Source organism: Hordeum vulgare, chromosome 5H, assembly GCF_904849725.1.
Source record: "Hordeum vulgare subsp. vulgare chromosome 5H, MorexV3_pseudomolecules_assembly, whole genome shotgun sequence".
Taxonomy (NCBI): Eukaryota; Viridiplantae; Streptophyta; class Magnoliopsida; order Poales; family Poaceae; genus Hordeum; species Hordeum vulgare.
This window is the reverse complement of record NC_058522.1, coordinates 311,038,675-311,110,763: the sequence shown is the minus strand read 5'-3', so window position 1 is coordinate 311,110,763 and position 72,089 is coordinate 311,038,675. Positions and strand designations below refer to the sequence as shown.

Here is a 72,089-nt window from a genome sequence, read left to right as displayed (position 1 = left end):
AAGGGAGGAGGTGGACTCCCACCCCAATTCGGTTTGGGGGAAGGAGTCCATTCCTTCCTTCCCACCTCCCTCTTTCCTTTTTTTTCTTTCCCTTGGTGTTTTTCCACTTGTGGCGCCATGGCCCTATTGGGCTGGCCTCACCAGACCACTAAGGGCTGGTGCACCACCCTAGGGTCACTGGGCTAACTCCCGGGTGGGTGGGCCCCTCCCGGTGAATACCAGAACCCATTCGTCACTCCCGGTACACTGCCGGAAATGCCCAAAACTTTTCGCTGACCAAATGGAACCATCCTATATATCAATCTTCATTTCCGGACTATTTCGGAAACCCTAGTGACGTCCGTGATCTCATCCAGGACTCCGAACAACATTCAGTAACCACACGTATAACTCAACTATGCTAAAACATCATCGAACCTTAAGTGTGCAGACCCTGCGGGTTCGAGAACTATGTAGACATGACCCGAGACACTCCTCGGTCAATATCCAATAGCGGGACCTAGATGCCCATATTAGATCCTACATATTCTCCGAAGATCTTATCAGTTGAACCTCAGTGCCAAGGATTCATATAATCCCGTATGGCATTCCCTTTGTCCTTCGGTATGTTACTTGCCCGAGATTCGATCGTCAGTATCCACATACTTATTTCAATCTCGTTACTGGCAAGTCTCTTTACTCATTCTGTAATACAAGATCATGTGACTTACACTTAGTCACATTGTTTGCAAGGCTTGTGTGATGTTGTATTACCGAGTGGGCCGCGAGATACCTTTCCGTCACACGGAGTGACAAATCCCAGTCTTTATCCATACTAACTCAACTGACACCTTCACAGATACCTGTAGAGCACCTTTATAGTCACCCAGTTATGTTGCGACATTTGATACACACAAGGTATTCCTCCGGTGTCAGTGAGTTATAAGATCTCATGGTCATAGGAATAAATACTTGACCCACAGAAAACAATAGCAACAAAATGACGTGATCACATGCTACGTTTATAGTTTGGGTCTACTCCATCACATGATTCTCCTAATGATGTGATCTAGTAATCAAGTGACAACACTTGCATATGGTCAGAAAACCTTGACCATCCTTGATCAACTGGCTAGCCAACTAGAGGCTTGCTAGGGACATTGTTTTGTCTATGTATCCACACATGTATCTATGTTTTCATTCAATATAATTATAGCATGGATAATAAACGATTATCTTGAAACAGGAAATATAATAATAACTATTTTATCATTGCCTCTAGGGCATATTTCCAACAGTCTCCCACTTGCACTAGAGTCAATAATCTAGTCCTCACATCGCCATGCAATTTACATTGTAATAAATCTAACACCCATACAGTTCTGGTGTTGATCATGTTTTGCCCGTGGAAGAGGTTTAGTCAGCGGATCTGCTACATTCACATCCATGTGCACTTTGCAAATATTTATGTTCTCTCCTTCAACGTAGTCGTGGATGAGGTTGAAGCGTCGTTTGATGTGCCTGGTCTTCTTGTGAAACCTTGGTTCCTTTGCTAAAGCAATGGCACCAGTGTTGTCACAGAATAGAGTTATTCGATTTAGTGCGCTCGGCACAACTCCAAGATCAGTCATGAACTGCTTCATCCAGACACCCTCCTTAGCTGCCTTCGAGGCAGCCATGTACTCCGCTTCACATGTAGAATCTGCTATGACGCTCTTGGAACTGCACGAGCTTACCGCACCCCCATTAAGAATAAATAGGTATCCGATTTGAGACTTAGAGTCATCCGGATCAGTGTCAAAGCTTGCGTCGACGTAACCCTTTACGACGAGCTCTTCGTCACCTCCATAAACGAGAAATATTTCCTTAGTCCTTTTCAGGCACTTCAGAATATTCTTGATCGTCGTCCAATGATCCACTCCTGGATGACTTTGAAACCTGCCTGCCATACTTATGGCCAAGCTAACGTCTCGTCTAGTGCACAACATTGCATACATGATAGAACCTAGGGCTGAAGCATAGGGGACGGAACTCATTTGTTCTCTATCTTCCGCAGTTGTTGGGCACTGAGTCTTACTCAATTTTATACCTTGTAACACTGGCAAGAACCCCTTCTTGGACTGTTCCATTTTGAACTTCTTCAAAACTTTATCAAGGTATGTGCTTTGTGAAAGTCCTATCAGGCGTCTCAATCTATCCCTATAGATCTTAATGCCTAGAATGTAAGCAGCTTCTCCTAGGTCCTTCATAGAGAAACTTTTATTCAAGTAATCCTTTACGCTCTCCAAAAACTCCACGTTGTTTCCAATCAGCAATATGTCATCCACATATAATATTAGAAACGCCACAGAGCTCCCACTCACTTTCTTGTAAATACAAGATTCTCCAACCACTTGTATAAACCCAAATGCTTTGATCACCTCATCAAAGCACTTATTCTAACTCCGAGATGCTTGCACCAGCCCATAAATGGATCGTTGGAGCTTGCATACTTAGTTAGCATTCTTTGGATCGGCAAAACCTTCGGGTTGCATCATATACAAGAAGAAAACCGTTAAGGAATGCCGTTTTGACATCCATCTGCCAGATTTCATAATCGAAAAATGCAGCTATTGCTAACATGATTCGAGCGGACTTAAGCATCGCTACCGGTGAGAACGTCTCATCGTAGTCAACTCCTTGAACTAGTGAAAAACCCTTTGCCACAAGTCGAGCTTTATAAACGGTCACATTACCGTCTGCGTCTGTCTTCTTCTTAAAGATCCATTTGTTCTGAATAGCCTTGCAGCCTTCAGGTAATACTTCCAAAGTCCACACTTTGTTTTCATACATAGATCCTATCTCAGACTTCATAGCCTCCAGCCATATGTTGGAATCCGGGCCCACCATTGCTTCTTCATAATTCGCAGGTTCATTTTTGTCTAACAACATGATTGATAAGACAAGATTACCGTACAACTCAGGAGTAGTACGTGATCTTGTCGACCTGCGAGGTCCGACAGGAACTTGATCCAAAGTTTCATGATCATCATCATTAACTTCCTCCTCAACCGGTGTCACTTCGACAAAGGTTTCCCCCCTGCCCTGCGCCACCATCTAGAGGGATTAGAGGTTCGACAACCTCATCAAGTTCTATCTTCCTCCCACTCAATTCTCTCGAGAGAAACTCCTTCTCAAGAAAAGCTCCGTTCTTAGCAACAAACACTTTGCCCTCGGATTTGAGATAGAAGGTGTACCCAAGTGTCTCCTTTGGGTAACCTATGAAGACGCACTTTTTCCGTTTTGCGTTCCAGCTTTTCAGGCTGAAGCTTTTTGACATAAGCATCACATCCCCAAACTTTAAGAAACGATAATTTTGGTATTTTGCCATACCACGGTTCGTATGGTGTCGTCTCAACGGATTTTGATGGTGCCCTATTTAAAGTGAATGCAGTTGTCTCTAATGCATAACCCCAAAACGATAACAGCAAATCGGTAAGAGACATCATAGATCGCACCATTTCTAACAAAGTACGATTACGACGTTCGGACACACCATTACGCTGTGGTGTTCCAGGCGGTGTCAACTTTGAAACAATTCCACATTGTCTTAAGTGAGCACCAAACTCGAAACTCAGATATTCACCCCCACGATCAGAATGTAGGAACTTGATCTTCTTGTTACGATGATTTTCAACTTCACTCTGGAATTGCTTGAACTTGTCAAACGTTTCAAACCATTGCTTCATCAAGTAGATATATCCATACCTACTCAAATCGTCAGTGAAGGTGCGAAAATAACGATATCCTCCGCGCGCCTCCACACTCATCGGACCGCGCACATCGGTATGTATGATTTCCAACAAGTCACTTGCACGCTCCATTGTTCCGAAGAACGGAGTCTTAGTCATCTTCCCATGAGGCATGGTTCGCACGTGTCAAGTGATTCAAAATCAAGTGACTCCAAAAGCCCATCGGAATGGAGTTTCTTCATGCGCTTTACACCAATATGACCTAAGCGGCAGTGCCACAAAAACATGGCGCTATCAGTGTTAACTCTACATGTTTTGGTCTCAATGTTACGTATATGTGTATCATCGCTATCAAGATTCAATATGAACAATCCTCTCACATTGGGTGCATGACCATAAAAGATATTACTCATAGAAATAGAACAACCATTATTCTCTGACTTAAACGAGTAACCGTCTCACAATAAACAAGATCCAATTATAATGTTCATGCTTAATGTAGGCACTAAATAACAATTATTTAAGTTCATAACTAATCCTAATGGTAACTGAAGTGAGACTGTGCCGACGGCGATTGCATCAACCTTGGAACCATTTCCCACGCGCATCGTCACTTCATCCTTCGCCAGCCTTCGTTTATTCCGCAGTTCCTGCTTCGAGTTGCAAATATGAGCAACAGAACTGGTATCAAATACCCAGGCACTACTACGAGAGTTGATTAAGTACACATCAATAACATGTATATCAAATATACCAGATTTTTCCTTGGCCGCCTTCTTATCAACCAAATACTTGGGGCAGTTGCGCTTCCAGTGACCCATTCCCTTGCAATAATAACACTCTGTTTCAGGCTTAGGTCCAGCCTTGGGTTTCTTCGTCGGATTGGCAACAGGCTTGCCGCTCTTCTTGGAGTTACCCTTTTTGCCTTTGTCGCTTCTCTTGAAACCAGTGGTATTATTGACCATCAACACTTGATGCTCTTTCCGGAGTTCTGACTCTGCGACTTTCAGCATCGTGAATAACTCGTCGGGTGACTTGTTCATCCCTTGCATGTTATAGTTCAACACAAAGCTCTTATAGCTAGGTGGCAGTGATTGAAGAATTTTGTCAGTGATAGCCTCTTGCGGGAGTTCAATCCCCAGCTCAGCTAGACGGTTTGAGGACCTAGACATTTTGAGCACATGTTCACTGAGAGACGAATTCTCCTCCATCTTGCAAGCATAGAATTTATCGGAGATCTCATACCTCTCGTTCCGGGCGTTCTTATGAAAGATAAACTTCAACTCCTCGAACATCTCATATGCTCCATGACGCTCAAAACGATGTTGAAGTCCCGATTCCAATCCATACAAGACTGCACATTGAACTACTCAGTAGTCCTCCTTACGTGTTAACCAGGCATTCAAAACATCTTGGCTAGACGTAGCGGGTGGTTCATCTCCTAGCGCAGCATTAAGTACATAATCCTTCTTCCCAGCTTGCACGAGCAGCTTTAGATTACGAGCCCAGTCTACAAAGTTGCTTCCATCATCTTTCAACTTAGCTTTCTCTAGGAACGTATTAAAATTTAGGGTTTCTACTACGTGAGCCATTGATCTACAACACAAATATTGCAAAGTAGACTTAGACTATGTTTAAGATAATTAGAGTTTAACTAATCGAATCACTGATAAACTCCCACTCAAAAAGTACATCTCTATAGTCATTTGAGTGGTACATGATCCAAATCCACTAACTCAAGTCGGATCATCACGTGAGTTGAGAAAAGTTTCAGTGGTAAGCATCTCTATGATAATCATATCAACTATACGATTCATGCTCGACCTTTCGCTCTCATGTGTTCCGAGGCCATGTCTGCACATGCTAGGCTCGCCAAGTTTAACCCGAGTGTTCCGTGTGTGCAACTGTTTTGCACCCGTTGTATGTGAACGTTGAGTCTATCACACCTGATCATCACGCGGTGTCTCGAAACGACGAACTGTCGCAGCGGTGCACAGTCGGAGAGAACACAAAATCATCTTGAAATTTCAGTGAGAGATCACCTTATAATGCTACCGTCATTCTAAGCAAAATAAGGTGCATAAAAGGATTAACATCACATTCAATTCATAAGTGACATGATATGGCCATCATCTTGTGCTTCTTGATCTCCATCACCAAAGCACCGGCATGATCTTCTTGTCACCAGCGCCACACCATGATCTCCATCATCATGCCACCATCCAGGATGTCATGTTATCTATGCTATTACTACTAAAGCTACGACCTAGCAATATAGTAAACGCATCTGCAAACACAAACGTTAGTTTAAAGACAACCCTATGGCTCCTGCCGGTTACCGTAGCATCGACCTGCAAGTCGATATTAACTATTACAACATGATCATCTCATACGTCCAATATATCACATCACGTCATTGGCCATATCATATCACAAGCATACCCTGCAAAAACAAGTTAGATGTCCTCTAATTTGTTGTTGCATGTTTTACGTGGCTACTATGGGTATCTAGTATGATCGCATCTTACTTACGCAAAAACCACAACGGAGATGTGCAAATTTCTATTTAACCTCTCTCCAAGGACCGCCTCGGTCAAAACCAATTCAACTAAAGTTGAAGAAACAGGCACCCGCCAGTCATCTTTATGCAACGAGTTGCATGTTAGTCGATGAAACCAGTCTCTCGTAAGCATACGAGTAATGTCGGTCCGGGCCGCTTCAATCCAACAATATCGCCAAATCGAGAAAATACTAAGGAGGGCAGCAAATCGAACATCAACGCCCACAAAACCTTTTGTGTTCTACTCGAGATAACATCTACGCATGAACCTAGCTCTGATACCACTGTTGAGGAACGTTGCATGGGAAACAAAAAAATCCTACGCACACGAAGACCTATCATGGTGATGTCCATCTACCAGAGGAGATTATATCTATGTACCCTTGTAGATCGCTAAGCGGAAAGCGTTAAGAAACGCGGTTGATGTAGTGGTACAGCTTCGTGATTCAAATAATCGTCGTCCCATGATCTGTTCTGATCTAGAGCCGAACGGACGACACCTCCGCATTCAGCACACATACAGCTCGTTGACGATCTCGGCCTTCTTGATATAGCAGAGAGACGGAGAAGTAGATGACTTCTCCGGCAGCGTGACGGGGCTCCGGTGATGGTGATGATCTACTAGTGTAGGGCTCCGCCCGAGCTCCACAGAAATCCGATCTAGAGGTAAAACTACGTGGTATAGGTTTGAGTTGCACGTGACAAAGTTGTGTCTCAAAAAGGCCTAAACAACCAATATATATAGGAGGAGGGGAGGGGCTAGCCTTGGGGCTCAAGGAGCCCCTTGGTGCGCCGGCCGAAGGGAGGAGGTGGACTCCCACCCCAATTCGGTTTGGGGGAATGAGTCCACTCCATCCTTCCCACCTCCCTCTTTCCTTTTTTTCTTTCCTTTGGTGTTTTTCCACTTGTGGTGCCATGGCCCTATTAGGCTGGCCTCACCAGCCCACTAAGGGCTGGTGTGCCACCCTAGGGTCACTCGGCTCACTCCCGGGTGGGTGGGCCCCTCCCGGTGAATACCCGGAACCCATTCGTCACTCCCGGTACACTGCCGGAAATGCCAGAAACTTTTAGGTGACCAAATGAAACCATCCTATATATCAATCTTCGTTTCCGGCCCATTCCGGAAACCCTCATGATGTCCGTGATCTCATCTGAGACTCCGAACAACATTCGGTAACCACACATATAACTCAATTATACTAAAACATCATCGAACCTTATGTGTGCAGGCCCTGCGGGTTCGAGAACTATGTAGACATGACCCGAGACACTCCTCGATCAATATCCAATAGCGGGACCTGGATGCCCATATTGGATCCTACATATTCTCTGAAGATCTTATCGGTTGAACCTCAGTGCCAAGGATTCATATAATCCCGTATGTCATTCCCTTTGTCCTTCGGTATGTTACTTGCCCGAGATTCGACCGTCGGTGTCCACATACCTATTTCAATCTCGTTACCGACAAGTCTCTTTACTCGTTCCGTAATACAAGATCCCGTGACTTACACTTAGTCACATTGCTTGCAAGGCTTGTGTGTGATGTTGTATTACCGAGTGGGCCCCGAGATACCTTTCCATCACACGGAGTGACAAATCCCAGTCTTGATCCATACTAACTCAACGGACACCTTCGGAGATACCTTTAGAGGACCTTTATAGTCACCCAGTTATGTTGCGACGTTTGATACACACAAGGTATTCCTCCGGTGTCAGTGAGTTATATGATCTCATGGTCATAGGAATAAATACTTGACACGCAGAAAACAATAGCAACAAAATGACATGATCACATGCTACGTTTATAGTTTTGGTCTAGTCCATCACATGATTCTCCTAATGATGTGATCTAGTTATCAAGTGACAACACTTGCATATGGTCAGAAAACCTTGACCATCCTTGATCAACTAGCTAGCCAACTAGAGGCTTGCTAGGGACATTGTTTTTTCTATGTATCCACACATGTATCTATGTTTTCATTCAATACAATTATAGCATGGATAATAAATAATTATCTTGAAACAGGAATATAATAATAACTATTTTATCATTGCCTCTAGGGCATATTTCCAACATCTTCTTCTTCGGCTTCGAAGTTAACTCAAGGAAACCGGTTTGAACCCATCCCGCCTGAGCGCATCTATGAACCTCAGATTCCACCACAGGAGTTTGTGCCTTCGACTTGCGCCATTTGGTGCCACCGGAGCTTGGGAGATGAAGAAAATGTTGCCAGCAGAAGAAGCATCAGAGGTGCGAGTATCTGAGAGATGAGGCTCCACTGACTCGAAGCACTCAGAAGCAACTGGTTCCAATTCTGGGAGCACATGTCTTGCAGTGGGCCTTATGGGCCTGCTAGAAGAAGCTTCCCTCCACTGAATACATGAGAGGGTCTGGACATCATCAAAAGCCAAAGCCCACGTCCTTTTGGAAAGTATGACCGATGACAGGGGCTTAGCACTTCATAAGTCATGTCTCCATCGAGAAGCGCCTGAAAAGTCCTCTTCCAAGCAAGTTCCGTCGGCACAGGAGGGCCATACACCAATCTAACAGCTCCTACAAAAATTTGCCGAGCATTGATCAATAGGGGCTGGTATGGAACTATTGCCAACTGAATCTCTTTTTGTTGGATGACTTCCTAAATGACATGGTTAGGCTAGTACTGGTGATGGATTTCATTTACAGAAGCTGAACTAGAAGGTTGATCTATCACCATGGGTTCTTGGTCTTGGACATGTGGATCCTCTTGATGATGGTGCTCTAGTGCTTCATCACCCCAATGCCCATGCCCCCAGTTGCCAGCATCCACATGATCATCCATGGGAGGTGAAACAGGGAGTAGATCATTCCAACCTAGAGCAAGGTATGGGGATAGCACGAAGTTGTGATGCTCAGGAAAAAGTTGTCCTGGAAAAGGATGAAGATTGCAATTGATGGGCATGGGGTCTTCATCCTCCGATATCTGTTTAGCAAAGTTCCTCCCCAAAATGTAGCAAGGGACAGTCCAAGAAACTCTAGCACCTCCATGGTACGCATAATCACTGAAAACCACATCCCTGGGAACAAGTATGTCCTCACGAAACGAAGCAAAGACAATACTCCTGACCAAATAGGGCTCATCATTCACCAAGTGATGAAACTTGCCAAATGTGTTAATAGCAGCACGCAAGTGTTCAGAAGTACGCTGATATAATGGGACCCCCAAGAACATGAAGCAACCATCATGGAAACCTTGGGTCCCTCGAAAACACATGCCCTCATCATGCTTCATAAATCTAACAAATCTATCATTACCGAGCGGCAGAGGTGGAAGTTGCAGCAGGGTGAAACGAACACCAGCATCCATTAATCTGAATAAACCAACATTCGAAATCCAAGGTTGGGCAGACATGATCTGAACTCCTCTTTGCTCGAGCAGATTAACCACAGCCTCCCGCATGAACCCAATCTCATTAGGCTCGGGAAGAGGCATTACCTCAGTAATCATGAACTCCTCGTGGCGCCGCTGGAAGCCAGACGATAGCATGATGAAAGTGTGCGGAAGACAAAGCTCACCACCATTAATAATCTGATGACCCACCGAAACATAGCGCTCGGGGTCGATATGGAAGTTGGCCATTGGAACTGGAGGTTTCTCAAATGATGGAGGAGGCGGGGTTACTGGCGGAGAGCTAGAGAGGGTTTTTGGGCAGTCGATGACGGGACTAGATGGAATAGCAGCAGGGGAGCATGCGGTCGTAGGCCTGGTTGGAGTAAGCACTTCAATGAGGGAAGTGGGTCCCGCAAAATCCGGATTTGGCAATTTTCCCCTTCATACTAACCCACGTTCCCGAGCCAGCACCGCACAATCCCTCCTATAGTGGCCTTCCTTCGAGCATGCAATGTAGATCATAACTGCAGGGCAATTAGTTGCAAAGTGCCCCACCTTTGAACATGCCTGGCATGTTAAAATATTCATGACCATAGTGGAAATAAAATTATTAAATGAAAGCTCGGCCTCCTAGGTTGAGGGGATATCGGTTATGTCATCAGGCGTAAAATGGGCCGATTCAGACAAATCCAAAGATGGCACAGGCCCACCGCCAGGTGAGTCCACCAAACGTGGATTTGAAATTCCCACAATCACGCCCTGGTTATCGGGCGTAGTAGGTGCCACAATATCCGCACCTGCCAACACCGAGGAAGGTACAATCCCGGATCTCACGTCGATCGCCAGAAGATCAGACGTCGCTGGAGAAGAGACCAAACCAAACACAATATGTGGTCTTGTGACTGTCCAATTAATATTTGGGGAGGGAGGAGAATGAATGATGACTCCTCCATGAGCTGAAAAATTATAACTCGCGTACTTAAAAGAGCATCAATCTCACTCTGAGTTGCAGCATATCTATAACCCAAGCAAACAGGATAATTGTGAAAAATAGCAAAAGACACATGCTTCTTCACAGAATCAACACGTTTGAAAGATGATCTAGCAAGGCGTTTGTGCATAGCGAGTAATCCCAATGTTGCACGACGCTTATAAGGGCTTATCAAAACCCATTCAGCATCACAATCCTTCCTCCAAATTCTGAATTCTCTAATCCAATTAGGACCGCCATTCCCCCATAGATGAAAAAAGCATTTGAAATCCATACAGGAGAAAGGCCACAGCTTGATAATAAGAAATCCAACCTGCTTGGAGGAGACATTAAAGGAAAAACTTTATCTTTGACATGAAGAACACCAAACTCAATGGCCGAACCTCCAATGGCAGCTTCTAGCGCCACCGCCACTGAATCCTCAAAAAAGCAGAAATGATGCATGCTGAAGGAAACAATCATAGTGAATGAGCCCACTCCCTCCATAGGATGCACCGAATGACCAATAGATCTGAAAATCTCATTCGCAAACACCAACCCCTTGGAGAATCCAACCCAAGGGTAGATCCACCAAGGGAACCCATTAGAGATGGGTATTAACACGATCCACAGAGAATGATCGAAAGGCTGATCGGAAGAAATATCCTAGTTGATAGCTAGATTGGGAGATCGCCGACGGGGTGGAGGTGGAGGTGGTGGGAGAGTTGACATCCCTGGCTAGTGTCGGTACCGTATCCTCATGTCTACTACGCAACCTTCTCCTTGTAGACGCTGTTGGGCCTCCAAGTGCAGAGGGTTGTAGGACAGTAGCAATTTTCCCTCAAGTGGGTGACCTAAGGTTTATCAATCCGCGGGAGGCCTACGATGAAGATGGTCTCTCTCAAGCAACCCTGCAACCAAATAACAAAGAGTCTCTTGTGTCCCCAACACACCTAATACAATGGTAAGTTGTATAGGTGCACTAGTTCGGCAAAGAGATGGTGATACAAGTGCAATATGGATGGTAGATATAGGTTTTTGTAATCTGAAATTACAAAAACAGCAAGGTAACAAATGGTAAAAGTGAGCATGAACGGTATTGCAATGCGTGGAAACAAGGCCTAGGGTTCATACTTTCACTAGTGAAGTTCTCTCAACAATGATAACATAATTGGATCATATGACTAGCCCTCAACATGCAACAAAGAGTCACTCCAAAGTCACTAATAGCGGAGAACAAACGAAGAGATTATTGTCGGGTACGAAACCACCACAAAGTTATTCTTTCTGATCGATCTATTCAAGAGTCCGTAGTAAAATAACACGAAGCTATTCTTTCCGTTCGATCCATCAAAGAGTTCGTACTAGAATAACACCTTAAGATACATATCAATCAAGACCCTAATGTCACCTAGATACGCCATTGTCACCTCAAGTATCCGTGGGCATGATTATACGATATGCATCAAATAATTTCAGAATCATATATTCTACCAACACATAGAACTTCAAAGAGTGCCCCAAAGTTTCTACCAGAGAGTCAAAACGTGTGCCAACCCCTGTGCATAGGTTCCCAATGTCACGAACCCGCAAGTTGATCACCAAAACATACATCAAGTACTCACATGAATCCACGTGTGCCAACCCATATGCATAGGTTCCCAATTGTCACAAACCCGCAAGTTGATCACAACAGATAGACACGTGCAATACATACATCAAGTGTTCTCAAAGACTCAATCCGATAAGATAACTCCAAAGGGGATACTCAATTCATTACAAGAAGGAGAGGGGGAAGAACATCATAAGATCCAACTATAGTAGCAAAGCCCATGGTACATCGAGATCAAGACATCTCAAGAACACGAGAGAGAGAGAGAGAGATCAAACACATAGCTACTGGTACATACCCTCAGCCCCGAGGGAGAACTACTCCCTCCTCGTCATGGAGATCGCCGGGATGATGAAGATGGCCACCGGAGATGAATTCCCCCTCCGGCAGGGTGCCTGAACGGGCTCCAGATTGGTTTTTGGTAGCTACACAGGCTTGCGGCGGCGGAACTCCCGATCTAGGTTTCTTTTTGGGGGTTTCTGAATTTATAGGAATTTATGGCGGTGGAATTGCGTCAGTTGGGCCTACGAGGAGGTCACAAGCCTGCGCGCCACCTCCCGGGTGGGTGGTGGCATGAGGGCTTGTGACTCCCTCGTGGCCCATCTGGCCTTCTCCCAAAGCTTCGGGGGTCTCTTTTGGTCCAAAAAAATCATCGTAAAGTTTCATTCCATTTGGACTCTGTCTGAAAATGGGCCAAAAACACGGAAAAAACAGAAACTGGCACTTGGCACTGAGTTAATAGGTTAGTCCCAAAAAAGATATAAAATAGCATATTCATGCATATAAAACATCCAAAGTTGACAAGATAATAGCATGGAACCATCAAAAATTATAGATACATTGGAGACGTATCAAGCATCCCAAGCATAACTCCTGCTCGTCCTCGAGTAGGGAAGTGATAAAGAATGAATTTTTGATGCTTTCATGCTACCTAGCATAGATGTCCTTTGTAACTCCTCTTATGTGACATGAATGTTCAGATCCGATAGATTCAAAACAATAGTTTGCTATTTATGTGGAGACAATAATACTTCAAGCAAACTAGCAAGGTAATCATGAACTTTCAAAATAACAAGGCCAAAAGAAAGTTATCCCTGCAAAAGCATATAGTCTGGCTATGCTCTATCATCATTGCACAACGAATTTAAATCATGCACAACCCCGGTATTGGCCAAGTAATTTGTTTCACACCTTTACTTTCTCAAACCTTTTCAACTCTCACGAAAAACATAAGCGTGAGCCATGGTTTTAGCACTATAAGTGGTGTGGAGTGTGGTGGAGGTTGCAAGACAAAAAAGGAGAAGATAATCACATTAACTAGGCATATCAATGAGCTGTGGAGATGCTCATCAATAGATATCAATGTGAACGAGTAGGGATTGCCATACAAATGATGCACTAGAGCTAAGAGTATGTGAAAGCTCTTAAAGGAAAACTAGTGGGTGTGCATCCAACTTGCTTGCTCACGAAGACCTAAGGCAATTTTGGGGAAGCCTATCATTGGAATATACAAGCCAAGTTATAAAATGAAAAATTCCCACTAGCTATATGATGGTGACAAAACGAGAGACTCTCGATCACGAAGATCATGGTGCTTAATATGCACAAGTGTGGAAAACTGGTAGCATTGTCCCTTCTCTCTTTTTCTCTCTTTTTTATATATTTTTTTTGGTGGGCCCTTTGGCCTCTTTTTTTTGTGGGCATATTTGGCCTCTTTTATTTCCTCACATGGGATAATGCTCCATCAATGATGATCATCACACTTTCAACTCAAAACTTAGAGCAACGATGACTCTATATGGAATGCCTTCGGTAATGTACCGTGATAATGATCTAGCATGCCATAGACATTAATGGAAACATCATGCTAGCTATCTTACGATCATACAATGGCAATGTAGACGTGGTGGCACATGTCATGGTGGTAGTTGCATGGCAATATATCTCGGAATGGCTTTGAAAATGCCATAGTAGGTAGGTATGGTGGCTGTTTTGAGGGAGGCTAATGGTGGGTTTTGTGCACCGGCGAAAGTTGCACGACACTAAAGAAGATAGTGATGGTGGAAGGTGAAAGTGCATCTAAACCATGGACTCAACATTAGTCATGAAGAACTCATATACTTGTTGCAAAAGTTTTGTTAGTAATCGAAACAAAGCATTCAACACATACTCCTAGGGGAAGGGTTGGTAGGTATAAACCATCGCGCGATCCCGACCGCCACGCAAAGGATGACAATCAAAAGACTAATCATGCTCAGACTTCATCACATAGCGGTTCACCATATGTGCATGCTACAGAAATCACTAACTTCAACACAAGTATTTCTAGATCCACAACACCTTACTAGCATAACTTCAAAATTACCATAACCACAACTCAAAACTAATTGAGATGAATCAAACTTCTCTAACTATTCAATGCACATGAAGGTGGAAGTTTTCGTATCCCTTTGGATAACTACCCCTTTTGAGACTACTTTCAAAACATAGATCAACTACCAAGCCACGCACCGCTGTGCTCTAAAAGATATAAGTGAAGCACACAGAGCAAAAGTATCTAGCTCAATAGATATAAGTGAACCACATGTGAGCTGAATTGTCTACCAAAGGATATAAGTGAAGCTCGACAAAATCATGGTGAGTGCATGTCTCTATCTCTAGGTGTGCAGCAAGGAAGATTGTGACACAACAAAAATAAAAGACTCCTACGATACAAGTCGCTCCAAGCAAAACACATAACATGTGGTGAATAAAAATATAGCCCCAAGTAACGTTACCGATGGATTGAAGACGAAAGAGGGAATGCCTTCCCGGGGCATCCCCAAGCTTAGGCTTTTACGGCATCCTTGAATCTCTTGGGGTGCCTTGGGCATCCCCAAGCTTGAGATCTTGCCACTCTTTATCTCTTTGTCCATTAGAACTTCACCCAAAACTTGAAAACTTCACAACACGAAACTTAAACAGAAACTCGTGATAACATTAGTATGAGAAAGCAAACCACCACTTCCTTAGGTACTGTAGCAAACTTAAATTCTACTTATGCTGATGTTGGGTTACTGTATTTTCAATCTTCCATGGCTAATACCCTCCGATACTATCCATAGTTTCATCAAAATAAACAACCAACACAACAAAAACAGAATCTGTTAACAGCAGACCAGTCTGTAGCAATCTGTATATTTCGTATACCTCTGGTACTTCAAAATTCTGAAAAATTAAGACAGTCTGAAAAATTGCATAGAAATCATCAGCAAAAAGAATCAACTCAAAATCTCTTACATAATAAAAATGAAATTCTTTTCGTGAGCAGAAAGTTTTTGTCTTTTTCCAGCATGATCAAACAATCATCACCAAGACTAATCATAACGGTTTTGCTTGGCAAAAACACAAAAAGAAACACAAAAGACACAATCATAACAGAATTATGAAAGTGTGGAAAACACAAACAGAAATAAAAAGGATAGATTCGTTGGGTTGCCTCCCAACAAGCGCTATCGTTTAACGCCCTTAGCTAGGCATTGATTTCAATGATGCTCACATAAAAGGTAAGGATTGAAACACAACGAGAGCATCATGGAGGAAATGGCTAGCACATTTAAGTCTAACCCACTTCCTATGCATAGGGATTTTGTGATCAAACAATTTATTGGAGCAAGAATCAACTAGCATAGGAAGGCAAAACAAGCATAGCTTCAAAAATTTCAACATATGGAGAGGAAGCTTGATACTATTGCAATAAGTAGAAGCATATGATCCTCTCTCATAGTAATATTCAGTAGCATCATGAATGAATTCAACAATATAACCAGCACCTAAAGCATTCTTTTCATGATCTACAAGCATAGAAATTTTACTACTCTCCACATAAGGAAATCTATTCTCAAGAATAGTAGTGGGAGTATCGTACAAGACTTGAGAACTACAAATTGTGTCCACAATGAAAAAGCAAGGTTTAGAAAAGGGGTTCTCGAGAGTATGACAAGTTTTATCATCCCTCTTCTTTAAAGCATAAGTATCCTCACAATAATCATCATAGATAGGGGGCATGCTTTCATCAAAATAATTTTGATCATTCAAAGTGGAAGAACTAAAAAGATCATCATCATAAAATATAGCATCCCCAAGCTTGTGGCTTTGCATATCATTAGCATCATGGGTATTCATAGAATTCATGCTAAGGACATCGCAATCATGCTCATCATTCACATATTCTATGCCAAGCATTCTATGTAATTCTTCTTTCAGCACTTGAGCACAATTTCCCTTCCCATCATGCTCACGAAAGACATTGAAAAGATGGAGCATATGAGGCATCCTCAATTCCATTTATTTTTTGTAATTTTCTAGCGAAAGAACAAGAAACAAAAAGATTCGATTGCAAGATCTAAAGATATACCTTCAAGCGCTAACCTCCCTGGCAACGGCGCCAGAAAAGAGCTTGATGTCTACTACGCAACCTTCTCCTTGTAGATGTTGTTGGGCCTCCAAGTGCAGAGGGTTGTAGGACAGTAGCAATTTTCCCTCAAGTGGGTGACCTAAGGTTTATCAATCCACAGGAGGCGAACGATGAAGATGGTCTCTCTCAAGCAACCCTGCAACCAAATAACAAAGAGTCTCTTGTGTCCCCAACACACCTAATACAATGGTAAGTTGTATAGGTGCACTAGTTCGGCAAAGAGATGGTGATACAAGTGCAATATGGATGGTAGATATAGGTTTTTGTAATCTGAAATTACAAAAACAGCAAGGTAACAAATGGTAAAAGTGAGCACGAACGGTATTGCAATGCGTGGAAACAAGGCCTAGGGTTCATACTTTCACTAGTGAAGTTCTCTCAACAATGATAACATAATTGGATCATATGACTAGCCCTCAACATGCAACAAAGAGTCACTCCAAAGTCACTAATAGCGGAGAACAAACGAAGAGATTATTGTCGGGTACGAAACCACCACAAAGTTATTCTTTCTGATCGATCTATTCAAGAGTCCGTAGTAAAATAACACGAAGCAATTCTTTCCATTCGATCCATCATAGAGTTCGTACTAGAATGACACCTTAAGATACATATCAATCGAGACCCTAATGTCACCTAGATACTCCATTGTCACCTCAAGTATCCGTGGCCATGATTATACGATATGCATCACATAATCTCAGAATCATCTATTCAACCAACACATAGAACTTCAAAGAGTGCCCCAAAGTTTCTACCAGAGAGTCAAAACGTGTGCCAACCCGTGTGCATAGGTTCCCAATGTCACGAACCCGCAAGTTGATCACCAAAACATACATCAATTACTCACATGAATCCACGTGTGCCAACCCATATGCATAGGTTCCCAATTGTCACAAACCCGCAAGTTGATCTCAGCAGATAGACACGTGCAAGACATACATCAAGTGTTCTCAAAGACTCAATCTGATAAGATAACTCCAAAGGGGAAACTCAATTCATTACAAGAAGGAGAGGGGGAAGAACATCATAAGATCCAACTATAGTAGCAAAGCCCATGGTACATCGAGATCAAGACATCTCAAGAACACGAGAGAGAGAGATCAAACACATAGCTGCTGGTACATACCCTTAGCCCAAAGGGAGAACTACTCCCTCCTCGTCATGGAGATCGTCGGGATGATGAAGATGGCCACCGGAGATGGATTCCCCCTCCGGCAGGGTGCCGGAACAGGCTCCAGATTGGTTTTTGGTGGCTATAGAAGCTTGCGGCGGCAGAACTCCCGATATAGGTTTCTTTTTGGGGGTTTCTGAATTTATAGGAATTTATGGCGGTGGAATTGCGTCAGTTGGGCCTACGAGGAGGTCACAAGCCTGCCCGCCACCACCGAGGGGTGGTGGCGGCATGAGGGCTTGCGACTCCCTCGTGGCCCATCTGGCCTTCTCCCAAAGCTTCGGGGGTCTCTTTTAGTCCAACAAAAATCATCGTAAAGTTTCATTCTTGGACTCTGTCTGAAAATGGGCCAAAAACACGGAAAAAACAGAAACTGGCACTTGGCACTGAGTTAATAGGTTAGTCCCAAAAAAGATATAAAATAGCATATTCATGCATATAAAGCATCCAAAGTTGACAAGATAATAGCATGGAACCATCAAAAATTATAGATACGTTGGAGATGTATCATATCCCTGGCTAGTGTCGATCCTTACCCTCTACTTTACATTTGTATGTCTTACTTTCCGCTGATATACTCTTATATGTGCATGTGTAGGGTGAACTTTACTAGTCATAATTGCTGAAACTGGACCACAACTAAAATTGGGAAAAGGCTAGGTTTTTATCTTGTCAAGTAGTCTAATCACCCCCCCCCCTCTATACATACTTTCGATCCTACAAGTGGTCTCAGAGCTTTGGTCTCCATTGCATTGGTTTCACAACCTAGGAGAGTATGGCATCTAGTGAGGGAAATTATAACCGTAGAGGTCCATATTTCGATGGTACTAATTTCGCTAGTTGGAAAGATAAGATGAAAATGCATACTCTTGGTCATAATCCTATCGTTTGGGCTATTGTTCGTGTTGGTGTGCAAGCTGATTTCTTTGAAGAAGGAAAAGAACCGGATTGTGATGGGACAGTAGATGAGTTGAAGATGTCACAGTACAATGCTCAAGCATGTGATATCCTGTTCAACTCCTTATGTCCCGAAGAATTCAACAAAATCAGTCGCCTTCAGAATGCAAAGGAAATTTGGGATACTTTAATTGATATACACGAAGGTACTGATTCTATTAGGGAATCTAAGTTGGATGTGCTTCAAAGTTAGCTTGAGAAGTTCAAGATGAAGGATGGTGAAAGAGTCATTGAGATGTATTCTAGGCTAGCTCTCATCACAAATGAGATTTCCGGCTTAGGAAGTGAAGAGATGACCGACAAATTCATCATTAGGAAGATACTTAGAGCCTTGGATGGAAGATATGACACCCTGTGCATATTAATTCAAATGATGCCAAACTACAAGGATCTCAAGCCAACTCAAGTCATTGGAAGGATTGTTGCTCATGAAATGTCTCTCAAGGACAAAGATGAGTTGCACCACAAGTCAAGCGGTGCTTACAAAGCTTTAAGTAATACTCCTGCTACTTCAAATGACAACCTTGTTACCAATGAAGAGATCAATCTCATGGTTAGAAAATTCAACAAGTTCTACAAGAGTAGAGGCACAGAGAGAAGCTCGAGCTCAAGATATGATGAGAAGCGTTCGTCTAGTCATGACCAAAACTGCTACGACTGTGGAAAGCCCGGACACTATACCAATGAGTGATCGGCTCGCCACAAACAAAGATGAGAAGAGTCACCTATAAGACAAAGCCCGGACGCTATTCCAATGATGAGAAGAGTCACATATAAGACAAAGCTCAAGATATGACTCACCTCGCAGAGAGAGAAGGAGTAGAGAAGATCATTATGAACGAAGACACTCTCAGAGAGGCAAAGAATCGAAGAAGAAGGACAAGTACACCCAGAGAAGTTCAATAAGAAGAAATCAAGCTCACATTGGTGAATGGATTTCCGGCTCCGAGTCTGACAACCGACTCAGAGAAACTATCACTCCAAATCCGACTATAGTAAAGATAAAGGTGTTGCCGGTCTTGCATTCGTTTCCTCTAACTGCTATGACTTATTTGATTCACCAAATGAAGGTATTGGAAACTGCTTCATGGAAAAAGGCCCTAAGGTATCACACCTCGAGTACTTTAACTTTGATAGTGATGAGAATGACTTGTTAGGGGAAGATGACTTGCTCTTTGATAAGACTAGTGATAACATTGAAAATGAACTTGAAAACTAATCATGCTAGTCAAGATAAATCGAATGATGATGATAAGAAAGAGATTGAACGACTAACTAAAGAATTAAAAAGTCTTAAGTTAGCTCATGAAACTACTCTAGAAGATCATAGAAATCTTGCAAGAACTCATGAGAAGCTACACTCCGAGAAGCTAAATTTAGAGCAAGAGCACAAGTTTCGAAAAGCAATCAACGATGATCTTCGAAAGAAGAGTTCTTATTATCTAGTCAGGCGATTACTCTTGTCTACTTTTGTTCCACAAGTTAAACCTATGAATACTAGTAACAAAGGAAACAAAGTTTATTCATCAAGTAACAGCAATGCTAAAGCTAGATCAAATGATCTTGCTGCTAGTAGCTCTCTTTATTCCACTAATGATTCTCTTAGCCAAGTTACACTTGAGCAAGAAAACAAATTATTGAAAGGGATTATAGAGAGAGGTGTCTTCAACAGTCTTAAAGGAAGTAAGCAATTCGAGGAAATTGTGCGCAAGCAAGGAGGACATCGGAAGATGCAAGGTGTTGGCTACTTCAATGTCAACGGAGATGTTTGCAAAGAAGGTCCATATCCCATTCCCAAGTTTGTTCCTCAATAGGAGAAGTATGATCCTACTCCTTCCAAGGGAACAAGCTCTCAGAATGGCCTGATGTCAGCTATGCTAATGCACAAAAGTCCTTCCAATGGTGCCAGAAACAGGTGTGTCGACGGCACCAGGAATCCTTCAGCTGCGGCTACGCCTTAAGGGACTTCCTAGGCAAGTATGCAAAGGATTTCCCCCGTGGCCTTGGAGCCTTGCATTGGTGTTCCCTTGAAGCGGAAAGGGTGATGTAGCACAGTGACGGTAAGTATTTCCCTCAGTTTGAGAACCAAGGTATCAATCCGGTGGAGGAGTATCACAAGATCCTGCACAAACACAAAAGCTTGCTCCCAATGCTATGAAGGGGTTTTCAATCCCTTATATATTGTTTGCCAAGTGAGAACTGGAAGCAACAAAGTAACAAAGCAAAGTAAAAGCGGAGGTGTAAACGATGGATGTGAATAGACCCGGGGGTCGTAGTGTTTACTAGTGGCTTCTCTCATGAAAGCAAGTAGACGGTGGGTGAACAAATTACTGTCGAGCAATTGATAAAATCGCCCAAAGTCATGATGATATCTATGCAATGATTATATCTATAGGCATCACGTCCAAAACAAGTAGACCGATACTTTCTGCATCTACTACTATTACTCCACACGTCGACCGCTATCCATCATGCATCTAGTGTATTAAGTCCATAAGAACAGAGTAACACCTTAAGCAAGATGACATGATGTAGAGGGATAATCTCAAACCAATGATAAAAACCCCATCTTTTTACCCTTGATGGCAACTACTTGATGTGTGCCTTGCTGCCCCTATTGTCACTAGGAAAGGTCACCACATGGCAGAACCCAAAAACAAGCACTTCCCCCATTGCAAGAATCATAGATCTAGTTGGCCAAACAAAACCCAAGACTCGGAGAGACTTACAAGGATATCAAATCATGCATATAAGACATCAGCAAAGACTCAAATATATATCATAGATAATCTGATCACAAATCCAAAATTCATCGGATCTCGACAAACACACTGCCAAAGAAGATTACATCGGATAGATCTCCATGAAGATCATGGAGAACTTTGCATTGAAGATCCAAGAGAGAGAAGAAGCCATCTGGCTACTAACTACGGACCCGTAGGTATGAAGTGAACTACTCACGAGTCATTGGAGGGGCGATGATGATGATGAAGAGGCCCTCCAACTCCAAAGTCCCCTCCGGCAGGGCGCCGGGAAGGGTCTCCAGATGAGATCTCGCGGAAATGGAAGCTTGCGGCGGCGGAAAAGTATTTTCGAGGCTCCCCTGATATTTTGCGGAATATTTGGGAATTTATAGGCCAAAGATCTAGGTCACGGGGTGGCCAGGGAGGCCACAAGCCTGCCCACCGCTGCCTCCCCCCTGGTGGCGGAGTGGGGGCTTGTGGGCTCCCTGGAGCCCACCTGGCCTGGCCCAAAGGCCCCCTGATCTTCTTCTGTTCGGGAAAAAATCATTTCGGGGTTTTTCTTCTGTTTGGACTCCGTTCCAAAATCAAATCTGAAAAGAGTCAAAAACACGGAAAAAACAGGAAGTGGCACTTGGCACTGAATTAATAAGTTAGTCCCAAAAAACATATAAAAGGTACATAAACAACCAAAGAAGACAAGATAACAGCGTGAAACCATCAAAAATTATAGATATGTTTGAGACGTATCAAGCATCCCCAAGCTTAACTCCTGCTCGTCCTCGAGTAGGGAAGTGATAAAGAATGAATTTTTGATGCTTTCATGCTACCTAACATAGGTGTCCTTTGTAATTCCTCTTATGTGACGTGAATGTTCAGATCCATTAGATTCAAAACAATAGTTCGCTATTGATGTGGAAGCAATAATAATTCAAGCAAACTAGCAAAGTAATCATGAACTTTCAAAATAACAAGGCGAAAATAAAGTTATCCCTACAAAAGTAGATAGTCTGGCTATGCTCTATCATCATTTCACAACGAATTTAAATCATGCACAACCCCGGTATTGGCCAAGTAATTGTTTCACACCTTTACTTTCTCAAACCTTTTCAACTCTCACGCAATACATGAGCGTGAGCCATGGTTATAACACTATAGATGGTGTGGAATGTGGTGGAGGTTGCAAGACAAAAAGGAGAAGATAGTCACATTAACTAGGCACATCAATGAGCTGTGGAGATGATCATCAATAGATATCAATGTGAATGAGTAGGGATTGCCATACAAATGATGCACTAGAGCTACGAGTATGTGAAAGCTCTTAAAGAAAACTAGTGGGTGTGCATCCAACTTGCTTGCTCACGAAGACCTAAGGCAATTTTGAGGAAGCCTATCATTGGAATATATAAGCCAAGTTATATAATGAAAATTTCCCACTAGCTATATGGTGGTGACAAAACGGGAGACTCTCAATCATGAAGATCATGGTGCTTAATATGCACAAGTGTGGAAAAAGTGGTAGCATTGTCCCTTCTCTCTTTTTCTATTTTTTTATTTGGTGGGCTCTTTGGCCTCTTTTTTTTGGTGGGCTTATTTGGCCTCTTTTATTTCCTCACATGGGACAATGCTCCATTAATAATGATCATCACACTTTCAACTCAAAACTTAGAGCAACTATGACTCTATATGGAATGCCTTCGGTAGTGTACCGTGGCAATGATCTAGCATGGCATAGACATCAATGGAAACATCATGCTAGCTATCTTACGATCATGCAATGGCAATGTAGACGTGGTGGCACATGTCATGGTGGTAGTTGCATGGCAATATATCTCGGAATGACTTTGAAAAAGCCATAGTAGGTAGGTATGGTGGCTTTTTTGAGGGAGGCTAATGGTGGGTTTTGTGCACCGGCGAAAGTTGCACGGCACTAAGAAGATAGTGATGGTGGAAGGTGAAAGTGCATCTAAACCATGGACTCAACATTAGTCATGAAGAACTCATATACTTGTTGCAAAAGTTTTATTAATAATCGAAACAAAGCATTCAACGCATACTCCTAGGGGAAGGGTTAGTAGGTATAAACCATCGCGTGATCCCGACCGCCAAGCAAAGGATGACAATCAATAGACTAATCATGCTCAGATTTCATCACATAGCAGTTCACCATACGTGCATGCTACGGAAATCACTAACTTCAACACAAGTATTTCTAGATCCACAACACCTTACTATCATGACTTTAATATTACCATAACCACAACTCAAAACTAATTGAGATGAATCAAACTTCTCTAACTATTCAATGCACATGAAGGTGGAAGTTTTCGTATCCCTTTGGATAACTACCCCTTTTGAGACTACTTTCAAAGCATAGATCTACTACCAAGCCATGCACCGATGTGCTCTAAAAGATATAAGTGAAGCACATAGAGCAAAAGTATCTAGCTCAAAAGATATAAGTGAAGCACATGTGAGCTGAATTGTCTACCAAAAGATATAAGTGAAGCTCGGCAAAATCACGGTGTGTGCATGTCTCTCTATCTAGGTGTGCAGAAGGATGATTGTGACACAACAAAAATAAAAGACTCCTACGATACAAGACGCTCCAAGCAAAAACACATAACATGTGGTGAATAAAAATATAGCCCCAAGTAACGCTACCGATGGATTGAAGACGAGAGAGGGGATGCCTTCCCGGGGCATCCCCAAGCTTAGGCTTTTATGGCATACTTGAATCTCTTGGGGTGCCTTGGGCATCCCCAAGCTTGAGATCTTGCCACTCTTTATCTTTTTGTCCATAAGAACTTCACCCAAAACTTGAAAACTTCACAACACGAAACTTAAACAGAAACTCGTGGTAACATTAGTACAAGAAAGCAAACCACCACTTCCTTAAGTATTGTAGCAAACTTAATTTCTACTTGTGCTGATGTTGGGTTACTGTATTTTCAATCTTCCATGGATAATACCCCCCCCCCCCCGATACTATCCATAGTTTCATCAAAATAAGCAACCAACACAACAAAAACAGAATCTGTTAACAGCAGACCAGTGTGTAGCAATCTGTATATTTTGTATACGTCTGGTACTTCAAAAATTCTGAAAAATTACGACAGTCTGAAGAATTTGCGTAGCAATCAGCAGCAAAAAGAATCAACTCAAAAGCTCTTAAATAAAAGAAAATGAAAATTCTTTTCGTGAGCAGAAATTTTCTGTCTTTTCCAGCATGACCAAACGATCATCCCCAAGACTAATCATAACGGTTTTGCTTGGCACAAACGCAAAAAGAAACACAAAAAACACAATCATAACATAATTATGAAAGTGTGGAAAACACAAAACAGAAATAAAAAGGATATATTCGTTGGGTTGCCTCCCAACAAGCGCTTTTGTTTAACGCCCTTAGCTAGGCATTCAATGATGGTCTCACAAAAGACAAGAATTGAAGCACAACGAGAGCATCATAAAGCATGTGAAAATCACATCTAAGTCTAACATACTTCCTATGCATAGGCATTTTATAGGGAAACAAATTGGCAAGACAACCAATAGTTGCCATATGCAAGGAAGAAGAAAGAGACAATGTCAATCTCAACATAACGAGAGGTAATTTGGTAACATGAAAGTTTCTACCAAAATATTTTCCTCTTTCATAGCAATTACATGTGGGATCATATTCAAATTCAACAATATAGCTATCCCATAGGATATTCTTTTCATGATCCGAATACATGCAAAGTTGACGCTCTTCAAAAATAGTGGGATTATCATCAACTAAAGTCATGACTTCTCCAATCCCACTTTCAATATTATTGCAAATATCATATTCATCATGAGGTTTGAACAAATTTTTGAGATCATAAGAAAGATCATCACCCCAATCATGATTATTGCAACAAGTAGTGGACATAGCAAAACTAGCATCCCCAAGCTTAGGGTTTTGCATATTTTTAGCATGATTGTCACTAATAGAATTTATAGTGAAGCCATTGCAATAATGCTTTTCATCCAAGGAGCCCTCGTGAATCACTTCATAAATTTATTCCTCACAATTTTCAGATTCACGCATCTTAAGCAAAACTCCATAGAAATAGTCAATTGCCCTCAACTCACTAGTAATTCGTTCCACACAAGTGGGTCTCTTAAAGAGATTAACAAACAAAGATGCAAGCATATTGAAGGCACATGGCACACAAGCGAGCAAGAAAACCGGCAAAGGGAAATGGCAAAGGTGAAAGAAAACGGCGAAGGAGAAAGGCAAATGAAAACGGCAAATGTGAAGTGGGGGAGAGGAAAATGAGAGACAACTCGCAACAAAAGTAAATGCAAGAGAAGAGTTTGTGAGACCTACTTGGATAGATCTTGATTTCTCCTCCCCGGCAACAGCGCCAGAAATGCTTCTGATGTCAGCTATGCTAATGCACAAAAGTCCTTCCAATGGCGCCAGAAACAGGTGTCTCGACGGCACCAGGCATCCTTCAGTTGCGGCTACGCCTTAAGGGACTTCCTAGGCAAGTATGCAAAGGATTTCCCCCGTGGCCATGGAGCCTTGCGTTGGTGTTCCCTCGAAGTGGAAAGGGTGATGTAGCATAGTGACGGTAAGTATTTCCCTCAGTTTGAGAACCAAGGTATCAATCCAGTGGAGGAGTATCACAAGATCCTGCACAAACACAAAAGCTTGCTCCCAACGCTATGAAGGGGTTGTCAATCCCTTATAGATTGTTTGCCAAGTGAGAACTGAAAGCAACAAAGTAACAAAGCAAAGTAAAAGCGGAGGTGTAAACGATGGATGTGAATAGACCCGGGGGCCGTAGTGTTTACTAGTGGCTTCTCTCATGAAATCAAGTAGACGGTGGGTGAACAAATTACTGTCGAGCATTGATAGAACCGCGCAAAGTCGTGATGATATCTATGCAATGATTATATCTATAAGCATCACGTCCAAAACAAGTAGACCGATACTTTCTGCATCTACTACTATTACTCCACACGTCGACCGCTATCCAGCATGCATCTAGTGTATTAAGTCCATAAGAACAGAGTAACGCCTTAAGCAAGATGACATGATGTAGAGGGATAATCTCAAACCAATGACAAGAACCCCATCTTTTTACCCTTGATGACAACTACTTGATGTGTGCCTTGCTGCCCCTACTGTCACTGGGAAAGGTCACCACATGGCAGAACCCAAAACCAAGCACTTCTCCCATTGCAAGAATCATAGATCTAGTTGGCCAAATAAAATCGAAGAATCGAAGAGACTTACAAGGATATCAAATCATGCATATAAGAAATCAGCAAAGACTCAAATATATATCATAGATAATATTATCACAAATCCACAATTCATCGGATCTCGACAAACACACCGCCAAAAAGATTACATCGGATAGATCTCCATGAAGATCATGGAGAACTTTGTATTGAAGATCCAAGAGAGAGAAGAAGCCATCTAGCTACTAACTACGGACCCGTAGGTCTGAAGTGAACTACTCACGAGTCATTGGAGGGGCGATGATGATGATGAAGAGGCCCTCCAACTCCAAAGTCCCCTCCGGCAGGGCGCCGGGAAGGGTCTCCAGATGAGATCTCATGGAAACGAAAGCTTGCGGCGGCGGAAAAGTACTTTTGAGGCTCCCCTGATTTTTTGCAGAATATTTGGGAATTTATAGGACAAAGATCTAGGTCAGGGGGCGGCCAGGGAGGCCACAAGCCTGCCCACCACCGCCTCCCCCTGGTGGCGGAGTGGGGGCTTGTGTGCTCCCTGGAGCCCACCTGGCCTGGCCCAAAGGCCCCCTGATCTTCTTCCGTTCGGGAAAAAATCATTTCGGGGTTTTTCTTCCATTTCGACTCCGTTCCAAAATCAGATCTGAAAAGAGTCAAAAACACGGAAAAAACAGGAACTGGCACTTGGCACTGAATTAATAAGTTGGTCCCAAAAAAGATATAAAAGGTACATAAAACAACCAAAGAAGACAAGATAACAGCGTGAAACCATCAAAAATTATAGATACGTTTGAGACGTATCATGGCCTTCTGCCACAAGACCACAAGGGCAAGGGAAAGCTTCAAGAGGAGATTGACTTATTTGAGGAAGAACCCCCAGGCCAAGGTCGAGCGGACTCCCAAGGACATTTCTAGCACTACCTCATCTAGTGCTACCACAACTCCAAGGATCCCCATCAAGGTGATATGGGTCCCCAAGTGGAAGGACTAGAAATTTCTTGAGGGGTGACTCCGCCAATGAAATTCACTCTTATTCATTTTTGCTAGAACTATATGCAATCAACTCCAACCATGTGCATTAGTTCAAGGAGTCATATATTCCGTCAAAGGTGAGCAAGGGACAAGGTAATTAATGCATCTTTGGACATCACCTCCCATGTATTTCACTCTATGTCCATATGTATCCTTGCATTTGTTCCTTTTGCTTTGGGACTAACCCATGTAGGTGAGAAGAGTAAGAAAAAACAAGGATTGCTCCCAACTCAAGATGATCTTCATGAACAATGAACATCGGCCACTACTAAACCTACTTGAAGTATTCTACGACAAAACCTAAGGTTAGTTTATCCCTCTTAGGGGGGATCTCACATCTAGGGTGAGCTTTACTCTAAGACTTGAGCATAAGCGTCTCCTAAACGATGTGAACACAATAATGCTTTATGTAAAAGTTGTAACCCAACTTGTGCTTAATCGATGAGTATGACCTATGATCAAGTATTCTTACTTGACTCCTAAGTCAATATACTCATATATATATGACTTCGTCATCACCAAAGTGCTTGATAGATGCTAGAATGTTTGTGCATGTTCACCTTGTTTTATTTGACATCTTATTCTGTGAGCATGTTGGTATGCATATTTTTCTCATTTGAGGATATCCAATTGTTGTTATTTGGCTTTCTATTTCTTTTGGCCAATTGGATATACAAGAATGCCTAAGTACCTTTCTCTAGTTATCTATGTTTTATCGTATCAAATTTTATTTATGCTTGATCACAAAATTTGAGCAAACACTTTAGGGACACTGTGTGTGAGGAGCACCCAGAGATCCGTCTCGACAAGGGCAAGGGAAGGCTTCAAGAGAAGATTGACTCATTTGAGGAAGCACCCCAAGCCAAGGTCGAGTGTGTTCCCAAGGACACTTCTAGTACTACCTCATCTAGTTCTACTACTACTCCAAGGATCCCCATCAAGGTGATGTGGGTCCCCAAGAGGAAGAACTAGAAAGATATTGAGGGGTGACTCCGCCAACGAAACTCACTCTTATTCATTTTGGTAAGAACTATATGCAACCAACTCCAACCATATGCATTAGTTCAAGGAGGCACACATTCCCTCAAAGGTAAGTAAAGGGACAAGGTAATTAATGCATCTTTGGACATCACCTCCCATGTACTTCATTCTATGTCCATAGATATCCTTGCATTTGTTCCCTTTGCTTTGGGACTAACCCATGTAGGTGAGAAGAGTAAGAAACAACAAGATTGCTCCCAACTCAAGATGATCTTTATCAGTAATGAGCATCCACCACTAGTACACCTGCTTGAAGTCTTCTATGACAAAACCCAAGGATAGATTATCCCTCATAGGGGATGTCACATCTAGTGGAGCTTTACTATAAGACTTGAGTATAAGCGTCTCCTAAATGATGTCAACACATTAATGCATTATGTAAAAATGGTAACCCCACTTGTGCTTAATCGATGAGTATGACCTATGATCAAGTATTCTTACTTGGCTCCTAAGTCGATATACTCCTATATAGATGACTTTGTCATCGCCAAAGTGCTTGATAAATGCTAGAATGTTTGTGCATGTTCAACAAGTTTTATTTGACATCTTATTGCGTGAGCTTGTTGGTATGCATGTTTTGCTCATTCGAGGATATCCAATTGTTGTTATTTGGCTTTTTATTTTATTTTGTCCAATTGGATATGCAAGAATGCCCAAGTACCATCCTCTAGCTATCTATGCTTTCTCATCTCAAATTCTATTCATGATACATCACAAAATTTGAGCAAGCACTGTAGGGACACTCTATATGAGGAGCACTCGGAGATCCGTCTCGACAAGGGCTGAATTCCAAAACCTACCAAAGTGCATCTTAGTGTGACCAACCTCAAAATCTCGGTCCCATCAAAGCCTAGGGCTGATAAGGTTTTATCATCTCGGTACCATCAAATTATTCTTTTCGGCTTCACCGAGTTTCTTTGTCTGCTCACAGTTAAGGAACTCGGTGGCACCAAAAATTCAATCTCGGTGTCACCGAGAGCCATGAGATATATGTATCCAGTGGAACCCGACGGTTCAAACTCTTCTTCAAACATTGTCTGCCGCACCCCCTCGCTACCGCGCCCTAGTCCCCTAGACTTCTTCTTGATTCTCTTGTGCGCAATCGCCATCGGAGTCCTCGCCGCAAATCTTCACCGCCATCTCCGTCGTAGTGGATCCTAGCCGAGTTAGGGTACATATCCGACCCCTTCTGTGCTCTTTTAAATCTGATTCTTGCGCAAATAGGCTGTCACAAAATGTGTCCAATTGCTACTAATTCTACCCATAAGAGAATTCCCATAGTTTAGTGAGCAAAGGAATATTTAGGGTTAATAGTTCATAAAATTGAATCTCGGTGTCACCGATTCATAAAAGTTAGTCTTACCGATTTTGATTTTAGGGTTACTGAGAATGTTCTTGGTGGAACCGAGTTCTCCTTTTTGGTGAAACCAAAAAGGGTGTCAATTTTGAGTTAATGAGAACATCCATCTCGATGGCTCCGAAATTATTGACCCGGTGGAACCGAAATCCCCTTTTGCTGAATGTTAGAACTAATTTTTCAGAGTTCAAATTTGACAAAACTTCTAGAATATTTTATGCTCACCCATTCCAACTCTTCTATATCTTTTCACACAGTTTTCTTGTCTACTTGCCTACTAGTCTTCTTGTGTGATTGGTCTTGTGAGAATGTCAGGTTCAGAGGATAGTCATAACAACTTCAGTGAGCCTAGGGCTGAAATGGACTCAGGCACTGGTCTTGAGAGGACACCTTCTGGCCCAGGTACTCCTAGCTCCCATTGCTTGCCCAAGGAAACGACTAGGTCCAGGAGGATGATAAATTATGATGAAGAACATGTTGACTTCATCCCCAAGGAATCTGCCCCCGAGAAGCAGAAGGAGAAGACCACAGTCAGGAAGACTGTGAGGAAGGAGTATGCCAGACCTAATGTCACTAGAGCTCCAGAAGCTAGGCTTGCAAAGAAGCTAGGTCAGAAAAGAGCCATGAAGAGGATTGTCCATGCTGTTGGGAGGCCAGCCTCAATGGATGAAGATCCAGCAGAAGCTGTTGATGATGAGGAGGAAGAAATTCCAGCTGAGGTTCCTCTTCCCAAGAAGAAAAAGCTGATGGCTGATGTTATGCCTAATAAGACTGCCCCCGAGCCTTCAACACCTAAGGCTAAGAAGTCTGTAGCTCCCAACAGTACTACAAAGGATATTCCTGCAACTGAAAAGAACAAAGGCTCTACATCCAGAGATTTTGTTGTAGAGGAAGATGAGGATGCCTCTGTGCTTATGAAGCTGAGAGCTCATCTGGAAACCCATGATGCTTCTCACCCTATCACTGAGGACATGAAGAGGAAAGATCAAGGTATGAGGAAATGGAGATCTGTTGATCCATACGTTGTGAGAAGGAGAACTGTTGTTGATCCCCGCTTTCACACAAGGGAGCAACAAGATTTCTATGAGACTATTTTGCTTGATAAGAGTCCAGCACTCAGCGACATGAGATATGTCGATTGGGAAGACATCAAGGCCAATGAAGATTATTTTCCCCATGTGATAGAAAATTTCGGGATGGTTGATATTGAAGACTTTGTTGGCAAAGAGATGACTGCTTGGAATGATGAGATGATCATGCACTTCTATTCCATCGCTCACTTCTATTCTGATGGAAGAATTGTTTGGATGACTGAGGGTCACTGATATGAGTCTACACTTGACGAATGGGACACTATCATTGGTGCTCCTAAAGCACAAGAAGGATATTTGGATGTGTACTCACAACTCAAGATGAACCACAACACCATGGACAACATGTACAAGCCAGTGCCCCATGAGTTTGTGCAGTCGCACAAGTTTGGCTCTCTGTCTATTTCTTGCAAGCAGGAATACCTACTACGAACACTGATGGGGTTGTACATTATGGGTAGGCCTACGGACCTGCTTCCCTAGGCCTACCTAGGACCCCTTACACACCAGTGTCCTTAAGGTCACCGGTACAGCCTTGACCCACTCGGTTCAGCAACCGTCACTCGGCCTGCCTAGAGTCACTCGGACCACCTTGTGTCAGTTAGAGGCATCCTGGCACTTGGACCACAGGAAGTTGAAGGCACCGAAGAGGCTGCAACAGCTAAGGACTTAATCCATCACATGAAGTGCAGTGAAGACTCACATTACCAGTAACGTCGAGGGTCAAAGTTGTTGTTTCTAGTAACTTCAGTGTTTATTAGCATTAATTGCCTTGTAATAAAACTCGGTCGGTCGTGGCAGCAACTATATAAGCCACTATCTAGCTCAAGGGTTCAACACTTTGTAATATTTTGCACCCCCATAAGAAAACATCAGCCTCAGGGCTCGAGACGTAGGGTTGTTACCACTTCCGAGTGGGGCCAGAACTCGTACATCCGAGTGCATTCATCGCGCCTAGTTATACTTAGCCCTTTCGTTCACACCCCTAGGTACTATTGTGAGGGTCATTCCCACGACAAACACCATCATGAGATACACCCTGATGCCCAAATCAAGAGATGAAAAGATGATTAGAGGTTATTCCATCAACATGCTACGTCATCTAGACACCCACACCCGATTCCGAGTGGTGGACTTGATAGTTGACACTACCAAGAGGACTGCTGCAGATTAGAAGAGATCATGTGGATATGCTCCATATATTCACATGCTCATCAATGCCAAGATTGGCAAGCATGCATATCTACTTGATCATCCCCACCTGCCACTTCAGCATGATTTTGAATACAATGAAGTTTTGATCAATGAAAGCCATCCCAGCTTAGCTAATGCTCGAGAGGCAGCAGTGGAAGCAGCGGCAGAGGCTACTAGGAATGCTCCCGCTCCAACCCCACAGCTCAGAACCAGAGATGAGCAGATGTCTTTCTTGGACGGCACCATCCAAGGGATGTATAAGAAAGTTTATGAGATCTTGCTGAACCAGAAGAGCCTCGAGAGGATCGTGGAAACAAATTTTTGTGACTTGGATGTTAAGGTAACGGAGTTGACTACGAGTGTTAAGCAACTCTAGCATGAAGTTGATTCTATAGATATTCTAGGCTCCAGCAGTGATGACGAAGAGTCATGTCTTCCTACTACTACTCAGTTCAGGACCCAGACTCGGTCAGCAGTTGTGCTAGTTACAGAAGCAAGACCATCTTCATCAGCTCAAGCTTCAGCTCCTGCTCCTGCACTTCTAGTGTCTACACCTCCAGCTCCAGTGACTTATGCAGAATCCTTTGCCGATCCTCTCTTGTTCACTCCATCATCATCTACCAGAGGAGATCGTGCCCAGAGAGATGCTTAGTTCTAGACCTCTGAACTTTTTGGTAACTTGTTGCCAAAGGGGAGGAGTGTATAGATCAAATAGGGCGTTGAGAGGGACAGCTTTGCACTTTATTTTCTCTCATTTGGTTTTTCAAAACTTTTGATCTTTTGGATGACTTTATCCGTTTAGAGGTGTGTTTGATCATACGCTGAAAGCACAATTGCTCCCTAAGGTAGATTTGGTAATTATTCACAACATATGCATCATTGAACTAATGAGTTTATTCAAGTATATTTCAGAAAAGTTCAAAGATGCTTTGGCTACATGATTGTGAGGAGATGCCCCTTGATGAAGGGAGGAATAGGAGTGGCTCAATCTTCAAGCAACAAGACTCTTCATTTTATACTTTGTGAGAAATCACTTTGAGTACATAGGAAAGCCAATACTATTAAAAGGGGATGAGGTATTATGATGAATTGGTTGCTCAAGTGCTTAGAAGTAGCCACCAAAAATACCCAGCCACTCAACCACAAAATATCTCTGTCCAAACCCATATCATCAAAATCGGTGCCACCAACAATTTCCTTTCGGCCCTATCGATTTTACACTTGACAAAATCTATACCAAATCCCACCATCTCGGTACCACCAACATTCCTATCGGTGTCACCGAGATTTAGTGACCAACTTTCTGTTGAAAATATTTCAAGAATCGGAACTTCCGAGTTTGAAATCGGTCTCACCGAGATTTGAAAACTGTTCTAGGTCATTGTATGGGTACCACCGAGGTTCCCATATCGGTCTCACCGAGAATTCAAAAGTTTCCACAATTAGTGCAACTCGGTACCACCGAGATTCATTTCGGTGTCACCGAGTTGGGCAATAATGTTGTAACGGTTGGATTTTGGGAAATGCCTATATATAACCCTCCACCTACCTCTCATTCATAGAGGAAGCACTCAGAACACACTTACACTTGCCAGATCCATTTTTCTGAGAGAGAGCCACCTACTCATGTGTTGAGATCAAGAGATTCCATTCCAACCATTTGAACCTTGATTTCTAGCCTCCCCAAGTTGCTTTCCACAAGATCGATCTCTCTTACCCCTGCCAAATCTGAGAGAGAGAGCGTGATTGAGTGTTGAGGAGACTATCGTTAGAAGCACAAGAGCAAGGAGTTCATCGTTCTACCACATCTATTACCTTTTGGAGCATGGTGCCTCCTAGATTGGTTAGGTGTCGCTTGGGAGCCTCCTACTTTATGTTGTGGAGTTGAACCAAGATGTTTGTAAGGGCAAGGAGATCGCCTACTTTGTGAAGATCTACCGTGAGTGAGGCTAGTCCTGTGTGGACAGAAGCTGTGGTGGAATACACAAGGCCGCTTCTTTGTGGATCCCTTATGGGTGGATCCCTCCGTGGACTCTCGCAACTGTTACCCTTCGTGGGTTGAAGTCTCCACTAACATGGATGTATGATACCGCCACCTATCGGAACCATGCCAAAAATCATCGTGTCAACCTTTGCGTTTGATTTCCCTACCTTACTCTGTACTTTACACTTGCATGTTTTACTTTTCACTCCTATACTCTTAGATGTCCATGTGTAGGGTGTACTTGACTAGTCATAATTGCTAAAACTGTCACACACTTAAAATTGGGAAAAGGCTAAGTTTTTATCCCGTCAAGTAGTCTAATCACCCCCCTCTAGACATACTTTCGATCCTACAAGTGGTATGACAGCTTTGGTCTCCATTGCATTGGCTTCACAACCAAGGAGAGTATGGCGTCTAGTGAGGGAAATGATCACCATAGAGGTCCATACTTCGGTGGCACTAATTTCGCTAGTTGGAAGCATAATATGAAAATGCATGTTCCTCGTCATAATCCTGCCGTTTGGGCTGTTGTTCGTGTTGGTGTGCAAGGTGATTTCTTCGGAGAAGGAAAAGAACCGGATCATGATGTGACAGCGGAAGAACTAAAGATGTTGTAATTCAGTGCTCAAGCCTGTGATACCCTCTTCAACTACTTGTGTCCCGAAGAATTCAACAAAATCAGTCGCCTTGAGATTACAAAAGATATTTGGGATACTATGATTGATATGCACGAAGGAATTGATTCTGTTAGGGAATCTAAGTTGGATGTGCTTAAAAGTGATGCCAAACTACAAGGATCGCAAGTCAACTGAAGTCATTGGAAGGATTGTTGCCCATGAAACGTCTCTCAAGGACAAAGATGAGCTGCAAAACAAGTCAAGCGGTGCTTACAAAGCTTCAATCAACGCTCCCGCTACTTCAAGTGAAAACCTTGTTACCAATAAAAAGATATGCCTCCTGGTCAGAAAATTCAACAAGTTCTACAAGAGTAGAGGCAAAGAAAGAAGCTCAAGCTCAAGATATGATGAGAAGCGTCTATATAGTTGTGCCCGAAACTGTTACAACTATGGAAAACCCGGACACTTTTTCAATGGGTGTTCGGCTCCCCACAAACGAAGAGAAGAGTCACCTAGAAGATGAATCTCAAGAGATGAGTCACCTCACAGAGAGTGAAGGAGTAGAGAGGATAATTATGAATGAAGACACTCCCGGAGAGGCAAAGAACCGGAGAAGAAAGAAAAGTACACCAAAAGCAGTTCAAGAAGAAGACATCAAGCTCACGTTGGTGAATGGGTTTCCGGTTCTGAGTCTGACAACCAATCCGAGAGAAGCTATCACTCCAACTCCGACTACAGTCAAGATGAAGGTGTTGCTGGCATTGCACTTGTTTCCTCCAACTCTTATATGACTTATTTGATTCACCAAATGAAGGAATTGGAAACTGCTTCATGGAAAAAGGCCCCAAGGTATCACACTACGGGTACTTTGACTTTGATAGTGATGAGGATGCCTTGTTAGGAGAAGATGACTTGCTCCTTGATAAGACTAGTGATAACATTCAAAATGAGCTTGAAAATATTCATGCTAGTCAAGAGGAATTGAATGATGATGATAAGAAAGATACTGAAGGACTAATTAAAGAATTAAACACTGTTAAGTTAGCTCATGAAACTGCTCTAGAATATCATAGATAGCTTGCAAGAACTCATGAGAAGCTACACTCCGAGAAGCTAAATTTAGAGCAAGAGCATGAGTTTCTGAAAGCAATCAATGATGATCTTCGGAAGAAGAGTTCTTCCTATATAGACAAATGATTACTCTTGTCTACTTTTGTTCCACAAGTTAAATCTAAGAAAACTAGTAACAAAGGCAAGAAAGTTTCTTCATTTAATAACAACAATGCTAAAGCAAGATCAAATAATGTTGTTGCTAGGAGCTCTATTGATTCCACTAATGATTCTCTTAGCCAACTTACACTTGAGCAAGAAAACGATTTATTAGAAGGGATTATAGAGAGAGGTGTCTTCAAGAGTCTTGCCAGAAGTAAGCAATTCAAAGAAATTGTGCGCAAGCAAGGAGGACATCGGAAGAAGAAAGGTGTTGGCTACTTTAACGTCAACGGAGATGTTTGAGAAGAAGGTCCATATCCCATTCCCAAGTCTGTTCCTCAAGAGGAGAAGTATGATCCTACTCCTCCCAAGGGAACAAGCTATCAAGATGGCCTTCTACCACAAGACCAGAAGGGCAAGGGAAGGCTTCAAGAGGAGATTGACTCATTTGAGGAAGAACCCCAAGCCAAGGTCGAGTGTGTTCCCAAGGACACTTCTAGTACTACCTCATCTAGTTCTACCACTACTCCAAGGATCCCCATCAAGGTGATGTGGGTCCCCAAGAGGAAGAACTAGAAAGTTCTTGAGGGGTGATTCCGCTAATGAAACTCACTCTTATTCATTTTGGTAAGAACTATATGCAACCAACTCCAACCATATGCATTAATTCAAGGAGGCACACATTCCCTCAAAGGTAAGCAAAGGGACAAGGTAATTAATGCATCTTTGGACATCACCTCACATGTATTTCATTCTATGTCCAAAGATATCCTTGCATTTGTTCCCTTTGCTTTGGGACTAACCCATGTAGGTGAGAAGAGTAAGAAACAACAAGATTGCTCCCAACTCAAGATGATCTTTATCAGTAATGAGCATCCACCACTAGTACACCTACTTGAAGTCTTCTATGACAAAACCCAAGGATAGATTATCCCTCTTAGGGGGGATGTCACATCTAGGGGAGCTTTACTCTAATACTTGAGTATAAGCGTCTCCTAAATGATGTCAACACATTAATGCATTATGTAAAAGTGGTAACCCACTTGTGCTTAATCGATGAGTATGACCTATGATCAAGTATTCTTACTTGGATCCTAAGTCGATATACTCCTATATAGATGACTTTGTCATCGCCAAAGTGCTTGATAGATGCTAGAATGTTTGTGCATGTTCAACAAGTTTTATTTGACATCTTATTGTGTGAGCTTGTTGGTATGCATGTTTTGCTCATTCGAGGATATCCAATTGTTGTTATTTGGCTTTTTATTTTCTTTTGGCCAATTGGATATGCAAGAATGCCTAAGTACCATCCTCTAGCTATCTATGCTTTCTAATCTCAAATTTTATTCATGATACATCACAAAATTTGAGCAAGAACTTTAGGGACACTCTATGTGAGGAGCACTCGAAGATCCGTCTTGACAAGGGTTGAATTCCAAAACCTCCCAAAGTGCAACTCGGTGTGACCAACCTCAAAATCTCGGTCCCACCGAAACCTAGCGTTGATGAGGTTTTATCATCTCGGTGCAACCGAGTTTAGCTTTTCGGCCTCACCGAGTTTCACTTTCAGAAGACAGTTGTGGAACTCGGTGGCACGAAAAATTTCATCTCGATGTTGCCGACAATGAAGGGATATATATTCCAGCAGAGCCCTACGGTTGAAAAGTTCTTCAAACGCCACAATAGTTGCACCCCTTTGCTGCCTTGCCCTAGTCTCCGCACGTCTACTTGATTCTCCCGTGTGCCTTCACCAGGAGTCCTCGCCGCCCACAAATTCTTCACTGCCTTCGCTGTCGTAGCGAATCCATACCGAGTTAGGGCATGAGATTCGATCTCCTTTTTGAGCTCCAATCTGGTTTCTTGTGCAATTAGTCTGTGCCATTATCGTCCCATGATTGTCACCGGTTCTATCCTGCATAAAAACTCTTTAGATTAGTGAGCAAAGAAAATTTTAGGGTTAGCTGTCCGCAAGATTGAATCTCAGTGTCACTGAGTTGGGAAAATCGGTCTTATCGATTTTGGTTTTAGGGTTACTAATAATATTCTCGGTGGAACCGAGTTCACCTTTTCGGTGCCAAGTTTCTATTAAAGAGAACACGTGTCTCAGTGGCTCTGGAATTTCTGACTCGGTGAACCGAAATCCTATTTTGCTGAAAGTTAAAACTAAATTATTCAGAATTCAAATTTGCAAAACTTTTGCAATTTTTTGATGCTTATCCTTTCAAGCTCATCTTTATCTTTTCACACGGTCATCTTGTATGCCAGTCTGCCAGTCTGCTTGTCTACTTGGTCTTGCAAGATGTCAGGTTCAGAGGATAGTCAGAACAACTTCAGTGAGCCTCAATATGAAACTGACTCAGGCACTAGTCCTGAGAGGACCCCTTCTGACCCTAGTACTCCTAGATCCCATGGCATGCCCAAGGCAGCTACCAGGTCGAAAAGGAAGATCAATCATGATGAAGAAGATGTTGATTTCATCTGAGGAATCTGCTCCCCAGAAGAAGAAGGAGAAGACCATAGTCAGAAAGACTGTGAGGAAGGAGTATTCTAAACTTTAAGTCGCTAGAGCTCCAGAGGCTAGGCTTGACAAGAAACCAGGAGTGAAGAGAGCCCGGAAGAGAACTATTCATGTCATTGGTAGGCAAACCTCTATGTATAAAGATCCAACAGAAGCTGATGATGAGGAAGGAATTCCAACTGAGGTCCCTCCTCCAAAGAAGACAAAGTTGATGGCTGATGCTATAACAAACAAGCCTTCTGCTCCCAAGAAGTATTCTGCTCCTAAGAAGCATGTAGCTCCCAAGAGGACTACAAAGGATATTCCTCCAACTCAGAAAAAAGGCTCTGCGTCCAGAGATTTTGCTGCTGAGGAAGATGAGGATTCTCATGTTCTTATGAAGTTGAGACCTCATCTTCCAACTCATGATGCATCTCACCTAGTTGTTGAGGACATGAAGAAGAGGAAAGATGTAGGACTGAGGAAGTGGAGATCTATTGACCCGTATGCTGTGTGAAGGAGAACTGTTGTTGATCCCCTCTTTCACACAAGGGAATGACAAGATTTCTACGAGATAGTCTTGCTCGATAAGAATCCTGCATTCAGCGACATGAGATATGTCGATTGGGAATAAATCAAGGTCAATGAAGACTATTTTACTCATGTGAGAGAACATTTCACAATGGTTAACATTGAAAATTTTGTTGGCAAAGAGATGACTGCAAGTAATGTTCAGATGATCATGCAATTCTATTCCATCGCTCATTTCTATCTAGATGGAAGAATTGTTTGGATGAGTGAGGGTCACCGGTATGAGTCTACAGTTGATGAATGAGCCACTATCATTGGTTCTCCTAAAGCATGAGAAGAGGACTTGGATGTGTATTCACAGCTCAAGATTAATCACAACTCCATGGCCAACATGTACAAGCCCGTGCCCAATGTTTACCTGCTATCTCACAAGCTTGGCTCTATCTATTTCTTGCAATCAGGAATACCCACTACAAATACTATCATGAGACATACTCTGGCGCCCAAGTTAGGTGATGATAAGATGATTAGAGGTTATTCCATCAACATGATGCACCATCCAAACACCCACACCCCGTTCCGAGTGATGGACTTGATAGTTGAGACCATCAAGAGGATTGTTGCAGATCAGAAGAGATCTTGTCGATATGATCCATACATTCAGATGATCATCAATGCCAAGATTGGCAAGCAAGCATATCAACTTGATCGTCCCCACCTTCCACTCCAGCCTGATTTTCAGGAGAATGTAGTTGTGATGGATGATACCCATTCCAGCTCAGCTACTGCTAGAGAGGCAGCAGAGGCATCAACTGCAGAGGCTGCTAGGAATGCTCCACTTCAACCCCCACAGCTCAAAACCACAGATGCGCATATGTCCTTCTTGGTTAGGACCATCCAAGGGATGGAGAAGAAAGTTTTTGAGACCTTGCTGAACCAGAAGAGCCTAGAGAGGATCGTGGAGACAAAATTCCATGACTTGGATGTCAAGGTGTCGGAGTTGACCACCACTTTTCGGCAACTTCAGCATGAAGTTGACTCAGTGAAGATTCCATGCTCCAACAGTGATGATGATGATGACAATTCACCTCTTCCTACTACCACCCAGTTCAGGACTCACACTAGGTCAGCAGCTCTACCAGTATCGGAAGCAAGACAATCTTCGTCAGCTCAAGCTTTAGCTCCTACTCCTCCACCTCCAGTGTCTACACCTCCAGCTCAACCGACATCTGCAGAATCCTTCATCGATGCTCTCTTGTCCACTCCATCTTCATCTACCGGAGGAGATCGTGCCCAGAGAGACGCTTAGTTCTAGACCTTTGAACTTTTTGGTAACTTGTTGCCAAAAGGGGAGAAATGTATACATCAAATAGGGCTTCGAGGGGGAGAGCTTTGCATTTTATTTGCTCTCGTTTGTTTTTTCAAATTTTTTGGTATTTTGGATGACTTTATCCATTTAGAGGTGCGTTTGATCATACGCTTTGGTTGTTTGATGCTACCATGTTATTACTTTTGAGCTATCTACATGTTGATCATTCACTTCTTGTTTGGTGTAATGTGCATTACTTTTCATTCATATCATTTATGTGCACCACCAAGTTGTATGTAACATGAAAGAGTAATCCATGATCCTAATCGATTGTGCATTCAAGCACAAATTTAAAATAATGCACAAATTTAGGGGTGATCTTACTTTTCACATACTTCTCAAAGCATCGATGCTAATCACTAATTATATCTTTTGTTGAAGCTTTGATCTATATGTTGTCATCAATTATCAAAAAGGGGAAGATTGAAAGCACAATTGCTCCCTAAGGTGGTTTTGGTAATCAATCACAACGTATGCATCATTGGACTAATGAGTTTATTCAAGTATATTTCAGAAAAGTTCATAGATGCTTTGGCTATAGGATTGTGAGGAGATGCCCTTTGATGAAAAAAGAAGGCCCTTCATTTTATACCTTGTGAGAAATTACTTTGAGTTCATAGGAAAGCCAATACTAAGGGCATGATGTATTATAATGAATTGGTTTCTCGAGTGCTTAGAAGTAGCCACCAAAAATACTCAGCCACTCTCTCACAAAATATCTCTCTTCAAATCCATATCAGCAAAATCAGTGCCACCAACAATTTCCATTCGGCCCTACCGATTTTAAACTTGACAGAACCTATGCCAAATCCCACCATCTCGGTACCACCAACTTTCCTATCGGTGCCACCGAGATTCAGTGACCAACTTTCTATTGAGAAGATTTCAAGAATCGGAATTTCCGAGTTTGAAATCGGTCTCACCGAGATTTGGAAATTGGTCTAGGTCATCATATGGGTACCACCGAGATTCCTATATCGGTCTTACCAAAAATTCTGAAGTTGCCACATTTAATGCAACTCGGTACCACCGAGATTCATTTCAGTGTCACCAAATTGGATAATAATGTTGTAATAGGAGGTTCAGAACCAGGGACAACACAAAAAGGAATAACACCAACAGAGAAAACAAAGTAACTTACAACCCAGTCCATTCATTATTCATCGACCCTTATCTCTACACTCGCCTGTGCAAGGAAGAGTCGTTGTCCATGAGACAACGGGCATGAGAATCACCATCGCCAATCCATGGCTTTGTGAGCCACATCTATGTCCCGCCCCAAAAGACAGGAACCGGGGAGGGTTTCGGTGGATTGGCCCGGGGTAGACCGAGTGATCCCCTATCCTCGAAGCCGCCACCAACGCCAGCCTACTATGGAGTGGAGCAACAGCTCAATCCACTTCGCCCATCATAATCTGCAGCAGTTGGTCGTCCGCGGCAATTGGATCTGGGGATATCCCTCCACAAATCCCAACTCCTGTATTGTTGTACGCCCCCATCAGCTATCACCGACCAAACCTTGCCGTATCAGAGAGAGACCAACCTCCCTAACCATGCAGCACCACCAGAGAGAGCACCGCCATGACGGGGAAGGAGCCAGAGGAACCTTCTTCCACAGCGTCAACATCGCCAACCGTGTTGCGGCCGTACACGGTCTTGCACCCTCCCAATGCCCGACGGCTATCGGAGGCGAGGGACGCCAGCGGAGGCGAACCGCCGGGAAACCCCCTCTTGCATCGACAGAGAGACCGAGAGATTTCCACCGCGTGTAATGCCGTTACTGGAAGCTTCTGCTTCTTTTGTGAGAGAAATAGAAACAGGTAGTTCGTCCAACATGCGGGGTCCTCTCACTCTCAGTCGTCCGTTTGGGATCAGGCGATACAAATGCCACAAAGGCACACACATCATCATCATCAACTTGTTTTTTTTTATGAAAATAGATACCCATAAACCATGAAGTAAGAAGAAGTTGTTGTATAATATGTAAATGCCTTTTTATTGTTATAAACTTCATGTTGTATAAATAGTATAGAGTGGCAAGTTATTTGGTGAAGTTGTATATATGTGTTGTTTTGAACATGTCAACTGACCCTAGCCGGACTTCATGGCGAGGGTCGACCTTATTATCGTTTTATAATCGAGTGAATTCTAGTTTTTACCTTGTATTTGTACATATGTAACACATATTACCCCATTTAGTGGGACTTGTATCGAAATATCATATTTTGAACACTTTTAACAAGATTTTACCCCGATTTTACATTTTGCTTATTTATGGTAGGTAGGATTGGCATGTTGCGTCAATGATTAGTAAACAACATGTAAAGACCGGAGGGCATCATTGGCGATCATGTCCAGACCTCTCTTGTCCATCTGTTCCATTCCTCCTCCTTGTCCGGATGTTTTTTGACCTCAGGCGTCATACCTTGCCTAATGAACATGCATTAGAAAACGAGGGTCCAAAACTTCTAAAAGGGGTATTATAGATGAATTTTCACTCAACGGGGTAATTAGTGTCACAAATGCATATCTATGGGGCAATCACGAAGCCACATGATAATGATCCCTTTGGCTGGAGTGCCATCCCTCTCGACAATGATGGGAGCATGCTCGTGTGGTTGCACATAATTAACAATGCCTCACGTCCTGAGATGACCAAGTTTTAGTTTCATATTTAGCCGCCTACTTTACAGTAGAGAAGGTTTCTGTTAATGGTTCATAGCTATTGCATTGTCGCTCCATCCATGCCAATGCTTCTTAGTACCTCTAACCATGGCGATATGAGGAAGCTTTCCTACCATGCACGACCAACATTGGAAGGACGCATGTCTGACATCAAATAGAAGCACGATTACAATTGCAATGAAGCACGACCAACTTCGAAACAAAACATGGAAACCATCAGCCCAGTGGTGTTTGAACTGTGCCTAGATGCCACATTTTATTTCATGGAAGCAAGTTCTATTTTCTGGATGCACATTCTAGTTTCTTTGGAAGCAATAGTTCAGATTTGTTTCAAACTGATGCACCGTTCTAATAGTAAATAATTCTGCTTGGAAACAAATATCCTTCGAAGCAAATTAATGATGCTTGCATCATACAATTTTTTCCTCACTTGATTAAGTTGCAATGAAATAAATATACGAAGCTTCCAAAGGATATTAGAAAAGCTTTCATTGTTGAGACAAATGTTTACATGCTTCTATATATGGAGCTTCCAAAGTACTACACATGTATAGATCGTTTTTCCTGGAAATTCTTAAACTGTTATTACTAAATTTCTAGTATAGTTAGCAGAAACATGCATATGCATGCTGGTGGCTACCTTGTTTCATTCTCATTTCAAATATATATGCTTCTAACACATTATAATGCATCCTACTCAATAATTCCTTATCCGAAGCACTCTTTTCATGCTTCAGGGCTAAAAAAATTTATTCCATTTACAATGATCTATGCTTTCATTAATGATGAATCATATGTATATAGCTTATTTCCATGGTTCCTACAAACAGCGTGCTTCTAAATCACCCCTCAAGTGCTTCAACCAATATTAGTTTGTGCTACAGCCACGTAAATGCACCTTCTTTTAATAAAATTATTGTTCATACATTTTTAATCTTGCACCAATTTATTTATTTGAACCACTACAATGTACTCCATCCGTTCCTAAATATAAGTCTTTTTAAAGATTTCATTACGGACTACATACGAAACAAAATGAGTGAATCTACATGCTAAAGTATGTCTACATACATCCATATGTAGTTCGTAGTGAAATTTTTTAAAAGACTTATATTTAGAAACAGAGAAAGTATGCTTCATTGTTTCTCATTGATGTTTTCATGAAAAACATAAAAGATGCTTCTAAATTTTTTTTACAGATCTTTCCATGGTAATGAATCCCGACTTCAAGCATCGCTAATGTGTGCTTCTATCGTTGTCTAGACACATTGGTTCCATCAAGTGTGCTTTAACCAATACCCGTGAGTCTTCTTTCGGTGATATTATTGTACATTGTGTTTTGCTTCTTGCGGTGATATTTTTGTTTCAACCACTACTGATGTTAGCTTCATTGTTTCTTTCTTATGTTTTTATGTACAAATATTTTTTCCACCCTTTTCTGCTGCACGTCTTCATTTCCAACACAATGCTAATAGTGTTGAGTGTGCTGAACCAGGGATCATTTCTTGCCGGAGGCTACCTCGTTGAGGAAGAACTCATGACATCCGCGAAGCTGTCCTAGATACAAAATAATGCTTCCATTGATACAAAATAAAAAGATTTATGTCACATGATTAGATATTTTTTTCCATCGCAACATGAATGGATGCTTCCATCGATAAAAAGTAATGCTTCTATGATTGGATAATATATTTCCATCGAGACTTGAAAAGGTGCTTTCGTTGATAAAAAATAATGCTTCTTAGCAAACTTGTCATGAAAAAATGCATGTACAAAAATAATTATTTTTTCTGTTTTCTGTTGGAAGCACATCGCAATTAAAAAAACATGTTTTCCTTCAAAAGATGCATGTGAGAAAATGAAATTATATTTGTTTGTCGGAAGCAAATCATGAGTAGTTATTAAAAAAATAATTAGACACAGTTACTGCAAAAATACTGTGATCAATGAGAATCACATCTAATTAAGCCGTCTAACACACCAGGCGTGGGGTTACTATACCAAATTTGACAGTCATCCTACTTCTCATCCAACAGAATATGCATTGGTCTGATCCCTAACGTCTCCTTTTTAACAAGAATATCATCTTGGGACATGGAGTATCTGCTCCCGAGCTCATTTGAGCTCGGATGAACAGTAAAATCAGAAAAACATCAAAAAATGTTTAAAAAATTCTGAATTTTTTTTGGAACCAACTTTGACAAAAGTTTTAAGTGCATGCAAAAATTTGGCATGAACTAACATTTCTACAAGGTGTGGCAAAATAAACAAAATGGATGCTCTGAAAATGCGCATTTTCTGATTGTCTATTTTGTTTAGTTTTCCACGCCTTGTAGAAATGTTAGTTCATGCCATATTTTTACATGCACTTAGAACTTTTGTGAAAGTTGGTCTCAAAAAAATTTCAGAATTTTTTGAACATTTTTCGATTTTTTTCGATTTTACTGTTCATCCGAGCTCAAATGAGCTCGGGAGCAGAAAGGCACTTTCGATCATCTTGTACATATCTTCATTAGTATAGCAAGAATACCTCCATGCTCCATGTATTCTACTCCCTCCGTTCCTAAATATAAGTCTTTTAAGAGATTTCATTAGCAGTCTACATACGAAGCAAAATGAATGAATCTATACTCTAAAATATGTCTATATACATCCGTATGTAGTCTATTAGGGAAATCTCTAAAAAGACTTATATTTAGAAACGGAGGAAGTACATCTTCAGTTACTACCATACACAAATCTCTGTCACTTTTGAAGCAATGACAAAAACAATCCATAGGTAAAATATATCCTTTATTCTTTTCACCCATAAAACAAACTAATTAGATAGCCATGCAAGAAAACTAACTACGATAAATCAACACGGACTCGAGGTTATGAATAATAAAGCACAATGACCTACATGAACCAATTGAATGCACAAATACTTTCACGCCATTAACCATACGTAGTGTTTTTGCAGCCCTAAAAAAGCGTAGTGTTTTCGCAATATGAACATCCTTGTGTGTGTGGACACAGAGATACGGCCACAAACAAACTCAGCCCCCAAAGCCGTTGGACGGATGGTTGCCACGACGAATGCGCCGCGCACGAACTAAAAGGCCGGCGATGCGGATAGGCACCACAGCTCGCTCCGGGGCCCACGCGTGTCAGTGGCCAGACGCCGCCGCCGAAGCACACCCCGGCAAGCAACCAGCCGTGGCGCCGCCAGCCTCCGTCATCCCACGGCGGAGGCCGTTGTGCACCCCGCGCGCTTCACTTCGAAGCCACCGTCGCGTCGCCTCCGGCCTCGCCTACTTAAGGCCGCAGCCTCCGGGTCTCCCTGCACCTCGCGCTCACTCCTCGACCTGTGCTGCCTGGTGAGGACTCTCCTCCGACTGCGGTCTTTTTCTTTGCGTCTGGCTCTGCTTGTTTACTCCTTCGGTTCTTGGTTTCGTAGATGACTTGTTCGATGAAATGATCAATACAGGAGAATTGCTCCATGCCCGTGCTTTCGTTCGACCAGTAATAGGACCATTTGAATTCAGCTCCCATTTCCTGTCTAAAAACAAGTGTGTAGTTGTATAATATGTAATTCTTATAATTCTTATAAACTTCATGCTGTACAAATAGTATAGAGTGGCAAGTTATTTGGTTAAGTTGTATATATGTCTTGTTTTGGACATGCCAGTTGACCCTGGCCGGACTCCATGCCCAGGGTCGGCCTTATTGTCGTTTTATAATTGAGTGAATTCCATTTTTTTACCCCATTTAGTGGAACTTCTATCGAAATATCAGATTTTGAAGTCTTTTAACACGATTTTACCCCCGATTTCGCATTTTGATTATTTATGTTAGGTAGGATCGGCATGTTGGGTCAATGATTCATAAAAATACATGTAAAGATCGGAGGGCATCATTGGCGATCATGTCCAAACTTCTCTTGTCCATCTGTTCCATTCTTTCTCCTCGTCTGGATATTTTTGGACCCCGGGCGTCACCAAATACCTTGCCTAATGAACATGCATCAGAAAACGAGGGTCCAAAACTTCTAAAAGGGGTATTCTAGACGAATTTCCACTCAACGGGGTAATTAGTGTCACAAATGCATATCTATGGGGTAGAATATGGAATTCACTCTTTATAATTTGATGGTGACATGTTTGAGTAGTTTGTACTTATAATTTCCATCAAAAGACGTCATTGGCATTGCATAATGTATCCTGATTTAATATTTTTTCAAACTGACAGATTGGTTAGGCGTTAGAACTTGGAGCATATGGGTTCCAAAGAAATGCCCCGTCGTACTCGTACTATTCTCTGCTTCTTGCTTCTCTTCTGCGTGAGCTGCAAATGTTTGGCATCAGAATTTGAGATCACCCAAGTGGCAAGCCTTGGTGTTGATTCCTCACCGCACCTTGCTCGAAAGATCCCTGATACGCTGTTTGGAATATTCTTTGAGGTGAGAAAAAGATGCAGATCTTGTTGGTTCATCTTTTTCTCGTGGCACTTTGCAGGCATCTCTAGTTTCACTGCATTCACAGAATAATCCATCTGTACTAATTATGTTCCATCAGGTTCTCACTTCAACTGGATTGACTAATAATGTAGGAGATCAACCATGCAGGAGCTGGTGGAATATGGGCAGAACTTGTTAGTAATAGAGGTACTTACATACTTCTCAATTCTAATACACAATACTTCAAGTAAAACTGACATGTGACAACATTCCTATCCAATCCAGTCTGTTGGAATATCTGAACTTAAACAGGGAACTATATTGTTGACAAAGAAAAGCATATATAATAAATTTGGAAGAGCTACCCTTATGTATTATTGGCTGAAGGTTACAATTCCCTATTGACCTTTTCTTCATGATGAATTCAACTCTACTTTACCACAACATCTTCAAGTCAGTCATGACTATTTTCCAATTATGGAAATTCCATCTTACACATCCTGAATAAACCAATAGGCATTCACTCAAGTTGCTGTTGATTTTCGAGGTCTAGAATAACTTGGTTTTCCTATGATCCAGGTTTTGAAGCAGGAGGCCCCCATACTCCATCAAATATTAATCCATGGTCCATCATTGGAGATGACTCTTCCATATTTGTGGGAACAGACCGTACGTCATGTTTCAGTCGAAACAAGGTTGCTCTAAGAATGGAGGTTCTCTGTGATAACTGCCCAGTTGGCGGTGTTGGCATTTACAACCCTGGGTTCTGGGGCATGGTATGAGTTTACGTTGATCACAAGTTGATTAATCATAGCATACTGCTGTTACTTCGTGTTTTTTTCCTCATGAAACTAAAAGTAACTAGCACCATGCATGTTGTGTGTAGCTTTCAGGTAATGTTAGCTTTCATGCTCTCATGTTTGGCAAAGTTTTGTGCACATCGTGTAATATACTGCATTTTCATTTCTTTGCTTTCCAATAATGCCATCATAATTATCATTCCAATCTCCAGAACATAGAAGATGGGAAGACCTACAATCTAGTTATGCATGTCAAGTCACCAGAAACGATAGAAATGACAGTTTCACTAACAAGCTCTGACGGGCTACAAGTTTTGGCTTCAGCTGCCATACGGTTAGCATCTTCTCTCTCAAATTTGAACATCATGACGAGTATATTTGATTATTAGCAACACTGGCAGAGCTATGTGTATGCCAGAGGGGGCCACTGTAGCCCCAGCCTTTGAAAGAAAAAGAATTGTGGAGGAAAAGCTGCGGCACTGATTAACAATAAGGAACGGTTTGCATTTCTGCAGAGTACCCGGCGGATCAAATTGGATAAAATTGGACCAGAAGTTGGTTGCTAAAGGAACAGACAGAACCTCAAGACTTCAAATAACAGCTAGGACGAAGGGAGTTGTCTGGCTTGATCAAGTATCACTCATGCCTTCGGATACATACAAGGTGAATCATACTTTTATTGTCGATATTGGTACTCAGAATATTAGTAAACATCTCAAGAAAAGCTACACTGAAATTTAATCTTGTTAAAACTTACAAACTTAAAGGTAGATTTGAATCGTTCTAGTATATGATTATACTATGGTGCATATGTTTATCTGAGAGTTTGACATACCAAATTTGTTTGTACTCTCAGGGGCATGGTTTCCGCACAGAACTCATATCCATGCTTTTGGATTTAAAACCCCGGTTCTTGAGATTCCCTGGTTTGTTGAAACTGTTTCTGATTGAAAAAATTGAATTCGTGATGTTTGCACATATATTATTCAGACAGATCTGGGATTATTGATTAGGTCACATACAACTATTGTAGGAGGTTGCTTTGTTGAAGGCAGTTGGTTAAGAAATGCATTCAGGTGGAGGGATTCTATAGGTCCATGGGAAGAGAGGCCTGGACACTATGGGGATGTCTGGAATTACTGGACGGATGATGGCCTCGGATATTATGAGTTTCTTCAGGTGCAAGTTTACAACGTTTCACCCTTTCCTTTTCTATTATTACCTTTACTTTAATCATATATAACTTTTGAGACCTATATAAAAGCTTGCTGAAGACCTTGGTGCTGCCCCAGTCTGGGTATTCAACAATGGTAATTATTACTAGACATCTTATATCTTTGATCACTACTGTTTCCCTCCTTGATTACGAAAGTTCTCCCTTAATTATCAGGAATCAGCCACCATGATGAAGTTGATACTACTGCTATTGCTCCTTTTGTAAAGGTATGTCCTGAAGTTTGAACTCCTGACTAAATTTCTAGCAGACCGGGCCATTCCTTTTTCTTTTCTGGGCATATCTGAAGATTAGAAACCTTGTGACTCTGAACATAACAGGAGAAATATGTATGATGAGACTGTTCGAGTGGCCTAAAATAGCAAAAATATTTCTTCTCGCTGATCAATATTGGAACATAAATGGTGTTGGTCTTATTTCTTTAGTTTCTTATTAACGCAGCTCAAAAAAAGGCGATCATTGATATCGAACACAAAGTAAATTGTACGTTTCTCTGAATAGTGAATAGTATCACACTTATCAAGAGATTCCAATTTCGTTTGCAGGCTTAGTCGCTTAGGTAGTTAACTCACAATTTAGGTTCATTATTTTGGAACTTCTGTTATCATCTGCTCTACAGGATATACTGGACAGTCTAGAATTTGCAAGGGGGAGTGCAGAATCAACATGGGGTTCTGTTAGAGCTGCAATGGGGCATCCTGAACCATTCCCAGTCAAATATGTTGCAATTGGAAATGAAGATTGTGGGAAAGAAAATTACCGTGGTAAATTTTCAACTGTAATCCATTCCACACTCAAAGTCTTTTTTGTGGTAATCTGCACACTTAAAGCCCTGTGCACAATATTAAGATATACAATCGAGGAGCAGGAAGCATAGCTGGGCCATGATATATATCTGTTAAAATAAGAAACACATGCAATCGAAGGAAACCAATATGTGATTACGTGCTTGCTCGCCGAGAGTCACATTTGTGCATATGAAAAATCACAAGAATATATTAGCGTGCAACGTGCATCATGTACATAATTCGAATTTGTCTGACATACTCATATAAGCTGACAATCTCATTTGATAATCATCCATTCAATTTTCTGTCACACATTTCTAAGTATGTGGAAGAGAGGGATATCAAGTCAAAAGTTTTTGATGAGGCCATGTTTCTCATTCTAGGATTTTTCAGGCCGAGCAGTGCTTATATATATCATATAGAAATCCCTTAAACTTAAGAGAACATGTACTCATCATCAGAGTGGTCTGATCGCGCGAAGAAGACTTTACATCCATCTGATAATGGGGAGACTACTGTCCAGTGTCTTATGGTAGATAGCAATGATCGCCTTTCTAAGGTCCCAAGGTTTAGATTCAGTGAATGTGATTCATTCTAACGCTGACCAGACAGTGATATTGTGGATTAATGTTCTCCTATTTTAAGAGCATTATGTACCCGAGATAAACCGATATGCCCGCAACAGCTAAGAAAACATGAAAGTGGTTATGTGCCCCTTAATTATTTTGGTTGATTTTGCATGTAAAGTGTTTCTATCTTATCATAACTCCCTAGTATAGTGTATAAATTTTACTTGAACTATAGAGAACCCAACTATTTTCTACTGATATGATATGTCTTTAGATACATGACATTCTCTAATTCTATTGAACAGGTAACTACCTTAAGTTCTACAATGCTATAAGAGAGGCCTATCCAGACATTCAGATGATTTCAAATTGTGATGGTTCATCTACACCCCTTGACCATCCTGCTGATTTATATGATTTCCATGTACGCTACTTGCTATCCAGATCTGTTTGCCTTCCTTGTTGTATAGATCCTATAATTCTATCTCATGTTTTGTCACCGAGGTCGAGTACTCAAGTTTTTTTCTGAGATCTTGAGGATGCTTCTTCTTTTTAGGTCTATACCGGTTCCAGTGCACTATTTTCCATGAAGAATACATTTGACAATACCTCTCGTAGTGGGCCCAAGGTATGCCTCAGTTGTCATTGCTTTGCGGACCTTTTTATGTTGCAGAAAGATGCCTGTGAAATAGCTTTGCAAAGGCTCTTGTTTCATGATATTACCTTTCATATGAATTCACAATTTGGTCGCATTTTTCAAGGGTTGTTCTTAGGATAGCCTAGCCTTGTTGATGTAGGCTTACTGTAAAATGGTTCTCTTGTTCTTAATATTAATTATGTAACACTCCATGTTTGTTTAAGTTTTATTATCAGTTCACCTAAAATGGTTGAACTAGACAACCAGTTGGTATGGATGGTTTACCAGGGCCTATATACAACTCAAATCCAAAATCAGCCATGTGGGACAGAAGCCACCACTACTACCATCAAGGGCTGAATATATGCTAAATTAGGCCAGGGTGTTGACACTCACCACAGTTAGGGAGGGGGGGGGGTCTTTGAATACAGTTCTGCCGACTACACCTAAAAATGTTATGCAATTTGCGAATGTAAGGTCATTGAGGAATATCATGAGGATGAGTAAGGAGGATATCCACCGCGTGATGTTTTTATATGTCATGGAGAAATCATGGGAATTTGATGCATTCTCTTATTTACATCACCGTAGATGCCTTGGGTGTTGGCCTCACCTCATCCTGGTTAGCCACACTAAGCATCTTTCTGAATGTAATTTTGAGTGCAGGCTTTTGTTAGCGAGTATGCTGTTACAGGAAACGACGCAGGCAGAGGAAGTCTTCTTGCTTCATTGGCAGAGGCCGCTTTCCTTACTGGGCTGGAGAAGAATAGGTAACTCTCCTTCAAAATATTTTTTATTTGACACTTTGTTGTTGGGTGATTCACACCTGAGTTTCATGGATAAAAGTTTGGTACTACCTCTGTTCCTAAATATAAGATGTTTGGCAGTTCACGTCTTATATTTCGTAACGGGGGCTGTACTATGTTTTCTTGAGTGTACCTAATGGAGATTTATTGCATTCTACTTACGAGAAACAACAAAGTGGCGTTTACTTTTGAGTTACCTGACCATTCGCTTCTCTTTTTGCAGTGATGTTGTTCAGATGGCAAGCTATGCACCGCTCTTCATAAACGATAACGACCGCACGTTAGTTATCAGTCAATGGCTTGCGCTTTCTTCAACATTTCACCTGTTCATGTTGATTATTTTAGCATTGCAATAATTACATTCGAACATGACAATCAGGTGGAACCCAGACGCTATCGTCTTCAACTCCTGGCAGCAATACGGAACTCCCAGTTACTGGATGCAGACGCTTTTCCGAGAATCAAGCGGTGCTACGGTCCATCCCATCAGTCTCAGTTCAAGCTGCTCTGGTTTGCTGGCAGCATCTGCGATCACGTGGCATGATGACGAGAACAGCTTCCTGAGAGTGAAGGTAAGTACAAACTTTTGGCATCCTAGCCGGTACGTGGACGGTGTTGTACTGATCCCGGAAGCTCATGCATTCACAGATTGTGAATTTCGGGCCAGATGCCGTGGGCCTCACCATCTCGGCGACTGGGCTCCAGGGCAGCATCAATGCGTTCGGATCCACCGCGACCGTTCTCACATCTGGCGGTGTAATGGACGAGAACTCTTTCGCTAACCCAAACAAGGTAACACACCGACCTCTGCTCGCATTCAGATCAAATACGCGCAAAGTGTAGATCCTGTCGCCATCGGTTATGATATGATACGATCAGACGCGCGGCAGTTGCAAGTGCTGTTGTTTGTTTGTTCGTTTGTTTGTTCTGGTCAGCTCATCTGAAGCAGCCAATGCGCTTTGCGTCTAACTATGATGAACGATGCAGGTTGTGCCGGTGACGGTCGAGTTGCGCGACGCTGCGGAGGAGATGCAGGTCACGCTGCCTCCTCACTCTCTCACTGCATTCGACCTGGCGCTGGCGCAGTCCAGGCTTGTAGCGGACGTGTGAAGCGAATGACACGGTGTCGGTGAATAAGGGAACGATGGGCAGGGCAAAGCACCGGCAACAGCAAGCGGAGATGGGTCAGTGCGCGCGCTTGTGTGCCGATAAAGCACTGGATCTTTTGTGTATGGCGCCTTGGCGGTGTGGCAGGAAGGAAATACAGTACTATGCTAAATAAAAATCACGTCAGGCTTATTTTCTCTTCTTTTCTTTTCTAATGAAAGCACATTTTTAGTTTTTCTTGGCGAAGGCAATGGAAAAGGTCAGATGAACCCCAGCCTCTGCATCGATAAGGCGAAGGCAAAGGAAAGGTGTGTCATTTTGTCAAATTCCTCGTATCACACGGAAGTTGACAGAATGACACAACTTTCATTGACCTTTGTCATGTAATACAACATCATAACAAGCCTTGCAAGCAATGTGACTAAGGAGTTAGTTACATGATCTTGTATTACGGAACGAGTAAAGAGACTTGTTGGTAACGAGATTAAACTAGGTATGGTGATACCGATGATCGAATCTCGCGTAAATAACATACCGAAGGATAAAGGGAATAGTATACGGGATTATATGAATCCTTGACATAGAGGTTCAACCGATAAAGATCTTCGTAGAATATGTAGGAGCCAATATGGACATCCAGGTCCCGATGTTGGTTATTGATCGGAGAGTGTCTCAGATCATGTCTGCATAGTTCTCGAACCAGTAGGGTCTGCACACTTAAGGTTCGGTGACGTTTTGGTATAGTTGAGTTATATGTGTTGGTGACCGAAGTTTTGTTCGGAGTCCCGGATGAGATTCCGGACGTCACGAGGAGTTCCGGAATGGTCCGAAAACGAAGATTGATATATAGGAAGTTGGTATTTGGATTCTAGAAGGTTTTCGGGCATTGCCGGCAGTGTACTGGGAGTGACGAATGAGTTTCAGGGACCCACTGGATGGGCCCACCATGCCCCAAGGGGTCCACATGGGTTTACTGGATGTGCAGTAAGGCATAATGGGCTGACAAAGTCATCCAAGGAAAGCCCATGAGGAAAAAGTGGAAAATCCAAAAGAGGTGGGAAATTAAGGAAGGAGTCGTAATCCAAGTGGAGTTGGACGAGGACTCCTCCCTCCTCTACTTCGGCCGACCCAAGGGCTCCTCCCTTGTGGCGCAAGGCCTGCCCCCTCCCTCCTCCTTTATATACTAGAGGTTTAGGGCTTTTTGAGACACAACTTTGCCACATGCTGCCCTCTCCTCTAGATAGTAGTTCTTCCTCTAGATCGGTTTTCTGCAGAGCTCGAGCGAAGCCCTGCAGGAATAGATCATCAGCACCACCGGAGCGCCGTCACGCTGCCGGGGGACTCATCTACATTCTCGTCTCTCTTGCTGAATCAAGAAGGCGGAGATTGTCATCGAGCTGTACGTGTGCGGAACGCGGAGGTGTCGTCCGTTCGGCACTTGATCGGGACGGATCGTGAGACGGTTCATGGGACGGGTCGTGGGACGGATCGTGAAGACGTACCACTACACCAACCGCATTTATAAACGCTTCCGCTTAGCGATCTACAAGGGTATGTGGATCCGATCTCCCTCTCGTAGATGATCATCAGCATGATAGGTCTTCGTGTGCGTATAATTTTTTTTGTTTCCCATGCAACGTTCCCCAACAGCTTCAACGTGAGTGTCTGTTTCTTTCTTTCTTTTGTCATTGTGAATTTTCATGCCTTTGACGACCGAGTGAAATTTATTTGCCAGAGCTGCTACCTCGGTGATGTCGCGTGCTGTGGATGAAGAAGACCCCATGGACTTGGATGATGTGGACATGCCTGCCTCTCAACAAGGTATGACGAGTCATCATTCTGCTCTGTTTTCTAGATGAAATCTGTCGACTGAACTAACAGACACTGTCGACTGACAGCTACATACGTCGTCCTCTTGGATGACGAGAGAGAACCGCAACGTTCGACTGTCGAGTTAACTAAAGCCATGCCTGAAGCGTCGATGTCGAGTGCTCCTCCAGCCAGTTCGACTGCTTTGTTTACAGCTCCTCTGACTGGTTCAATTGTTGTGACAACAGTGCCGATTGTGCCTCCTTCGATAACTCATGTTATGTCTGCTGTGACACCGACTCCTTCAGCGCTTGGATATTCTCTGCAACGTGTCCCGAAGGATCAAACTTGAGCTGCTAAAGAAGCCATGATTCAAGCCAGACAGATGATGGGGTGGACCAAAGAGGCGTATGAGGCTATCAAGTTGGCATACGATGCCAGTTTGGTGCTTCAAGCTAACATCCGAGTAAGTGCAATTATAAGTTCGTTTTCGACTGAATGTTGTATATCTTGCTTTTACACCCACTGGGTGTTTTCTTGCATTGTGTGGTTGTTTGTGTCTGATCCAGTGGGGGCACGCTGAGTGAACCCACTCGGTGTAGTCCACGAGATCGTTGTCGAGTGCTTGCATCGGCAGGGGTCTGATTTGGAGTTTTCTTCTCTCTTTTTGACTCGGCCAGGGTGGACCTGTTCGAGTGGTCTTGTATCCAGTGGGGGCACGCTGAGTGCACCTACTGGGTGTAGTCCTCAAGACCGCTGTCGAGTGCTTGCATCGGCAGGGGTCTAATTGGAAGATACACTCCGGTCCTTTTTCGTGACTCGGCCAAGACGGACCTGGTCGAGTGGTTTGTATCCAGTGGGGGCACGCTGAGTGCACCCACTGGTGTAGTCCCCGAGACTAATGTCGATCGTTTACGAAGGGCATTAGTCTTAAGAACTTGGATGCATAATCCTTTTTCGTATTTATAGTAACTGTGGGTGGGTGCAGCGGGCCGCCATTCGGTCGACTGAACTGTACTTCTCCACTCTGGAGTGGAAAAATATTAGTGTCGACTGAATTATTTCCTTGGTGTTTTCCAGAAAGCTTGTGAGATTGGAGTTAAGTATGTTAACTTGGAATCAGAGAAGAACCAGCTTCAGCTTAATCTGGAAGTGAAGACCAATGACTTGGATGCCTTGAAGAAAGCCCTCGAGGACAAGGACAAGGTCCTTGCGGAAGTTAAGGAGAGGTCTGAGGCTGCTGAGAAGAAGCTCTTGGAAATCGGTAAGTTGGAAGAAGAGAACACGAAGCTGAAGAAAGAACGACTCGAATGGGGGAAAAAGCTTGAACAAATGGCGAAAAGGGGAAATGCCATGGAAAAGTATCGGAAGGACTTCTTGACCAAAATGCTCGGGATGCTTACTAGTATGCTTCTTTCACCGAGTGAATCTTTTCGAACTTTACCGAATGAATTGTGACTGACTTTTCATTTTTTTTTCCTCGCACATAATTCTGCCTAGACTTTGGATAAGGAGACTGGAGAAGTGGAGCCGTATCTGGACCCCTCCAAGTCACCTGTTCTAGATGCCATGGCGGTAGATATGTTTCGTCTCAACGCTTGCCTCTTGAAGGTCCAGGGGTATGTTGCCCGACTACGAACTGCGTTGGGGAAGATTGACAAGGAGCTGTGGCCTAAAGACACTTTCCAGACTGATCTGGAGTCCATAATGAGCCTCTTGGAACAGATTCCCAACAAGGTGCACGCGTGGAAGAAGCCTGATGCGCGATGCAGAGCTAACGTGACCCTTTCGCTCGTCCGAGTCCATTGTAAAGAAGCTAGGGAAGATAAGTTGAAGGTGCTCCACGTGGCTAATACGAAGAAGCTCCAGTTTGAATATTTCATGGAGACCTTCATTGATGCGACGACTCACATTCTGATGGTATCGACCTTGACACTTTCGTTGATCCTGCGAGTCCTGGTGAGCCTTGAGAAGGAACTTTGATTACTGTCCAAACTTTAATTCGCCTCGGTATGCCGAGCGTTTATGTATCCATTAAAACTTCGTTCGGGTGTTGAACCCGAGTACTTTCGTTTGCATAGACAACTTAAATCCGTGCTGGATTTCTTTGAATTTATCTGCATTTGGTTGAGTTTGTTTGGTTTTTTAATGTTCTCGACATTCGGAGAATCTAACTTAGGCGAAAACTGATTCGCTACCAAGTTCTTGAGTGAATAGGTTGTTATTCACACGGAAGGGTTTTTACCTTAGGCAAAAACATGTTCGTAGCTAAGACCCCAAGTGAGAGGATTGCTCGTCACTCGGAGTATCATCTATACTTAGGCGAAGGCTGGTTCACAGCTAAGAATCCGAGTGAATAGGTTGTTATTCACTCGGAAGGGCTTTTAACTTAAGCGAAAGCATGTTCGCAGGTAAGCCCCCGAGTGAGAGGATTGCTCGTCACTCAGAGTATATTCTATACTTAGGCCAAGTCTGGTTCGCGGCTGAGCATCCGAGTGAATAGGTTATTATTCACTCAAAAGGATTTTTAACTTAGGCGAAAGCATGTTCGCAGCTAAGCCCCCGAGTGAGAGGATTGCTCGTCACTCGGAGTATCGTCTATACTTAGGCGAAGGCTGGTTCGCAGCTAAGCATCCGAGTGAATAGGTTGTTATTCACTCGGAAGGGTTTTTAACTTAGGCGAAAGCATCTTCGCAGCTAAGCCCCCGAGTGAGAGGCTTTCTCATCACTCGGAGTATATTCTATACTTAGGCGAAGACTGGTTCGCAGCTAAGCATCCGGGTGAATAGGTTTTTATTCACTCGGAAGGGTTTTTAACTTAGGCGAAAGCATGTTCGCAGCTAAGCCCCCCGAGTGAGAGGATTGCTCGTCACTCGGAGTATAATCTATACTTAGGCGAAGACTGGTTCGCAGCTAAGCATCCGAGTGAATAGGTCGTTATTCACTCGGAAGGGTTTTTAACTTTGGCGAAAGCATGTTCGCAGCTAAGCCCTCGAGTGAGAGGATTGCTCGTTACTCGGAGTATATTCTGAGTGTGAAACTGCTCGATCGGAATCGACAAAAACTGTAGGAATCATTACTTTGACGAGCAACATTGTTCAGTAAACTCCCTTATTACATCAAACCAATCGATTGTCAAAGCATAAGAACGACGAAGTAGATCCACATTCCAAGCACGGGGTTCTTCGGCTCTCTTCTTGAGGTTGTAAAGATGGTAAGCTCCATTATTCAGTACCTTGGTGATGACAAATGGTCCTTCCCATGTAGAGGCAAGCTTGTGAGGTATCTGTTGATCCACTCGGAGCACCAGATCGCCTTCGTGAAATGCCCGACTCTTGACATGCCTCGCATGGAAGCAACGAAGATCCTGCTGGTATACAGTCGACCGAATTAAGGCCAGTTCACGCTCCTCTTCCAGGAGATCCACTCCGTCTTGTCACGCCTGTTCAGCTTGATCCTGTGAATATAAATCCACACGGGGAGAATTATGAAGGAGATCACTCGGCAAGACAACTTCAGCTCCATAAACCAAGAAGAAAGGTGTGCGTCCAGTCGACCGGTTAAGAGTTGTTCTCAAGCCCCACAAAACATATGGCACTTTAGTTACCCAGGCTCGAGCTGCATGTTCCAAATCCCGCATGAGTCATGGTTTCAGCCCTTGAAGGATAAGGCCATTTGCCCGCTCAGTTTTTCCATTGGTTTGGGGCTGTGTGACGGACGCATAATGCACCTAAGTGCCTTGAGCAAAAGCGTATGAACTCCTCCGAATCAAAGTTAGAACCATTGTTTGTTATGATGTTGTGAGGAACTCCGTACCGAAATGTTATTTCTTTCATGAACTTGATGGCGGTGTGCGAGTCCAACTTCTTTATCGGCTTGACTTCGATCCATTTGGTAAACTTGTCGACTGCAACAAGCAGGTGTGTGAATCCACTCTGGCCTGTTCGGAAAGGGCCGACCATATCCAAACCCCAAATAGCAAATGGCCAGACAAGCGGGATGGTCTTCAAGGCAGATGCAGGCTTGTGAGACAAGTTACAATAGAATTGGCAACCTTCGTAGCGATCAACGATATCTTTAGCCATCTCATTACCACACGGCCAGAAGAACCCAGCTCGGCATGCTTTGGCAACAATGGTCCGAGAGGACGCATGATGACCACAGGTCCCCGAGTGGATTTCTTCCAGGATCAGTCGGCCCTCCTCAGGGGAGATGCAGCGTTGAGCTATGCCAGTAACACTTTCTATGTAAAGCTGATTGCCCATCACAGTAAAAGCCTTCGATCTGCGGACAATCTGCTTAGCTTTTGCTTCGTCTTCAGGAAGTTCTCGCCTCAGGATGTATGCAATGTATGCCAGAATTTCCATAACTAAATCAACGACTGCTGGAACATTAATCTCAGTAGGATTGGAGGTGCTTATCGGTTGTGGGGGCTCCCTTCAGTGAAAGGATCCTCTTGCACCGAAGGAGTATGTAAGGGTTTCAGGAACACATTGCTGGGGACAAGTTTCTGAGTGGACCCAATCTTGGCCATTCATCAGCTGCTTGATTTTTCAATTGGGGAACATAGTGGAGCTCTAGACCTTCAAACTTCTTCTCATGTTTCTTTACTGCATGGCAATATCCAGTCATGGTGGGGTTTCTGACAACCCATCCCTTCATCACTTGATTGACCACCAAATCTGAGTCGCCGTACACCATCAAGCGTCGTACGCCAAGTGAGATGGCCGTACACAACCGGTAGAGGAGGGCTTCATATTCAGCCTCGTTGTTGGAGGAATCAAAATGAATCTGTAGAACATATTTGAGCTTGTCGCCTTTTGGGGACACCAATACCACACCAACATCGGACCCATTTAACATTTTGGAGCCATCAAAGAACATAGTCCAGTGTGCTGAGTGAATTTGTGTTGGCTGCTGTTGTCCACCCACTCGGCCATGAAATCAGCAAGGGCTTGAGACATGATAGCTTTCTTTGCCTCGAATTTGATGTCAAAATATAAGAGCTCGATGGCCCATTTCGCCACACGACCCGATGCGTCACGATTGTTGGGAATCTCTGACAGTGGGGCATCGCTGGCGACTGATATAGAATGATCTTGAAAGTAATGCACCACCTTCTTCGCTGATAAATATATTCCATAGAGTAGCTTCTAGTAATGAGGATACCTTTGCGTCGAAGGGGTCAATACTTTAGAAATGTAGTAGAGTGGGCGCTGGACTTTGTAAGCTTTGCCTTCCTTTTCTCGCTCGACGGTCAGAACCGTACTGACGACTTGATTAGTAGCTACGATGTATAAGACCAGGGGTTCTTTGCTGTGTGGAGCAGCAAGCACCGGCTGGGTGGAAAGCATGGCTTTTAGCTCGACAAACGTTGCTTCTGCCTCATCATTCCACTCGAACACATCTGATTTCTTCATGAGTCGGTATAAAGGCAATGCCTTCTCACCGAGACGAGAGATGAACCGACTCAATGCCGCCACACAGCCTGTGAGCCTCTGGACATCATGCACACACACATGGCTGTGCATTCGGACGATGGCGCCGATCTTCTCGGGGTTGACATCGATCCCACGTTCGGAAACGAGGAAACTAAGTAACTTGCCGCCAGGGACTCCGAAAGTGCACTTAGCTGGATTCAGTTTAATATCATACTTTCTCAGGTTGGCGAATGTCTCTGCCAGGTCAGTCAATAGGTCGGAACCTTTAGAAGACTTGACCACAGTATCATCCATGTATGCTTCAACATTCCGATTGATTTGATCAAGCAGACACTTCTGGATCATACGAATGAAAGTGGCGCCGACGTTTTTCAAACCAAAAGGCATGGTGATATAGCAGAAACATCCAAAAGGGGTGATGAAGGTCGTTTTTATTTCATCTCGACCAAACAGATGGATCTGATGGTAGCCAGAATAGGCATCAAGAAAAGATAAACGCTCACACCGCGCAGTCGAATCGACAATTTGATCGATGCGGGGGAGCGGAAAGTGATCTTTCAGGCAGACCTTATTGATGTTCTTGAAATTGATACACATATGAAGGGACTTGTCGGGTACCATGACGACATTCGTGAGCCACTTGGAGTGGTAGACCTCGCGGATGAACTTCGCCTCCAAGAGTCGCGCCACCTCCTCGCTGATTGCCTTTCTCTTCTCTGTTGCAGACCGACGCAAATGCTCTTTAACATGATTTGCCTTTAGATCCACTCTCAGTCGATGCTCGGCCAGTTCCCTAGTCACACTTGGCATGTCAGCAGGCTTCCATGCAAAGATGTCTCAGTTCTCATGGAGGAACTGGATGAGCTCAGATTCCTATTTTCTGTCGACTGTTGTTGAGATGTTGGTCGGAGCAGCATTAGGGTCTGTCGGGTGGATGTTCACTGGTTTGACTTCACCTGCCGACTGAAAAACGGACTCAAAAACGGGCTTCTTGGAGGCATCAGGTCGGCAGGGTCAGCATTCTTCTGGTATTCCTCCAGTTCAACCACGGCCATCTATTGATGAACGATCTTGGAGCCCTGCTACAGGCACTCTTCTACTCTGCCGATCACGTGTGACTATGATTACTCCTCTAGGTCCAGGCATCTTCATCTTGAGATATACGTAACATGGACGGGCCATGAAACGAGCATAGACCGGACGACCAAGGATGGCATGATATGCACTCTGGAAATATACCACCTCGAATGTTAACTTTTCCTTGCGAAAGTTTTTGTCAGAACCGAAAACAACGTCCTATGCAATCTGGCCGAGTGACTTGGCATTTTTTCCGGGAATGAATCCATGGAACTACATATTGCTCTCACTGAGTCAGGACATCAGAATGCCAATACCCTTAAGAGTCTCTGCATACAAAATATTCAACCCGCTTCCTCCATCCATCAGGACCTTGCGAAGCCGAACACCTTCCACAACTGGATCAACCACGAGAGCCTGACGACCGGGAGTAGCGACATGAGACGGGTGATCCGACTGATCAAATGTTATGGGGCTCTATGACCACTTGAGGTACGTGGTGGTGGAGGGTACAACCATGTTGACTTCTCTGTTAATGACCTTCAATCGACTCCTGCTCTCCACGTCAGCAAAAATCATTAGGGTGGATTGAACTTTTGGGAAATCATCTTTCCGTTGGTCATTCTCCTTTTCAGGATCCTTCCCACTCGGCTGGTCTTCTTTAAACTGTTGGATCAACACCCTACACTGACGAGTGGTGTGCTTTGACAATATCATATTGCCATCTTCATCTTTCTTCGTGTGGAGTACACACGACTGATCCAGAACATCTGAGTGATTCTTAGACTTCTTTGGAGGGAATTGCCCTTTGGGTTTTCCCTTGAATTTTCCTTGTGCCTCCAGGACAGCTGCTTCTGCCAGAGTGGAACCATCAGCCTTGCACTTTAGCTTCCGATTGGAATTGCCGGCAGCATCGTTGTCGACTGCTTTTCCTTTACCGCTGCGAATGCGGTCTTCTTCTTCACCATTGGCGTATCGGGCAACAATCTCCATCATCTTGCTCATGGACATGTCACATGTACGACCGCACTTCAAATATAACTCTTTGTACGTGACACCAGCTTTGAAAGCACAGACTGCTTGGTGCTCAGAAACGTTCTCCACCGTGTGATGAAGGGTGGTCCAGCGCTGGATATAATCTCTCAAAGATTCATTCGACTTGTGCACGCAAAGCTGCAACTCGGACAGACCAGCAAGACGCTTGCACGTGCCTTTGAATGTTTTGATGAACACTCGGGCGAGATCTTCCCAGCAATAGATGCTAGAAGGAGCCAACTGATTCAGCCATGCCCTAGCCGAACCATCCAACATCATAGGCAAATGCTTCATGGCGACACTGTCGTTACCTCTGCCAATCTGCACCGCCACTAGGTAGTCATCAAGGCATGTTTCAGGCTTGGATTCTCTTGTGAACTTACGGATTCCAGCCGCCAACCTAAAGTTGGGGGGATATTAGCAGAACGGATTGCTCTAATGAAGCACTCGGGACTAGAAACTGCAGTGCCACTTCCACTCGGACGATCTCTGTCAAAACCATCTCTATGAGCTCTGCCCCTATCAATCTTCCTCTGCGCGAGTACATTTCTCGCATGAAATCCAGGACTCCACTCATCACCGAATAGGCGCCTATCGTCGTAGTGTCGGGACACATACGTACCGCTCCTCGGAGGAGAATGCACCCGACGGCGGTCATCACGGTGATAACGGGGAGCGAACTCGTTCTGCCCCTGATATCGGTGTTGATTCTCTTGGTGACCTCCGTCTCTGCGACGCTAAGGTGACCCTGGACTGTAAACTGAATGAACTGTATCTGCTCTGGGTGAGTTACCGTGCAACCTATTGAGCGACTGTGATACAAGTGAATTTTGTTGTTGCGCCGCTTGAAGCAAAGTATGAATCTGCTCTGAGCCTCTACCAGCCTCTGAGTTTGATGGCTGAATAGAATTTGCTATCTTAGCGGCAGCTGCAACATTTAGTACCGGAGTATGAAATACCTCTATGTTGTTCTGTGGTCCACTCGGAAAGAGCTGTCACTGATGTCGACTGGAAGTTGGAGGGCGACGACGGGTGCGTCCACTCGACAGTTCCCCAACTTCGTGTTCGCCGCGACCAAACTCGGGTGGGCTCTCCATAGAACCCGCCGTCAAGATCTCCGCTGCAGGATTGCAGCTCTCGTAGTCGGAAGGAACATCAGACTGATCTGACACCGAGTGGATCACGCCCTCTAGAGGTTCAGCAGGCTCGATTGCAGCAATCTGCAGAGATGACGCCTAGCAAGCCACTTCGTGTTTCACCCATCGCTGGAGTAGTGAGCGACCGGATCGCTTATGACAACGAGCAACGGAGTGAACGGTCGACACTGGAGTCGACGACTGCCGAAGGAGCTTGCATGGAAGTGCGTCGCCCCGCAAATCGGGAGCACCTCAATGTCGAGAGGCGCCTCCTGAAGCCATGTCGAATCATCGACAACGAAGACAAGCGCGCCGAAATGAATCTCGCCGCCCAAGACCAAGTTGCAGCTGGAATACATGACGAAGAATGAAGATTGCAAACTTGCCGGAAGTCACTTAGATGCCTGCCCCATGGTGGGCGCCAACTGTCATGGGAACAAACTTGATAGTAGAGGTGTAGGGTACGAAAGGAGAGGGCAGAGTCCTAGCTACGACAAGCTTGTACGCAAGATGTATGAGTTCAGGCCCCTCTTGTAGAGGTAACAACCCTACGTCTTAGTGCCCGGGAGCTCTTGCAGTGTGGAATTTATGTTATAGGGGGTGCGAACCCTTGTGCCAGAGGGGAGGGGTGTCTTATATAGAGTGCACTACCCCTCATCAAGGCCCAACATCTAAGGGTTCGATCAATAGAGTTTAAAGGTGTACGCTACTGATAACATATGTAATTAATGATATTCATGATGATCAGTCGAACGCTCGCCTATTGGCCTCCCTGGAGTGGCTTCTGGTCTTCTGCGTGGACTGGTTTCTTCCAAGTGGAAGTTGGTTGCCGAGTGAAGGGGAACGTATTCCGAGTGACTTCTTACCGAGTGACTCAGATGCCATGGCTATCTAGTCGGAATCTTCTTTGTGACCATCAACTCTTTAATGAGGTACCCTTGGGTAGGACATCTAGGTCAGGCCTGTGACCCTACCCTAGGTACATATCCCCATCATCGAGTGTTTGAGAACAGGACGAACGAAACATGGTCTTTCAAAGAGTTTGTGTGTCCCGCGCCAGTGCCCATCCAATCCTAACGTTGACTACATCTCGTAGCACTGATCCGTCCAGGGTCACAACAAAGATCAACCAAGCCAGAGCCCATAATAACTTGTGGCTCCATACGTAAGCTTCCGGGCATGAAGTATTCTTCCTTCTGTTTGAGTCTGGGTGGAACTTTCCTCATGATGACTTGCCAATACCGAGCTCACTAGGCTAATCCCACACGGTAGATCTTCGGGGTGCCGTGGCAATCCCACATGATAAATCTTCGGGGTGCCGTTTGATCCATTCCACCCAGTAGTGTGTATTTAAATCTTGTCTCGAGTCTTGAAGTCTTGAGTTCCTGAAGATGGAAGCCTTGAAGATGCCATCAAAAAGTTGTCGTCGTTGACGCAGAGTCCGCCTTGTCACATCACTCACAAAAACTCATACCAAACCCCATCTACTTTGGCGTAGCATCTAACGTTCCCGGAGCTTTAGTAACAAGGGGTGGGTTCCTACCTCATGCATTCTACTCAACTACAAGAATTCAATATCTCTACTGTAGGAATTGTTGCAAAGGTGACACTAAATGCAATTAAAACATATGTATGAATATCATGGTCAAAGTTCCTGGTAAGCTGAAGAATATAATACATCACTCTTAGAAAATAACTTGGTAGAACTATTCATCACTCTCCGATGAAAAATCTATATAATCAAACATTGCACCCATATAAGAAATCATACTAGCAAGCAATTTAGGAATCAACATAGCAAAAAACAATTAAATTGGATCCAAGAAATCAATAAGAAAAATCATATAAGAATCAAAAAGAAACTTCAAAGAAAAATACAAAGAAAACTATGGAGTTTTCTACTACAGCAACGCCGAATGTTTTTTGTCCTCTTTAAACTTAAGAGAAAAGAAAACACTAAAATAGTTAAATAACAGAAAGCAAAAACAGAAAACTACTAAGATAACATAAAGTATTTTTCATAAAATTATGTTAGCAAAAGGAACTAATGGAAAAGCTTTTATCAAACTCTACTTATGATCAAAATAAGTTTATCCTTGAATTAAATCAAAAACAATTTCAACTTTAATTCAAATTGTTTTCGATCTAAACTAAAGTTAACATAGAATAAACACATAAAAGAATGTATAGAAATTAATTTTTCGAATAGGAATTAATTTAGAAATGAAATCAATTTCAAGTTATTTATCAAACTAGAATTGATTCAATGCAATAAAGCTTTAAAATAACACAAACTAAAATAAAATAGAAAAATTGTTGATAATTAACTGTTAAATAACAGAAAAAATACTTGTCACAAGGACAAAAGAAAATAAATAAAAACAATTAAAGCAGAAGAAATAGCAATAAATCTAAAAAGAACTAAAACAGATTCTGTTTTTTAAAACCCTAATTTAAAATATTCTAAAAATACCTAAATTGTTCCTACTGGTAAACAAAGTAACAACTCACCAGTAGAAAAAAGAATCAACTCAAAACCTATTTTTAAACTCAAGTTATAAACAAAATAGTGTTTGAATGAAATTTGTTTGAATTCAAATTTAAAATATTCAAACATGGTCAAACTTGATTTCTGTAGAAGCTAGATAAATTTGTGAAACAATGCAAAAAAGAATGAACTAAAAACAATTTAAAACATAAAAGATATAAGGAATCTAAAACAGAAACTATTCTATAAATAAAACAAAACAAAAAACAGAAAAGTAAATCTACCTAAGGAACAACAGTGCTACGTGGCAGTTTCTAATTAGCTACGGGTGTGCGCGCGGTGCCGAAACACAACGAACAACCTAGCTTTAATAGGAAAAGATTTGATCTAATAAGTGATCTAATCTTGGCCTTTGGTTCGAGATGTAACGGTGGATGGCATTGCGTGTAGCTTACATTAGGCGAAGGGAGTTCTCCGGGCGGTGGCTCGGGCTTGATGCTCGCGAGCTCTCTGATGGGTCTCCGATGATGGAGAGGGCTCCAATCGACGACGCTGTGAACGGAGGGTATAGTGGTGGACGAAGGTGAGCTCGAGGATGATGGGGGTTATGATGGTGAGCTTCAGGGCGGCGGTGGCATTCGGATTGTCTTTGGCAAGGCTGCTCCGATGGGTGTGGGGCTCGGACGATGCAGACGAGGGAGGCGGAGCGAATGGTGGGTGCGGAAGGCGTCGGAGAGGTCTAGGTGGAGGGGTGGTGCGACAATAGCGTGGCAGCAGTGGCAAGCTCCAACGAGCTAATGCGACAGTGCTGGGGCGTCGGGAGGGAGCTTTTGGGGCGGAACAGAGCGAGGGCTATTTATAGAGGGGGCTGGGAGGGGAAATAAGAAAGGGAGGCACGGATCCGAGGCGAGGTAGGAAGTGTATCGTCGCTAGTGAGAAGAAAGGAAAGAGGGTATCCTCTCGAGATGATGACCGATCAACAGTGGATTCGGTATGGTGGGACCCGCAATCAGAAAGGGAGAGAAAACAGGGAAGGAATCGATGGCCGGTTCGGAAGGGAATCGTTGTCGGGCGCTGGTGGACTGGCTTCGCGGAGGCTAGCTGGGCATGGGTGTTGGTGCTGGGCCACCCTCGCTTCGGCCGTTTAAATATACCTTTTTCTATTATTGAAAAAACAAAGAAGCAATAGAGAAAAAAGAAATAAAAGAAAACTTTATATAGACATATTATATATCAAAAATTTCAGAAAAAGATATTATACAAGATGAACATATTTTCAAGAATTTTCAAAGTAATTTTTAAAACAATTATTTTCCAAAAATTCAAAATGGCTTTGAAATTCAATATGAAATATTTTACAAATATTTTTGTGAGTATTATGAATTCAAATATAACTGAAATTGGCTTCTAGTTTGGAGTGTCATATTGCTCCTCTCAATATTTTGAATTTTGGCCAAGTAGAATGAATACATTCAAACTCAAAATTGGAAATAGAACCAATTATGAAATAAATTCCAAATAGAAAGTTTTAGTAGTTTTCAAATCCTTTATCTTGAAGAAGTCGTGTCATCTTCTCTCAATGATTTGAATTGGATGAATTTGAAATCAGAAACAAGGGGGAAAGTAATTTATTTCCCTCTCATTCAAAAGTTTTAGAAGTTCCAAAAATTCACTCAAATTCAATCACTCAATCAAACAATCAGTCAAACATTCAAAGCCAGTTGTTTAATTTAACATTCCCAAAATTTGGGATGTTATAGAGAGTATGGTATGATGTATCTCAAAAACTGTATTATATGCTATCATATCTCTCTATCCTATGAGCTTATGTTCATGGCTTGTCTACGACTTGCATATGTTTCAAACGATATCCCATGTGGAAACATAACATATGTGCATTAATTATTGCTAATCCAAAGTTGCACACATTGAGGGGGGAGCTAAGTCAAAATTATCATATGAATTGTGCTTTTATGAAATACATTGCAATATCTTTTAGACTACATGTATGAATGTCATCAACACAATTAAAAAGGGGGAGTTTGAAAGTGCAATCATGCCCTTATATTATATTTTGATGTTCATGACAATGTACATGTAGAGAACTAATTGAGTTTGTCAAGTAAATCTCAAGTATCAGTCCTCAACTGACAATAGGAGTGGATCACAAACGCGTGGAATTATTTTGATTTGAGAAGGAAGGAACAAAGAGGCTTAACACATCTCGTTTTATTTTGTTCTTGAGTATAGGGATCCCCAAGCTTAATTCTTGCTCGTCCTCGAGTAGGTAAATGATAAAAATAGCATTTTTTATGTGACATGCTATCCATAATGTAACCTTATGCATGTATGCTCACTGAGAAACGATGAATTAACAAATAATAACACATTAATACTTATAAGCATAAGCAGTGAAATCATTAATCTTTCAAAGTATACGACCCTCAAAGATTTTTTACCCCATTCATCTTATTATATAAGCAAGGCATGGCTCCATCTTCACCACATTAATACAAATGTTAAGCACCACGGTGTCCAAGACACGCAATTTGATCGTACTTTTTCCATATGCATCAACTTTTTATTCTTCACGCAATACATGAGCGTGAACCACTGGACATAGCATATAGGTGGAATAGAATATGGTGGTAGGTTTCAGAGGGGTAAAAAGTGGAGAAGATAGTCTCACATCAACTAGGCGTACCAACGGTCTATGGAGATGCCTGTCGATAGATATGATTGAAAGGAGTACGGATTGCCATGCAAATGATGCACTAGAGGTATAAGTGTATAAAAGCTCCACTGAAGCTAAGTGGAGTGTGCATCCAACTTGATTGCTCATGAAGACCTCAGGCATTTGAGAAAGCCCTTCACCGGAATATACAAGCCAAGTTTATGAAAAAGTGATTCCCACTAGGATATGAATGATATAACACGAGACTCACTATATGAAGAACATGGTGCCACTTTGAGGCACAAGTGTGGTAAAGGATAGTAGCAAAGTCCCTTCTATTTTCCCCTCCCATTCAGTTTTTTCTTTGCATAATTTTTTATTATGGTAGGCTCACTTGGCCTCCCCCATTTTTATTTCCTCACTGAGACAATATTGTAATAATGATGATCATCACACTTTTATTTATTCACAACTCAATATGAAAACTGATAGGACGATATGACTCTGTATGAATGCCTCTGGCGGTGTACCAGGATGTGCAAATATCTAGCGTGACATGTAACAAAAATATGATGAACAATGGCTTTGCCACAAATACTATGTCAGCTCTATATGATCATGCAAAGCATTATGATGATGAACGAACTAGTCATGTGAAGGGTCGATAGTATTTGCATGGCAATATATCTCGGAATGGCTATGGAAATGCCATGATAGGTAGGTATGGTGGCTGTTTTGAGGAGGATATAAGAAGGTTTATGTGCAACAGAGTGTTTCATGTCGCGGGGTTTGGATGCACCTGTGAAAGTTGCACCGATCCTCGAGGTGGGAACGGGCGATGCACGGTACCGAAGAGGCTAGCAAATATGAGGAGGTGAGATTGCGTATGTCCATGGTGTCACGTTAGTTATTTAGACCTCATGTACTTATTACATAGTTTTATTAGTTTTATCGCAAATCAAAGTACTACTCGCATGCCCCGAGGGTGAGGATTCGCAGGAATTTACCCTCGCACGACTCCGACTCAAAACAACACTAGGATTTCAACGAGGAATAGGAATGCTCACACATCATCACCATGCCCTTTTAATTTTTAGATGAACAAGAAGTTTAAAATCTCTTAATATCGACACCTCTCTGAATTAATAATAATGCACTCACACCTTTTTCATATCACCACATCAATATCATTAACCTAGAATTTCTCTATATGTGCTACATGATGGTTTTAATTATCACTCATTGAACACCCATTATTTTTTATCTAGTCTTATGACCCATGCAAATTACCGTCACTATTTATTTAACTCTCAAACAAATATAAGTGAAGAACGGAAGCATAATATTATATAAAATCTACACGCCACCATGCTCAAAAAGATATAAGTGAAGTACCGAAGCAACTACTAAGCTCAAAAGATATAAGTGAAGCACATAAAGTATTCTAACAAATTATGATGATATGGTATCTCTATCAAATAGGTGTGTCCTTAAAATAATGATCGTGTAAAACTGAAAGTAAAAGCCAACAACATCCAATAAAACTCATATCATGCGATGAATAAAAATGTAGCTCCAAGTGACATACCAATGGATTGGGACGAAAAGAAGGGATGCCTTTCGGGGCATCCCCAAGCTTAGACGCTTGAGTCTTCCTAGAATATTACCTTGGGGTGCCTCGGGAATCCCCAGTCTTAGGATTTTGTTGATCCTCATTCCTTAGTCCACCAGGATAATACCCAAAACTTGAGAACTTCAATCACATAAAACTCAACAAAACTTCGTGAGATCCTTAGTATAAGCAACATATCAAATACTTGCACGTACTATTGTAAGTTGATTCCTATTTCATTTTAGCATAAGGTACTATATTCTAACTTCTTCATGACTTATACCCCCTGATACAATCCATAGTTGTCAGAACCTATGTTTTGCCTTACTTTTCTAAGTTAACATAACTCAGAAATTAGGACCAATTAAAACTTTTTCTGTGTGATGTGATGCGTGAACTGATTGCTGATTGCCTACTTATTTGTTTGTGTTTTAAATCACAAAACTTCCTCCTACTCTCTATACCCAACTCCTTGATCCAAATCTTTTCCAAATGACCATACCATGTTTATAGGACCTAAAACTATTTTTAGAAAATATTATTTGGCTTGCTACCTCTTGAGCTTGCGTTGGTTTTTCCCTTGAAGAGGAAAGGGTGATGCAGCACAGTAGCAGTAAGTATTTCCCTCGGTTTGAGAACCAAGGTATCAATCCGGTAGGAGTATCAAGGCAAGTCTCCAAAGTACCTGCGCAAAAACAGCAAACTTGCACCCAACGCTACAAAGGGGTTGTCAATCCCTTCACGATTGATTGCAAGGTGAGATCTGAAGACGCAAAGTGCAACAAAGTAAAAGTTTAAGGCTGAAAATATGATGTGAAGTAGACCCGGGGGCCATAGTGTTCACTAGAGGCTTATCTCATGATAACAAGTATTACAGTGGGTGAACGAATTACTGTCGAGCAATTGATAGAACCGCGCAAAGTCATGACGATATCTAAGGCAATGATCATACATATAGGCATCACGTCCGAGACAAGTAGACCTATACTTTCTGCATCTATTACTATTACTCCACACATCGACCGCTATCCAGCATGCATCTAGTGTATTA

General features: G+C 42.7%; 1 protein-coding gene and 1 long non-coding RNA gene across 2 annotated transcripts; one reads left to right on the top strand and one right to left on the bottom strand.

Moving 5' to 3' along the window:
• Positions 1–41,703: 41,703 nt before the first annotated feature.
• Positions 41,704–42,912, bottom strand: LOC123395723. Its single transcript, XR_006609817.1, has 2 exons — positions 42,255–42,912; positions 41,704–42,179 (listed from the first exon to the last, which is right to left on the bottom strand). It is a non-coding gene; the product is annotated as an uncharacterized LOC123395723 (long non-coding RNA).
• Positions 42,913–46,409: 3,497 nt separating this feature from the next.
• LOC123395297 (alpha-L-arabinofuranosidase 1-like) lies at positions 46,410–54,202 on the top strand. Its single transcript, XM_045090277.1, has 18 exons — positions 46,410–46,746; positions 47,618–47,828; positions 47,978–48,032; positions 48,405–48,601; positions 48,838–48,959; positions 49,141–49,288; positions 49,482–49,551; positions 49,659–49,804; positions 49,890–49,935; positions 50,016–50,068; positions 50,479–50,623; positions 51,522–51,640; positions 51,773–51,844; positions 52,520–52,623; positions 52,883–52,939; positions 53,039–53,231; positions 53,308–53,451; positions 53,647–54,202. Exons 2-18 carry the CDS (start codon positions 47,646–47,648, stop codon positions 53,767–53,769), a joined length of 1,977 nt encoding a protein of 658 aa, XP_044946212.1. The 5' UTR covers positions 46,410–46,746; positions 47,618–47,645; the 3' UTR covers positions 53,770–54,202.
• Positions 54,203–72,089: the final 17,887 nt, after the last annotated feature.

What these genes read in the sequence shown, in the direction of transcription:
- LOC123395297 (XM_045090277.1), top strand. Translation starts at nt 47,646, where the DNA reads ATGGGTTCCAAAGAAATGCCCCGTCGTACTCGTACTATTCTCTGCTTC. An exon ending in TGTTTGGAATATTCTTTGAG is followed by an intron (nt 47,829 to 47,977) that starts GTGAGAAAAAGA and finishes CTAATAATGTAG; the next exon opens with GAGATCAACCATGCAGGAGC. An exon ending in CTATTGCTCCTTTTGTAAAG is followed by an intron (nt 50,069 to 50,478) that starts GTATGTCCTGAA and finishes TCTGCTCTACAG; the next exon opens with GATATACTGGACAGTCTAGA.